This window comes from Dasypus novemcinctus, chromosome 11 (assembly GCF_030445035.2).
Source record: "Dasypus novemcinctus isolate mDasNov1 chromosome 11, mDasNov1.1.hap2, whole genome shotgun sequence".
In the NCBI taxonomy this organism is placed as follows: Eukaryota; Metazoa; Chordata; class Mammalia; order Cingulata; family Dasypodidae; genus Dasypus; species Dasypus novemcinctus.
In genome coordinates this window covers 76329740-76401828 of record NC_080683.1, presented here as the reverse complement: position 1 = coordinate 76401828, position 72089 = coordinate 76329740, and the positions used below count along the sequence as shown (strand labels likewise).

Here is a 72089-nt window from a genome sequence, read left to right as displayed (position 1 = left end):
TTAATGGCTTGGAAGGCATGACTGTTTTACTTTAAGACACTCTCTGGGTAGCTATTATATCCACCACCCAGTAACATCCTTAAGCTGGATATCCTGAGCTGAATATATAAATGGAGACAATGATACCTCAAAGAATTTTTTAAGGATTAAATGTTATAATGCTCTGGGTAAAATTGGCTGCAAATTTACCATGTATAGGGAAGCAGATTTGGCTCAACTGACAGAGCATCTGCCTACCACATAGGAGGTCCAGGGTTCAAACCCAGGGCCTCCTGACCCATGTGGTGAGCTGATGTGTGCAAGGAATGCCCTGCCATGCAGGGGTGTCCCCTCTGTAGGGGAGCCCCATGCGCAAGGAGTGGACACACAGAGCAGACAACTGGTGGGGCGGGGGAAAGGGAGAGCAATAAATAAAAAATAATTCTTAAAAATTTACCATGTGTAGTAAATGTTTTATTTTTACTTAAAGAGTAAAAATATAAAACTCCAACAGGAAATGTTAAATGAAAACTAAGATCACAATAAATCATGGACTTGTAAGTGACCTTGAATTTTATGCTCTCTACTTTCTTTTCACTTTACAAGTAGAGTCTGAGAAAAAATTACTCAAAAAATTACCCGGACCATAGTCAGTTGTGTGGAGTTTCCCACACCTAGGGTTTCACTGGTGCCTAGGCGGAGGTCACTTCCATCTGGCCACAAACTCCAGGGTAAGTGTAAATCTAAGGACTTTGAGAACTATGGCCTTTAATCTCCCTGACAGAGGGAGAAGCTATTCATGCTATTTTCTATCCCCATGTAACTCTAAATCAGAAACTCAAGGAAGTATTTTTTAAGAGTTGAGAGAGCTGATTCTTATGACTTTTAAAACACATTTTGTTCATGGTAAAAACCAACGTAAAATAAATGGCAGATATTTAAAATGTATGATTTGATAAGTTTTGACACATGTATAGATCCACAAAACCATCATCACAATCAAGAGAATAGATATATCCTTTAGGCACAAAAATTTCCTTGTACCCTTGTATAATCCTTCCCTCCCACCCATCCCAATCCCTTTCTCCACTAATTTGCACCCATACAACCACCAATCTGCTTTGTGTAACTATCAATTTATTTGTATTTTCTAGACTTTCATGTAAATAAAATTGTCCAGTTTGTACTCTTTTTAAAAAAATGTGTTTTTTTCTCAAACAGCATAATTTTTTGAAATTTATCCATGTGGTTGTGTATTTCAATAGTTTGTTTCTTTTTATTGCTGAATAGTATCCAGTTGTGTGAATGTATCCGAATTGTTAATCTATTGACCTGATGATAGACATTTGGGTGGCGTCCAGTTTGGAGTTATTGCAGATGACGATGGTATGAGTTTTATACGGACATAGTCAAGAAACAAAGCTCTATGAATATTTTCACTTTTCTGCATGGTCAGGGTTTTCTTAGCAAAAGACTGTGGCACATGAGTTAAAGGAAGATGGAATAGCAATCCTAAAGATAGTGACCTCCAAAAAGATATAAAGTCTTATCTCTCTGCTAAGCCATTTATTTCCATCTCAAGGGTAATGGACCTAGAGACCTTTCCTCCTCTACCCAGAGAGAATTTGTTTACATTCCAGAGCAAAGTTTTCTCTTCCTCACTCCAGAGGAGAGGCAGGTTAGATTTGCCTGCTGCTCTCATAGTTTTGGAGTTCTCCTGTGGTGCAAACTCTCTTCATGCACAGGGACATCGGGTCCTCTTATCATCCTATGGAAAACTGAGGCATGGAGAACTGCCACTATGATATCCTGTGAGGACATAACTGGTCTGTCCTCTGATCCAAAAACTTTGTGTTTTCTGCCAGGATAAATAAATAACTATAAATATATAAAAATGTAGGCATATGTTTTCATTTCTTTTGAATAAGTATCTAGAAGTGGAATGGCTACATCATATGGCATATTCATGTTTAACTATTTTAGAACCTGCCAAATCGTTTTCCAAAGAGGTTGTATTATTTTATGTTTCCACCAGCAGAATATGAGGGTTCCCATTTCTCCTCATTCTCCCCAGCATTCAGTATTGACAACCTTTTTAAATTTCAGCTATTCTCGCTGTGGTTTTAATTTGTATTGCCCTAATCATCAAAGATGTTAAATGTCTTTTCATGTGCTTATCAGCCATCTGTAGATCTCCTCTGGTGATGGGTCCATTCGAGTCTTTTGCAGTGCTCAAAATTTTTTAATTGGGAAGTTTGTCTTCTTATTGAGTTTTAAGATTTGTTTGAGCTCTAGATACAAGTCCTTTTGTCAGAAATATGTTTTTAAAACATTTCCTTATGAAAACTCTTTCATGTTTGTAACAGTGTTATTGAAGAGCAAAAAACTTTAAATTTGAGAAAGTCCAATTTATTGATCTTTTCTTTCATAGTTCATGCTTTTTGTGTCCTGTTTTAAAATATTTGCCAAACTCAAGTCACCAGGATTTTATCCTATATTTTCTCCCAGATGTTCTATGGTTTATATTTGCATTTAAGTTCAATATTTCTTCTTTTTAAAAAAAAATATTTTTATTACAGAAATTGTGAACTTATGAAACAATCATGCACATGTGTAGAATTCCCATACAACATCCCTTCACCAATATTCTACACTATTATGGAACATTTGTTACAGATTATGAGTAATATCATCAGACTGTTACCACTAACTATGGTTCATAGCATACATTTGGCATATTTTTTCCATACCCCCCTAATATTAACATTGTACGTCTTTGGCATTGATGCAAGAATATAATATTGCTGTTAACTATAGTTCATAAGTTACATTAGTTGTATTTTTCCTATGTTGCTCCACATTCCCTGCAACAGTGGCATATATGCATTCCAGTTCACAGGACAGTCTCGCCTTTGTATTATCAGCCACAGTTATCATCCACCTCTGGGTTCGTTGTGCTATTCAGTCCCAAGATTATTCTCTAGATTTCTTTCAATTGACATTTACATCCGTAGACTACCCTATTCAGTTACAATACCATTTATAAACCAGCTGCTACTCACTATAATGTGTTACCATCAACTCTATCCATTGCCACACATTTACAGTCAAGTTAATTAAAACTTGTGCATACATTAAGCATTCATACTCCTTCACAGACCTCCTGTCTCCTAATAACCTATATTTTAGGTTTTAACTCCATGCATTTATTCTTCATATTTAGTTCATATTGGCAAGATCATGTACTATTTGTCCTTTTGTGTCTGGCTTACTTTACTTAGCATAATGTCTTCAAGATTCATCCATGTTATCATATGTGTCCCAATTTCATTTCTTCTTACCTGCACCACAGTATTCCATCTTATGCATATACCACATTTTGTTTATCCATTCATTGGTTGATGGACAATTGGGTTGTTTCCATATTTTGGCAATTATAAATTAAAGTTTGAACTAATTTTTTATATGTTGCAAGGAATGGATCCAATTTCATTTTTTTGCAAATGGGTTTCCAGTTTTCACAACACAATATGTTGAAAAGACTGTCCTTTCTCCACTCTACTTTTGATAAATGCATTTGTCCATACATGATTGCATGTACTATCACTTTTGTTCCACTGATTTAGTTGCCTATCTTTATAGTGATGCCACACTAACTTGTAAACACTAGCTTGGTAATGAGTCTTGATATCAGCTTTGTTTCTCTTTATTACTATTATTTTTAAAAAAGATAATTAGATTACATAAATGTTACATTAAAAATGTAGGGGATTCCCATATGCCCCACTCCCTACCCCTCCCATACTTTCCCACATTAACAACATCTTTCATTAGTGTGGTACTTTTGTTACAAATGATGAACACATATTGGAGCATTGTCACTAAGTGAAGATTATAGTTTACATTATAGTTTAAACTCTCTCCTACATATTTTTGTAAGTTATGACAAAATATATAATTGCTTGTATTCATCACTGCAACATCATTCAGGACAATTCCAAATTCCTGAAAATGCTACCATTGTATGTTTCTCTTAATGAAAGGCCTTTTGGCTATTCTAGATCCTTTGCACTTCCATATGAATTTTAAAATCACCTTGTGAATTTTTTTAAGAAGACTGCTGGGATTTTGATTTGGACACCACTGAATCTATATGCCAATTTGTGGACAATGAAATCTTAACAATATTCAGTGTTCTGACTTATCAACACAATGTATTTCTCCATTTATTTAGGTCTTTTTTTATTTCTTTCAGCAGAGCTTTATAGTTTTTGGTGTACAGGCCTTGTACATCTTCTTGAGGGCTGGATATTTTTGTATTCCTATAAATATTCTTGAGCTTTTTTCTGAGATATAGTTAAGTTACTTGGCAACAGTTTGATCTTCTCAGGTTTAGCATTTAAAGATTTGTAAGGCAGGGCCAGAACAATATTTAAATTTAATAATTTCCCTCTATTGAGTCAAGACTCTCCTGGGTACTCACTACACTGCTGTTTGAATTATGAGGTTTTCCAGTCTGGACTGTAGGAATAGGCACTATTCCCGATTCTATTGTCATTTTGTCATTGTTATTTCTGGTGAGAGGATAAATCTGGTTTCTGTTACTCTGTCTTGTTACAAACTGAAAGTTCTTTCTGTTCTGTTTTCTTCTGAGTAGGCTACATTGTTATAAGACCTCTTTCCTTATAACTTTAAGAGAATTTCTTGAAGTTCCAGACTTACATCTCTATAGCTCCAGATCCAGGAGAAAAGTACTCAACTCCTTTCCTCGTTACTGAAGTAAAGGACCCCAAGTTAGTCCTGATTGTTCTTGAGTGGATGGCATGGTCAGATGTATGCCCTGAAACCATCACTGGGGCTTGGGGGATGCTATGCTCGGCTTGGGACAGCCTGTGTCCTGGTCAGCAACAGAACCGAGAACATTCACCACCATCACAACAGATAGGCTGAGATGCAGATAGAAATGCCTCCCCAGAAGATAATCAGGGTGTTGTTACAAGAAGAGGGGGATCTGGATACCTGATGCCAACAAAACACAACCGAAAATTGTCTATTACATGCTTATTATAAGAATTATGAGAAGTTAAGTACAAGAAACTTACTTAAGTCATATAATAAAAAGGTTTATGTCTTTTGTTTTGTTTTGTTCTTTGTTTGCTTATAGGTTTATTTTGCTTTCTTTTTTTGCCACATTTTCAACAATTACAGCTTCATAGTAATTTAGCTTAGTTAAATTAATTATCAGTTCACCATTATAAATGTTCTCTATTCCACATCAGAAATGGAACACTTTTTAAATAAACTATTTTCAGTCTAGAGAAAATAATATTGCAAACAATAAAGAAGACTAGGCTTTATCTTTTGTCTAAATCAAATGTTTGCACCATTATTTTCAATTTTTAAAGTTTAAAAAAATTTCAGTGTTTGATTCTGTAAAATAAAGTCTTTAAAAGCTTATTTGCTGTTAAAGACAAGGATTACGTGAACACAGAGCCATTGTTAACAATGTTGAAAACTTTTCTTGTACTAAATTAGTTTAAATAAAGTTATATATTCCTAGCTAAGCACTGGTTTTCATACTGCCTCTTATGAATAGAATATATAGAGTGAAGGTGTAATTTTTTCCACTCTAGCATTCTTTAATAACTTGTGAGTAGGTTGATATATCCTAAGGAAGATATCAACATTATCATCAATCACATATTGTTTTTTCAATGACCTTTTGCACATTTTCCAGGGTTTCCTTAAAAAATAGGTTTACCATTAAAATATAACTAAAAAGTGTTTTTCAATACAACTCTTTTTTTTACCATGAATGAGTTATAACTAATAAAATAACTTATACTAGAATTTTTTCCATCTTCCAAATCCAGCTGTTTGAAATGGCATAAAATTCATTTAAAAACATTCAGAGGTATTAGATTAAGAGTTTTTTAAATCAAAATTTAGTGAAATAAATAAAGACATATATGCCTGGCCTTCAGAACAGTGGAAAGCCCACCACGAAAGCTGGCTGGAAGACATCACATTGGATGCATTTAATTTACACCTGGCCTACTTCTCCTTACAAACCATCCCTAATTGCAGATAGGTGTAATTATCTGAAGTTTGAATGACTTTTTTGCATGCATTAGTGTATTCACTTCAGATATACTTACACTTCCCATTTGTCCTTTATTATTTTCCTAAAATGTTAGTTCTTCGAAGAAAATGATACAGCAGCTCATCAAGTTAAATTGAATAATCCTTTTCATCATAAGGACTACATCAAGGCAATCTATATGATTTTATTATTTATTTCTCATCTTGATTGGATAGTGTTGATTTGCCTCTATCTACTTACATTTTAAAGCTACCTAAAACTCTTTTCAATGTTCTAGAAGAGTTCTTAATTACAGGACTCTTTTTGCCTAAATTTGCAAAAACAATGAGTCAGAATGACAGTTGATGAAATAAGTAGTAATTTTTTTTTGTTTCTCTTAGATGCCTATGTAATGTGATTTAATTTTTCAAGATATTTTTACAAACTTTCCTGATTTGCTTTATCTAGCCACAGTGATAATTTAACTGAGTAGCTGCTACGCAGGATCAGTGCATAATCTTAAGAAGAGTATTGATTCATCACACAAACTCAACCCATCACCTAGCGTGTTTTAAAATGATAGTTCATTAAGATATTAATAGGTGATTATTTAATAAATCTACTTAAAATTAAATATTAAGAATTCAGATTTAATATTGAAGACTTCAAGTCTCCTTCAATGGGTTAAACTAATACTCCTGTTAAAAAGCAGTCAAAGAGGCACTGAGCAAGATGGTGGCTGAGTGAACTTGCCTTGCGGTCTCTCCGGGGAAGAGGTGGCTGGGCGCCGCTGGAGGTTCTCCAAGGACGGGCTTTTTCGGGATTTTTGCAGGGCAGGAAGAGTCTGGACATCGATTTGGTGGAAAGGTAATGGAGAGGATTGGTCTATAAGATATAATTTGGGATCTGTTTCCCGGAGGTGAGACCTGCACACGGGTTGCTCCCTCTTTGGGGGTGGGTGGAGCCACGGTACCAGCCGGCGGCTCCGCTTTTTGATGGCTCTGCGGTGCTGGGGAGTTCGCGAGTCCTGGGCAGGCTGTTGGGGGGTTGATGGGACGGGAAGCCTTTGCGGATCGATTTGGGGAGACAGACAGTGTTTTGTTGTGAAGCGGGGGAATTTTTGATTGCGGACACAAATAATAGTGCTTCCGCCTGCAGCCCCGCCCCCACAAGCCCGGCTGCTGATCTGCAACAGAATTAGATTGTTGGCAATAAAGGGATGTAATTGGGAGGTTGTCACAGGGTGCGGTGAGGGAGGGGGACATGTCTGGAAGCCAAGTGGGGAATATTTTGCAAAGCCTGGGAATTCCGGTTTTAGAATCCGTTTTCGGCGTTTCCAACTGAAGCCCAACCCATGGGCCAGGCTTCGGATCTGCGTCATTAAATTGGCTGCGGTGTAGAGGCGCCCTCACGTGGCCGTTTTGTGGGAACACAGGGGGGGAGCTGTCCAAAAGCTGAATTGACGATATACCCACATAAATAAACCCTAGTGAGTAAGCGAATTGCAGGGTTCAGACATAATATAGAGTTTGTGAATCTGACTTCCCCCATAGGGCTGGCAGCTAGCTGTGGGGATCCCTGAGGGCTGTGTTACACTGTGGGGCTCCTAGGCTTCCTGTTGACCAGATTTGAGGTTGCCGGGTCTGAATCCCCTAAACTCTGGTGGCCCACACCACAGAGTCTCACACCTCTTGAGCCTTCGATATCTCAGACTTTCCACCTCTGAATCCATCACGCCCTGAGGTCCATCTGAGGTACTTGAATGCCCTAGCCTACAAGTTTGCGTTTTTTCTTTATCGTTTCATTTTGTTTTGCTTTTATTTTCATTTTATCTTATTTTTTTTACTTTTTTAAATGTCCTGATTGCTAATATTGCATTATCCCCTAGTCTTTTCCCCCAGTGTATCCCCCAAAGTCTTTTTTTATTCAGTTATTTAGGGTTTTTTTCTTGTTGTTGCTGTAGTTGGTATTGCAATTGTGGTTCATGTATATCTGTTTTTTTTTTTCCCCTACCTGTTCCCCACCCTTTGCCCACCCCCTTTTTCTTTCTTCATTTCTTCTCTTCTTTCTTTCTTTCTTTTTTTTTTCTTTTCTTTTTCTGTTTTGTCTCTCCCTCTTGTCCCTCATTTTCTACTTATTTTATTTTAACCCAATTATACAATAGGTGCGGCAGGGAACACCTCACATTTGCTGGGTTTTCTCATCCTTCACTGCCTCATTTCTCTGTGAACTGATTTAGGCTACCTACACTATCCCCTTTCCCCTACATCTTGATATCCACAATCATCTACTGTCTCTCCTATATTCCACCTCCCACCTCCCTTTCTTTGATCCACAAAGTGTCTAACTCTTAATTTCTAATACCTTTGTTTTGTTTTCTGTCTGTTATCCACTCTTGAAACTATTACCTTTCTTTTCTCTTTCCCTCTCTCACGAAAACAATAGCTTTTTAGCTCATACCATATTCCTCCCATATTCAGTCATCTACCTCATAATAGGTACTCTACCTACTGCTATAACTCTACACAATTTACATGAATCTAACCTCCATCCTCCCAGATCTCATATTCTTGCTTTGTTAACATATATCACCAATACTACTTTATACTTTTTCCTTGCTTACACAATTGCCTTTCCCCGGTACTAATACTTTTCTTTAAAGCGAACTTAACCAGCAACAAGAAATTAGAATAAGAAGAACAAAGTGACAAAGAGAAGATATAACACTTACGCAAAAACAACAGCTAATTAATCTCCAAGAGTAGACAAAGAAGCTAAGGAACTGATTAAACCCGTCAAGATAATATGATGACCAGACAGCAACAAAAATCTACAAACCAAACCAGTAATCAGGAAAACATGGCTGAATCCAATCAACAAACCAAAAATCAGGAAGGGGAGCAGAACTTCGCACAAGCAATGAAAGATCTCAGAACATTTATCACTGACAAATTTGATGAAGTAATGAAAGAGGTTAACAACATGAAGACAACACTTGGGGGGGAAATTGCAGACATACGCAAAAAGATAACAGATATGATGGGAATGAACACCACAGTTCAAGAAATCAAAAATACACTTGCAGCAAATATCAGCAGACTAGAAGAGGCAGAGCAGAGAATTAGTGATGTGGAAGAGAGTACACCAGAAATCAAACAGATAGTAGAAGTGGTCAATAAAAAGATAGAAAAAATCCAGCTAGGACTTAGGGACCTGAATGACAATGCAAAACACTCAAACATATATATTATAGGCATTCCAGAAGGAGAAGAGAAGGGAAAGGGGTCAGAAGGAGTGTTGCAGGAAATAATGGCTGAAAACTTCCCAAATCTACTGAAAGAGACAGAAGTACATATCCAAGAAGCACAGCGCACTCCACTAGTCATAAACCCCAACAGGCCCACCCCAAGACATATACTTGTCAAATTATCCAATGCTCAAGACAAAGAGAAAATCCTAAAAGCAGCAAGAGAAAAGAAAACCATCATATACAAGGGAAGCTCCATAAGATTAAGTGCTGATTTCTCATCTGAAACCATGGAGGCAAGAAGGCAGTGGTATGATATAGTCAAGGTACTAAAGGAAAAAAATTTCCAACCAAGCATACTCTATCCAGCTAAACTAGCATTCAAACATGACGGAGAGTTCAAAATATTCACAGATAAACAGAAACTGAAAGAGTATACCAACAAGAAACCTCTCCTTCAAGAAATTCTAAAGGGAGTTCTGCAGGAAGAAAGGAAAAAACAGGACAGGCAGAGTTGGAGGAGAGTATAAAAGCAACAAAAAAAGACAAAAATAGATGGAAAAAAATACAAACAAAATATGACAAACACAAATCCAATCAAAATATGGCTAACAAAAATAATTCCTTGAAAGTAATAACACTGAATGTCAATGGATTAAACTCACCTATCAAAAGATTCAGACTGGGGCATTGGATAAGGAAATATGACCCATCCGTATGCTGTCTACAAGAGACACATCTTAGACCCAGAGACGCATGGAGATTGAAAGTGAATGGCTGGAAAACAATCATACAAGCAAACAATAACCAAAAAAAGGCAGGCATAGCTATATAAATATCAGACAAAATAGACTTTAAATGTGAAACAATTGTGAGAGACAAAGAAGGATACTACATTTTAGTGAAAGGGAAAATCTGTCAAGAAGATCGAACAATCATAAATATTTATGCTCCTAACAAGGGTGCATCTAAATACGTGAGGCAAACGCTGGAAAAACTAAGTGAAACAATAGATGCATCTACAATTATAGTGGGGGATTTTAATACACCACTATCTACCTTGGACAGAACATCTCAAAAGAGAATCACTAAAGAAACAAAACATTTGAACAGTATATTAGAGGAGCTGGATCTAATAGACATATATAGATCATTACACCCAAACACAGCAGGATATACATTTTTCTCAAGTGCACATGGATCATTCTCCAAGATAGACCATATGCTAGGCCACAAAGAAAGGCTGAATGAATTCAGAAAGATTGAAATCATACAAAACAATATCTCTGACCACAGTGAGTCAAGCTGGAAATTTGCAAGGGACAGAGGCCCAGGTTTCACACCATGATTTGGAAATTAAACAGAACACTCTTAGAAAAACAGTGGGTCAAAGAGGAAATCTCAAAAGAAATCAATGACTACCTTGAAACAAATGATAATGATAACACAACATACCAAAATTTATGGGATGCAGCAAAAGCAGTACTGAGAGGGAAATTTATAGCCATAAATTCATATATCAAAAAAGAAGAAAGAGCAAAAATTGAAGAACTAACTGCACGTTTGAAGGAATTAGAAAAACAACAACAAAGTAACCCAACAGGAAGAAGAAGGAAGGAAATAACAAAGATAAGAGCAGAACTAAAAGAAATGGAAAATAAGAAAGCACTTGAAAAGATAAACAAGACCAAGAGCTGGTTTTTTGAGAAGATCAACAAAATTGACAAACCTTTAGCGAGACTAACAAAGAAAAAAAGAGAGAAGATGCAAATACACAAAATAAGAAATGAGAAAGGCGATATCACCACTGACCCCACAGAAATAAAGACTATCATAAGAGGATACTTTGAAAACTATATTCCAACAAAAATGACAATCTAGAGGAAATGGACAAATTCCTAGAAACACATAAGCAACCCATATTGACAAAAGAAGAAATTGATGATCTTAACAAACCAATCACAAGCAGAGAGATAGAATCAGTCATTAAAAATTTCCCAACTGAGAAGAGCCCAGGGCCAGACGGCTTCACAGGTGAATTCTACAAAACATTCTGGAAAGAAGTAACACCAATCTTGCTGAAACTATTCCAAAAAATTGAAACAGAAGGAACATTGCTGAACTCCTTCTATGATGCCAACATTACCCTAGTACCAAAGCCAAACAAAGACACCACAAGAAAGGAAAATTACAGACCAATTTCTCTAATGAACCTAGACGCAAAAATACTTAACAAAATATTTGCTAATAGTATTCAACAACACATTAAATGAATTATACACCACGACCAAGTGGGATTTATTCCAGGTATGCAAGGATGGTTCAACATAAGAAAATCAACGTAATACACCATATAAACAGATTGCAGGAAAAAAATCACATGATTATATCTATAGATGCAGAAAAAGCATTTGACAAAATACAGCACACTTTCTTGATAAAAACACTCCAAAAGATTGGAATACAAGGAAATTTTTTGAACATGATAAAGAGTATATATGAAAAACCTAAAGCCAACATTGTTTACAATGGAGAAATCCTAAAATCCTTCCCTCTAAACTCAGGAACAAGACAAGGATGCCCATTGTCTCCACTCCTATTTAACATTGTCTTAGAAGTACTTGCTTGAGTACTGAGGCAAGAACCTGATATAAAAGGCATTCAAATTGGAAAGGAAGAAGTCAAAATTTCATTATTTGCAGATGACATGATCCTATACATAGAAAACCCTGAGAGATCTACAACAGAGCTTCTAGAACTCATAAGTGAGTTTAGTAAAGTCGCAGGTTATAAGATCAATGCACAAAAATCAGTAGCATTTCTGTACACCAATAATGAGTAAGATCAGGAGGAAATCAAGAAACAAATACCATTCACAATAGTAAATAAAAAAATCAAATACTTAGGAATAAATTTAACTAAAGAGGTAAAAAACTTATACACTGAGAACTATACAAGACTGTTCAAGGAAATCAAAGAAGATCTAAATAAATGGAAGAATATTCCTTGTTCATGGATAGGAAGACTGAATATTATTAAGATGTCTATCCTACCAAAACTGATCTACACATTCAATGCAATCCCAATAAAAATCAACACAGCCTTCTTTAAGGAGCTAGAAAAACTAACTATGAAATTTATTTGGAAAGGAAAGAGACCCCAAATAGTCAAAGACATATTGAAGAAGAAAAATGAAATTGGAGGAATCACACTACCTGACTTCAAAACATACTACAAAGCTACAGTATTGAAAACAGCATGGTATTGGCATAAGGAAAGACACACAGACCAATGGAATCGAATTGAAAGCTCTGATATAGAACCTCACATATATAGCCATATAATATTCGATAAAGCCACCAAACCCTCTCAACTGGGAGAGAGTGGCCTATTCAACAAATGGTGCCTGGAGAACTGGATAGCCATATGTAGAAGAATGAAAGAGGATTACCATCTCATACGTTATACAAAGATCAACTCAAGATGGATCAAAGACCTAAATATAAGAGCCAAGACCATAAAAACCTTGGAAAGCAGTGTAGGGAAACATCTACAGGACCTTGTAATAGGAAATGGATTCATGAATATCACACCAAAAGCACGAGCAGCAAAAGAAGTAATAGATAAATGGGACTTCCTCAAAATTAAAGCCTTCTGCACCTCAAAGGAGTTTGTCAAGAAAGTAAAAAGGGAGCCCACACAGTGGGAGAAAATATTTGGCAACCATATATCTGATAAGAAACTTATAACTTGCATATATAAAGAACTCATATATCTTGAAAATAAAAAGATAAACAACCCATTTTAAAAAATGAGAAAAAGATTTAAACAGACACTTCTCCAAAGAAGAAATACAAATGGCTAAAAAGCACATGAAAAAATGCTCCAAATCTCTAGCTATCAGGAAAATGCAAATCAAAACTACAATGAGATACCATCTTACTCCCATAAGATTGGCAGCTATGAAAAAAACAGAAGAATACAAATGCTGGAGAGGATGTGAAGAAAGGGGAACACTCATCCACTGCTGGTGGGAATGCAGAAGGATCCAACCATTCTGGAGGACAGTTTGGCGGTTTCTCAAAAAACTAACCATAAATTTGCCATATGACCCAGCAATACCACTGCTGGGTATATACCCAGCAGAACTGAAAACAAGGACACAAACTGATATATGTACACCAATGTTCATAGCAGCATTGTTCACTATCGCCAAAAGTTGGAATCAACCCAAATGCCCATCAACAGATGAGTGGATCAATAAAATGTGGTATATACACACAATGGAATACTACTCGACTGTAAGAACAAATACACTACAAACACACGTGATAACATGGATGAATCTTGAGAACCTTATGTTGAGTGAAGCAACCCAGGCATTGAAAGACAAATACTATATGACCCCAATGATATGAAATAAGCAAGCTGCCTCAGAGAGCTAGAGACTGAACGATAGGCTTACAGGAAATCGGATGGTGGAGGAAGGATGTGAGCCGACGTCAGCAGGGGTGGAATTTATGATGAGGTGGCGGTAAGTATGAACACAAAGAAGAAATAAAATGGGGGCAAGGGGTTGCCTTTGGGTGGGGCTTTGTGGGTTTGAGGGGGGCTGGGGACGGGCGGATGGGTAATATTGCCCAAAAAGTGGGGGGAGGGAGGGAGAGCATACAAACATAGGAGAGCATCAAGTGTTGGTTGAGAGTAAAATGCTGAGAAAATCGTACCAAAATATAATTAAGAGGGTTACCTGTTTAGGATGCTCGGAGGGGATGGTCTGATGCGGGACGGGCTCCTGGGGAATGTCTGAATGCTCATTTTGCCATAGTGGGTGGTACCATTGGGTAGAGACCCAAGTAGTGAGAGTGGGGGTGGACCCACATCCTGGGGAGGACTAATGCCATCAAATAGAGGGAACTGTATCTCTCGAGAGAAAGGGTGGCTCCCAGGGCATTGGGGCAGTTGAGCAAGTTAGGCCCTGAACACTGTTGCAAATATCTCTGGACATGGCTCCTCGGGAAGCGGAGGTTGGCTGTCACTGTGGGCACCAAGGGGATGGGAAAATGGATGTTAAATGTGTGGAACCAAGGTAAATGTGGGGTAAGAGAGGATTTTCGTGAGAGTACACAAGGATGGATATAAAACATGTAATATTACACCATAAACATATAGGGGATGACAGACTGATAATGTTAAACCATAATGTAAAACATAGGTTAACTAACAATTTAGAAAACTGTATATCCTAAAGTACGCACCACAATGTAAGGACAGATGTCACCTTGTTTGAAAGCTATTGTCTCAGACTCTGTACATCACTTTAAGTAAATATGATGTGAATAGGTTGTAAGAGTATCGCTGTGGAAGGGAAAAGGTTTTGTGGTGGATGTGTGGGAGTGCTGTATATTGTATATATGAATTGCTGTGGTCTAGAGCTCTTGTGAAGAGAAGTTCAATAATTAGGGAAAAAAAAAAAGAAAAAGATGTAGAATTTTTCCAAGTCAACACGTATTCTATATCTAACCTTTAAACCCATCGCTATATGCCATTTTGCTTGTAAGGGATCCTGACATTATATTGAGCTTCAATTTTCAGGAAGTTCTGGATCACAGAGTGGTTCAACAATGGCAGCAGAGGAATACTGGTATAGGATACTATTGACAGGTGATATATGGCTGACAGGGAGCTATACAGGGCATATGTCCAGGGTGCATGGTAATGTTTGGATATACTCATAGTGGCAACAATTAAAAACTACAGCTGGGGGGGTACTGGGTTCCTGGCCGGGGGTGCTCAGTCGTGGTTCCTAGGGGAGCAGAGGCAGTCCCCCAGGTGCAGCAACAAGGACCGGGAAGGAATGAGGGTCCAACAGTGAGCCCCTGATACTAATGACTATGCTTGTGAGCCTATATGCCTGAAATAAGAACAAGGACTAGAGAAGCACTGTGCCTGGGAATTTCCTCCTGACAGCCTTCATGTTACTCAAATGTGGCCAGTCTCGAAGCCTAACTCAGCATCTAAATGCAATGCCTTCCCCCCAGCGTGGGACATGACACCCAGGGATGAGCCTCCCTGGCACCGAGGGATCACTATCAACTACCAACTGATGATGCAACTGGAAAATGACCTTGAATTGAAGGTTCGATGCGGATCAGCAGAATATCCCTGTCTACATATAATAACATGACTTTAAAATGCTGTTTGACCTAATGTAAGGGGGATAAAGGAAAGGAGAAATGAGTTTATATGGTTACGAGTCTCTAAAAAAGAGTCTGGAGGCTGTCAGAAGGATTTCCCTTATGCACAACTGAGCAGAGTCTAAGAGACAGATAAAGTAGATACAATCCCCAGGTATTGGTTCCTTGGAGGGCTAAAGAGACCCGCAGTTTCTATGGTCATGGCAGATGGGGTTCACTGCCATGTCAGATGGCCCTTCTTTGGAGCTTGTTTCTGCGTGATGAAACTGGACTCAGATGGGATCTCTTTTCATAAGACTTTCATACTACTTTACTGGAATTGTAGTTGTTGTTGCGGTTTAAGATATATTTAGGGGATTTGAATCTCTGGACTGACAATATGTTAGCCAGGCCCTAAGCCTCAACAGACTCCAGCTCCTACAATCGGATTTATTGGACTCACCTCACTCAGCTAAGATGGAGTTGAAGAAGGACAACCACCACACCATGGAACCTAGAGTGCCTACAACTGAAAGCAGGAGGATTGCATCCAGTACCCATGTGGAATCTGAGCCTCCTCTTGACATAGAGGTGCAACGGACACAACCAATCCAAGGTCCACAGAGAAAAGGTGGCATTGGAGTGGGAAAAGTGGACATGGTGGCTGATGGGTATGGGGAATGGCAGGAAGAGATGAGATGTGGAGGCACCTTTGGGACTTGGAGTTGCCCTAGATGGTGCTTCAGGGGCAATCACCGGACATTGTAAATCCTCCCAGGGCCCACTGGATGGAATGGGGGAGAGTATGGGCCATGATGTGGACCATTGACCATGAGGTGCAGAGATGCCCAGAGATGTACTTACCAAATGCAATGGATGTGTCATGATGATGGGAGTGAATGTTGCTGGGGGGGGGAGTGGTGGGGTGGGGGTGGTGGGGTTGAATGGGACCTCATATATTTTTTTTAATGTAATAATTTTACAAAATCAATTAAAAAAAAAAAAAAAGATCTGACCAGGAATTCCAATTCTGGCTAAGTTGAAAACATCATCACCCAACCTACCCTGCCACTTGAACCAACTAAAAAATAGGACACCAGAAAAGAAAGGGACAGTGATTACTGAGAGACAGGAAATAAATTAAGTAAGCCCTATAATTGCAAAGACCACTGCCTTGAGAAAGTTTCCAGGCCATGGTCTAGGAAGGGGGAACACAGGCAGAGCTTTGCAAAGTCCATCAGTGAGGAGATGAAGCTGAGAGTCCATGGAGACTGAGGCAGATCAGTTTCACAGGGTAGAGAAATAGAGATAGGAGAGATGCAAAGATAAAGAACCCCAGAGTTATAGAGAAAGTTCCCCTCAAGTATTCAACGGGTATTGATCAGTGCATACACATGAGCAAACTAGTTGAAATACCTGAAAAGAATAAAGGGAATAATACCTCAGACAGGGCCAGAAAGAGTGACTGTCCTCCTTAGTCAAGTTAGAAAACCTTGTAATTCAAAGAGCATTGGGTAGGGATTTAGAAGGTTCTTGCCTCATTACAGTGAAATAATTGGACTTAGGCTAAAGAGTGTTGTATAATCACATAATGAATCTTCAAAGCAAAACTACAAAATCAAACTCTTTCCTAGTAATTTAACTCCATTCTTGAACAAAACTCAAGAATATTCATAGGAATACAAAATATACAGCATTAAACAATGTAAAAATAACAATGTCTGTCATGAAATAAAAGATTACCAGGTGTGATGGCTATTGTGTCAATTCAGCCAGGTAATTGTGCCCATTTGTTTGGTCAGGCAAGCATTGGGCTAACTATAATACAAGGGTATTAATGGACTTTAGTCACCATTGACTTTACTGCAGTGGTAAATCATAGATAGCTGGTTATAATTACATCAGTCAGGGAGATTGTCATCAGCAATGAGTGATGCTTAACCCAATCAGTTGAACACCTTAAAAGGGGAAGTGATTCCAGCATTGAGAGAGAATTTCCCAGCTCACCTTTGGACAACCAATATCTCCCAGAACTCATCAAAAACCTTCATTGAACTTTCATTGCAGCCCCTGGTTGCAGCCTGCCTGCGGACCATAGATTTGTGCATCCCCATGGCTGCATGAGAAACTCATAGAATTTGCATACTATTGATAGATACCTCTTGTTGATTCTGTTTCCCTAGAGAATCCTAACAAATACATCAGGCATGCAAAGAAGCATGAAAATAAAATACATAAAGGGAAGAAAATCTATGAAAAAATGAACTGCATGTGCTTAAGAGCAGATTAGATGTAATAAAGAAAAAATTCAGTTTTAAGAAAGAGCAAAACAAACTAAAAAACTACCAAAAAAGAAATAAGAAAAGAAAAAGACTAAAAAAAAAAAAAATTGAAGAATTAGTGAGATATGGCATACTTTATAATACATATATGTCTTAAGTGTCTTCATATATGTGTTATTAGAGCATCCAAAGGAGATGAGAGAAGGACTGTACAGAAAATTGTTGGAAGTAATATTTGCTGAAGTTTTCCTAGCTTAATGAAAACTATAAACACACAGACCCAGAATCTCAACAAATCCCATGTACGTAAAACACCAAAAAAAACAAATCAAAGTATATCATAATCAAACTTCTCTAAACGTATTGATAAAGAGAAAATTGTAAGAATAGACTAGGAGTAAAATACATGTTCTATATATATATAAAATATATATAAACTAGAGTATCTTTCACCTCAGAAACAATGAAGAGAGAGGAGCAACACCTTTAGTAATATAAAGAAAAAATAACTATTAAACTAGAATTCTACACCCCAAAAATCTTTCAAAACTTAAGGTGAGGTAAAAGCCAGTAATAATAGCAATAATAATACATAATATATGTGTAGGTTATAGCTTGTAGAAATAAAAGTTATGACAAAACTACTGTAAAGACAGGGAGAATATTAATGGAAGTGTATTGTTATGAGGTACTTGCAGTGAAAGTGAAAAGGTACATCTCTTTAAAATAGACCATGCTGATTTAATTTTATAAAGGAAACACCAAAAAATTTAAAAGTTGCAGATAATAATTCAACAAAGAAGTTAAAATTGACTCATAAAATACTGAGTTTGTGCAAAAAAAGTTAGAGAAATAGGAAAAGGCAACAGAGATGAGAAAAATAGAAAACAAATAGCAAAGTGAAAGTCTTAAACCTAACCATATCAATGACCACATTATATATAAATGGTTTTAAAAGCTCAATCAAAAGACAGAGATTATCAGATTTATTTTGTCAAATGAGATCCAACAATATTTTGCCTACCAAAAAAAAACAGCCTCTTTAAGTTTAAAAACAAAAATAAGCTAAAAGGAAAAGGATGGAAAAAGATATACCATGCTAACACTAATTATCTTAAAAGCTGGGGTGGCTATATTATTATCAGGCAAAGTAGATTTCAGAGCAAATAATATTATCAGGAAAAACAAGCTCATTTAATAAGGATAAAGGGGTCATTATATCAAGAGAAAACAACAATCCTAGGCATTTTTTCTCCTAATAACCTAGTTTTTAAACATATTAAGCAAAAACTAATAAAACTGCAAGGAGGAAGAGATGAATCCACAATTAGAGTCAGAGATTTTAATACCAGGCTCTTAGTACTTGACAGAACAAGTAGACAGAAATCAGTAAGTATATAGAAGATGAAAACAGTTCTAGGTGCAGTGAATGTGCCGCAATGATAGAAGAGGTTGTTAATGTGGGAGGGGTGGGGTGTGGGGGCTGGGGGTTATATGGGGACCTCATAGTTTTTAATGTAACATTTGAAAGAAAATAAGAAAAAAAACAGTTCTAATATCTAATGTTACCTATTTAACATTTACCAAACACTTCACCCAACAATAGTAAACTACACATTTCTTAAAGGGCATAAAAGCATTTAAGAAGAGATACCATGTTCTGGGACAAAAAAAAGGTCTTAATAAATTTAAAAGCATTTGAATCATTAAAAAGTTTGTTCTCTGACTACTATTGAAATAAATATTGATAACCAAAATAGCTCTGGAAAATCCACAAAGCAAAGTAAATAACATATATCTAGATAATCCATGGTCAAAGTAAGAATCAAAAAGGAAATTATATATCTTTCAGAGTAGAAGGAAACAACATATAAAAACTAGTAGGACAGCACTTCTGGTAAAGATGGCAGAATAGGGAGTTCCAGGACACATTCCTTCCACCAAAATAACTATTAAACAGGCAGGAACTGTCTGAAGCAACTATTTTGAAACTCCAGAGGCCAAAAGAATACTGTAAACCATCCAGGGAAGAGCAGAAGGAGGAGGCTGATAAATCAAAGTAAAGAACTATAGCTTACTTTCCATGCAGTGGCTACTGGTGCCTTTCCCCGTGCCCATGGCAGGTAGCAATGTGATCCAGTCACTGGCTAGTAGCTGGTGACAAAAAGGAATATAAAAATCTTCTTCCCCAAGAACAGGGGTGTGCACATCCAATCACAGATCATGACATTTGGTTAACAAATTCAGATTGATGGGTACTGGCTCTGAGGACAGCTATTGTTCCAACCCAACACCAACAAAGGTGGTAGCAGACACTGTTTCAACCCTCCACATACAGGGAGAGAGACAGTGGAGATTTAAAGATGCAGGGCTTCCTCCAGCCTAAGGGGGAAAGTTAACTGAAAGCCTGCATTTGCTAGGTAGGCCAGGAAATCTTAGCTTTGGGGAGCACAGAAGCTTTTGTTGTTCTATCTGAACACCTCTAACAGGGTATTTGGGAGCTGGTCTGTGCCCAATCATGGGTCCCTGGCCTTGTCTTGGTTAGGAAAGACTGACTTTAGAAATTCCTCTCGGTTGTGACCCATTTCTCAGAATTTACCCTCCAGTTCAAAAGCAGTGTGAGACAATGAAAAGAGTATTAAAAAACTATAGAGGCAGGCAGTCTGGGGTAAAGGGTTGCCAGATTCAAATAACTAGGAGAGGGAGATTTGTTCCCTGGGAAATAGAAGGGACAACCAAACTCCTATAAAGAGTGGAATTCCAAAACAACTAACAAGCAAAAGCCCAGACCAAGACAGAGGCCTAATAAGACAGGAAAAACCCTGTACAGTGCATTTGTCTTGGGCAGACCTTACTGATAGAAGGGGAGAAGCTCAAGAAAATATCTTATCACTATATTTTCTGGTTACAAAACCAAGAAACAGACATCCCAGGGAGTAAGTCACAGAGTTAAAATTTTAAAATATTAAATGTACAGTATGCAACAAAAGAGCACAAGACAAATGAACAGGAATTGACAGATTATTCAAAGGAATATGATAAAAAGACAGAAAACACTCATGAAGAAGATGAGAATGTGGACGTACTGAACAAAGCCTATAGAGAAATGATCTCTCAAATGCTTAAGGAGATGAAAGAAAGTACAGAAAAGAACAATAGGATATAAGGGAAATGATGAGTGAACAATAAGAGAGTCTAAGTAAAAAGATAGAAATTTTAAGGAACTAAACCCAACTTCTGGAGTTGAAGACAATAACTGAAATTTAAAAATGTCTAGGAGGGTTTCAAAAGCAGATTAGAGCTGGCAGATTAATCAGTGAACTTGAAGACAAGCCACTTGAAATGAGTCAGGGTTAGGAGCAGAAAGAAAAAAAATTAAAAGCAGAAATAGCCTACGACAGTTATGGAACACCATGAAACACACCAATATACACACTGTTGGAGTCCCAGAAGGAGAAGAGAGACAGAAACAGAAGGAAAAGTGAAAGAAATAATGACAGAGGACTTCCAAACTTTGCAAAAGATGTGAATATGCACATTCAAGAGGTTCAAAGAATGCCAAACAGGATAAACATGACGAAAACACACCCTGTTATGTATTGATTATACTATCAAATGCAAAGGACAAGGAGAGTGTAGTGCAAGATGCAAGAAAAAAGCAACTTGTTGCCTAGAAGGGCATCCAATAAGATTGAGTGCTGATTTCTCAAAACAAAAAAACATGGAGGCAAGAAGACGGTGAACCAAAATACTTAAAGTGTTGTAGGAAAACTACTGCCATTCAATAATTTTTTATCTGCAAAACTTTATTTAAAAAATGAGGGAGATATTAAAACATTCTCAGATGAACAAAAGTTGAAGGAGTACGTCACCACTAGACCTGCCCTATAAGCAATGCTAAAGGGAATTCTTTAGACTGAAAGAAAGGACACTAGACAGTGGTTCAAAGCATCAAAAAGCAATAAAGACCTGCAGTAAAGGTAACCATTTGGGTAATTTTAAATGCCAATAATATTGTATTGTATCACTTGATATGTAACTCCACCCACTTCTTACACTACAGGTGCTAAAATACAAATCTATAAAAAATAATGATAAATCTAGTTTTTTGGACATATAGTGTACAAAGATGTAAGTGTAACCAGTACAAAAAAAAAATGGTGGGGGGACTGTGGTATAGGAAAATTATATGTGCATGCTATTGAAGGTAAGTTGGTATCAAGCCAAATATAATTATTACATATTTAGGATGTTAAATTCCACAAGGAAAACAGATTAAAGTGTATCCATAGAAATGAGAAGGCACTCAACATCGTACAACACAAGAAAGCAAATAAAAATAAAGGGAGATTTTAATGGAAGTGAGGGACAAAAAAGGTAGAAGCATTACAAAGTCTAAATAGGAAAATGGCAAAAGAAAGTCTTGTATTATCAGCAGTGACTTTAAATGTAAATGGGTTAAACTCTCCAGGCAAAGGAGAGAGGTTGGCAGAATGGATTAAAAAAGCATGACCCAACTATATGCTGTCTGCAAGAGACTCACCTTAAGTCAAGAAACAGCTAGGTTGATGGCAAAAGGATGGGAAAAAGATACAATGCAAGTAGTAGTCAAAAGAGACCTGGGCTGGCCATACTAATATTGGAAAAAATAGACTTGAAATAAAAAACATTTATGAGGGACAAAGATGGTCATCATATACTGATAAAGGGGACAATTCAATAGGAAGATGTAAATATGTATGCACCTAACAGCAGAGCCCTAAAATATGTGCAGCAATTCTGACAGATTTGAAGGGAGAAATTGATGGTTCTACATTAAGAGTAGGAGATTTTAACACATCACTCTCAATAATGGATAGAACATCTAGTCAGAAAGCCAGTAAGGATGTACAAGAGTTGATGATGCACAAACCAACTTGACCTAACAGATATATATATAGAACACTACACCCAATGAAAACAGAACACACATTCTTCTCAAGTGCACATGGGTCATTTTCCAGGATAGAATATATGCAGGGTCAGAAAACAAGTCTTAATAAATTAAAAAATATTGAAATTATACAATGTATATTCTCTGACCACAAGATAATGATGCTACAAATCAATAATGAGGAAAAAATGAAAAGGTCACAAATACGTGGAACTTGAACAACATATTGTAAAAACCAATGAGTTAATGATGAAATTAGAAGCAAAATTAGGAAATATCTTGAGGTGAATGCAAATGTAAATACAACATACCAAAACTTCTGGGATGTAGCAAATGCAGTGCTGAGAGGAAAATGTATAGCTCTAAATGACCTGACTAAAAAAGAAGAAAGACTTCCAAACAAAGACCTAACCTCAACACAGGAAGAACTAGGAAAAGGAGAGCAAACTATACTCAAAGCAAGCAGAAGGAAGGAAATAACAAAGGTCAGAGTGGAGATAAATGAAATGGAGAAAAAAATAACAATAGTGAGAATAAATGAAAACAAAGTTGCTTTCTTGAAAAGATCAATGATATTGACAAATCTTTAGCTGGATTGACAAAGAAAAGTGGGAGAAGATGCAAATAAATAAAATCAGAAATGGAAGGGGGAACATTCCTACTGACTCCACAGGAATAAAAAAGTTCATAAGAGGATACTTTGAGCAAGAGGATACTAAAATCAGACAGCATAGACAAAATGGACAAATTCCTATACACACACAACCTACACATACCTTAGAAGAAATAGAAAACCTCAACAAACCAATCAAAAGTAATGAGTTTGAAACATCATCCAAAACCTCCCAAAAATGAAAAGCCCAGGACTGGATGGCTTCAAAAGTGAATTCTACCAATCATTCAAACACTTAACACCAATCTTGCTCAAACTCTTCTGAAAAATCAAACAAGTGAGAATGCTACCAAATTCCTTCTATGAAGCCGATATCACCCTAGTACCAAAGCCAGCTATGGAAACTAGGAAAAGAGAAAACTGCAGAGCAATTTCCCTTATGAATCTACATGCAAAACTCCTCAACAAAATATTGCTAGCAGAATCTGACACCACATTATCAAAATTATACATCGTGATCAAGTGGGTTTTACCCTATGTATGCAAGAGTGGTTCAACAAAAAAATTAATCAGTGTAATACACATTACTAAAGTGAAGAAGAAAAATCACGTATCATTTTGATTGATACAGAAAGGCATTTGACAAAATATAGTATCCTTTCTTGATAAAAGCATTCCAAAAATAGTAATAGAAGGAAACTTTCTCAACATCTTAAGGCCATCTATGAAAAGCCCACAACTAAACTCAATGGTGCAAGACTGAAAACATTCTTGCTGAGATCAGGAATAAGACAAAGACGCAGTTGTCACAACTGTTGTTCAATAGTGTGCTAGAAGTTCTACCTAGAGCATTTAGGCAAGAAAAAGAAATAAAAATTACCAAATTAGAAGGGAAGAGTAGAACTTTTGCTATTTGCAGATGATATGATCCTATATCTAGAAAGTTCAGAAAAACTACAACATAACTACTAGAGTCAAAAAAACGAGTTCAGCAAAGTGGCAGAATAAAAGATTAGTATGCAAAAATCAGTAGTGTTTCTAAGCAATAGCAATGAGCAACCTGAGGAGACAGTCAGGAAAAAGCCATTTACAATAGTGACAGAAAGAATCAAATATTTAGGAATAAACTTAATGAAAGATGCAATGGGCCTCTATATACAGGAAACTATAAAACATTGCTAAAAAAAATGAAAGAAGACCTAAATAAATGGTAAGAAATTCTGTGTTCCTGGTCCGGAAGACTAAGTATAACTAAGAGGTCAATTCTACTCAAAATGATTTAGAAATTCAACACAATTCCAATAAAAATCCCAACATCCTTTTTTGCAGAAATGGAAAAGCCAATTATCAGTTATTTGGAACAGTAAGTGGCCCTGTATAAGGAGACATATCTTAAAAAGGAAGGACAAAGTTGGAAAACTCACTTCTGGACTTGAAATCATATTACTCAGCTACACTGATAAAAACAGCATGGTACTAGGCATAAAGACAGATATACTGACCAAGGGAACTAAATTCAGAGCTAAGAAATAGACTCTCACATCTATGGTTAAGTGATTTTTAACAAGCCTGTCAAACCCACACAGGTGGGGCAGAATAGTCTATTCAACAAATGGTGCTGGGAGAACTGGATATTCATAGCCAAAAGACAGAAAGAGTACTCCTATCTCACACCTTGCACAAAAATTAACTCAAAATGGATCAAAGATCTAAATATAAAAGCTACTATTATAGATCTCCTAGAAGAAAATGTAAGGAAACATCTTCAATACCTGGTGGTAGGTGGTGGTTTCTTAAGCCTAACACCAAAAGCACAATTAATGAGAGAAAAAATGGAAAAATGGAGCCTTCTAAACACTTGTGCTTCAAAGGATTTTGCAAAGGTGAAAAGGCAACCCACTCAATGGGAGAAAACATTTGGAAACTACATATCCAATAAAGATTTTATTTCCTCGTTATATAAAATGATGATACAACTCCACAATAAAAGGGCAAGCAATCCAATTATAAAATGAGAAAGAGTAATGAAAATGTTCTAAAATGGACTGAGGGAATAACAGCACAACTCAGATGAAACTCTGATTGTATAAGGCATGGAATGAATAATTATAACACAGTGAACCCAGTAGTGGATGATGGACTCTGGTCAACAGCACAAATGTACAATAATAATACATAGTGTTAAAAATAGGGTGGTTTATAGAAAAAAAATACACCTAATACAAGCTATGGACTATAGTTAGTAGTAATATTTGGATGTTCTTTTATCATTTGTAACAAACGTTCCACAACAATGCAAGGTGTTGGCAGTGGGTTGGTGTATGGGAATCCTATATATTATTTATGAATGTTTTGTAAATTCACAACTTCTCTAATAAAACAAAACAAGCAAACATAAAAACCATATTGAGATACCATTCATACCCACTAAAATGGCTTTAAACATGGTTTAAAGTTGTTGGAGAGAATGTGGAGAAATAGGAACCCTCACCTATTGTTGTTAGGAATGTAAAAAGTTGCAGCCTCTGTATTAAACCATATAGTGGTTCCTTAGAAAGCAGTTATAGAAATACCATATGACCCAACAATCCTATTTCTAGGTATACCCAAAAGAACTGAAAGCAGGGAGTTGAACAGATGTTTGCACCTGATGTTATAGCAGCATTATTCACAATCGCCAAAAGGTGAAAGCAACCCAAATGTCTGTTGACAGATGAATGGATAAAGTGTAGTATAAACATACAATGCAATATTATTCAGTCAAAAAAGGAATGAAATTCTAATGCATGCAACAACATGGAAGAACTTTGAAGACATCATGTTGAATAAAATAAGCCAGACACAAAAGGACAAATATTATATGTTCTCATTTATATAAATTATTAGAATATGCAAATTAATTGATTCAGAAACTACAATACAGGTCACCATGGGCCATGGTGGGGGTAGGTAATGGGGAGTTAATGTTTAACTGCTATGCAGTATCTGTTCAAGGTGATAGAAAACTTTTGGTAATGGATGGTGTTGATAGTAGCACAACATTGTGAATGTAATTAGCACCACTGAATTGTATATTTGATAGTGAATAAGATGTGAAATTTTAGGTTTTATATATGTTTCCAGAATTAAAAACCAAAAAGATATAGTACCTTATATGTCAGGATTCTCTAGGAAAACAGAACCAACAGGAGATTTATTACATAAATATTATGAGAATTTTTTAATGGGAATTAGCTCACAGGTCTGTGGGAATGGGCAAGTCCAAATTCCATAGGGCAGGGAGCAAGCTGGAAACTCTGATGAAAGGTTTCAATGAATTCCCTGGGAGAAGCATGCTATATGAAATAGAGATGGAAATTCTCCCTCTGACTGCTGAAATCCTTGTTCTTTCAAGGCTTTTCACTGATTGGATGTGACTTCTTTCATTGTTCAAGGAAATCTCCTCAGTTGAACATAGATGTAATCAACTATAGATGCAATCAACTTACTGATGATTTAAATCCATGAAATAGCTTCGCAGTAATAAACAGGCTAGTGCTGGCTTGACCAAACAACTGGCACCATAGCCTAGCCAAGTTGACATATGAACTTCACCATCGCAGATATCAAAGCATGAAAATACATGGAGTAGCCTTAAATTCCTATTGCTAAGTAAAAGAAACCAGTATGAAAATGATACATACTATATGATTCCAACTATATGACATTCTGGAAAATACAAACCTATAGAGGCAGTAAAATATCAGTTGTTGCCAGAGTTTCAAGGGAAGGGACATTGAGATAACTAGGTAGAGCCCAGGACATTTTTATATATCATATTCTGTATGATACTGTAATAGTAGATACATGATATTGGATATTTATCAGAACCCATTGAACAGTGCAACACAAAGAGTGAGCTCTAATGTAAACTATGGACTGCAGTTCTAAAAATGTATCAGTATTGGCTCATTAATTGTAGCAAATGTAAAACACTAATGAAAGATGTTGTAATAATAGGGGAAGTTATGGGGGGGGAATAAATATGGGAACTCTTCACTTTCTGTGAAATTTTTCTGTAAACCTAAAATTGCTATAAAACTGAAGCTTATATTAACAAAATAGAGCCCAAAATTGATAACAGTGCAAATATCCATCAAGAGCAGAATGGTTAACAAATTGTGGTATAGTCATATAATTGAATATTTCATAGGATTTTAAAAGAATTAAATACTGCTACTACAACAACCTATGAGTCTCACAGACATTTTACTGGGTGAAAGAAACCAAACACAAAAGAGTACATAGTGTGTGATTTAATATATGAATTCTAAGAACAAGCAAATCTAATCTAAGGTCTTATAAGTCAGAATGTTGATTACCTCAGAGGGCAGAGGTGTGTATTATTTAATAAATGACACAAAGGAAATTTTTGGGGTGCTATGTCTTTATCAAGGTGTTATTTCTTAGGTGTATGAACATGTAAATGTTCATAAAGTTGTAAAAGTGCTCTTTACAGGATACATGTTATATCTCAATAAAAATGTTAAAAAACGGTCATGCTTGCTAATCCCACACATCTAGCCACTAATACTGGAGGAAGAAGAATATTTCCTGCTTTCTTTCCACTTTCCAAAGTGCATGCAAGCCCCTCTCATTGGTGGAAACTGGAACCCTACCAGCAATAGATTCTGGGAAATTCTAGCCCCCACGATACAGAAGACAACATAGCTGGGAATAGCAGTGAATACTGATAACAAAAGCACAGTATTATTCACAATGCTTTTATCTTATATAGAGTTAATGAAAAGAAAAGAATAAAATGTGTTTTAGAATATGGAAGTACAATTCAGATTTTTAAAATACTTTAAAATATATTCCTCTTGGAATATCTTAGTATCTGTCATTGAAATCCAAGCGGTTGTTTGTATATGTGTGTGTGCATGTGTGCATGTGTATATGTGTGTTTTCATGAGTTTTCACCAGGATAGTAATTTCAGGGAAAGTCATAAATCATGATTAGAAGGAATTAGAAATTATGAGCCCCTATACAATTGCATGATTAAATTTTATACATTCTTAGGTCTAACAATGTTAATTAGACTATAACAAAACAAAACACAAACTTTGATATCTTAACAAAAGAAATTTATTGAAATGGCAGAAAATGCACTAAAATAAAAATAACCCATTTCAATGACTTTCTTATCATAACCAAAAATATAAAAGATACATTCCTTAGTATATTAATGTTTTTATTTTCCTTAGTTTGTTTAGAAACTAAATCTTTGAATGCCCCATATCTGACTTCCAGTTTATCAGTACAGTTTTATTATATTTTTAATGAGCATATTTTACAACATAAGGAAATATTTTGAAGCTTTAAAGGCCATGCGATTTATGGTGTTCTACCTAGATATTTAGAATTTTAAAAATCTGATTTTACATACCGCAAACCCATAGTTCAAAGGTTCATCATGCCACTTTACAAATACAAAATGTATTCCATTATAGAGAATTGTAGCTGTTGGAAGGCCCACGAAGTATAATGAAAATATCTTTTTAAAGATCTGTCACTAATTTTCACCTTTAATACTATCCCTTTTGTGTACAATTTATGTGCTCTCTCCTATCCTGCTCTTACTCAGGTAAACAAAGCTCATCCAACTCTTTCATTTGGAGGCCTCCAGTTGCAGTTTTAACTTGGTATAAATTTGACACATTTCCTGATGGTAAGGCGCATAGGACCACTCACGTAATAAAGATACTTGGCTTCATTCCACCTGTCATTTTATCTTTTCCCACCCCCACTGAGAATAAGAATCCTACATTTATTTGTAAGTATTGTTCCCATATATTTCTCAGCATGAACAGAAAAGCATGGTCTCTCTAAACTAAGTTATTCTCCCTACATTCCTCCTTCAGTATATTTTGTGATTTTTTCACTAGTCATTTCCTTCTGATTTATGATATACCACAATGCTTCCTGTGTCATTCAGTAACTATTCTTGAGAACATTTGCAGCAGGATTGCTGATGGAAAAAGAAAAAAGAAAACTTGAGAACTGCATTTAGCAATGTCAAGGTCCTCTATCTTCCAATACTTTTTTAAAAAGTATTATTAGCTCCTTATTTCAAATATTGTTGTTATTTGCCATTTTCCAAAATGTTGCTGAAGACTTTTCCTAGAGGTTGATCAGAATATTTCCAAAAGTCTTAAAGAATTCAGAACTATGGCTTCCAGGCCTAAAAATTATCTATAACTTTCTAAATTTTTGTTTCTTCATGGACTTTTAGGTACTATTTGGTATTCTTTCCCTAATCTGATTATTTAGTGATCTCTGAACTCATTTTGAAAAATACTCTTCAATTCCTCCTTTCTTCTTGCTCTCACTCTTAAATCTGACCATAGTTTTTCTTAAAACATTCTATTCTTGATTATGTTTTAACATATATAAGTTGTACCTAATTTCTTCTTTGTGTTTTTCTTCACTCCCTATCTTAACTACATTTTTTCTTTTCTTACACTCTTTTAAATTTATTCTTAAATTTCCACTCTCACTTTTTTCTTTCTACCTATGCTTAACAGAAACCCCATGATAGAGTTGGAAAGCTTTGAAGAGGCAAGAAATCTGGGGTGAATCCTTCTCATTAACCCACTCTCTGAGCTTAGGCAAAATACTTCCTCTCTACAGGGGAATGAGAAGTTAAATGAAAAGGTTGGTTGGGATGCCTTCCGAGGTTGCTGCTAATGCTAGAAATTCTGTATATATATATATATGTTCCTGGATTTTATAATATATATATTTTATAATATACATATATGTTATATATATGTTACTGGATTTTATTTTATATTTATATATATATATATATATATATATATATATGTTACTGGATTTTATTATATATATATAATTTTCCTGGTTGCATTCAGTCATTTCTTGGACTAAAATTTCAGCAAACTTTCCAGTTCTAAATTCTGCAATATTATGATACTTCTTTTGCTTATTCTTACTTTAAGCAGTACTTTTTAATCACTTTCCTGATATCTATCAGGAAGGAAACATCACATTTAAAAACTGGTAAATAGCCTGCTCTGTAGTAAATCTCAAAGCTGACAACACGTTGTAAACTATCCAGTTCATAACCACACACACCCATACAAACACACTTGGCTGCCTCTGGAATCACAGTGGTCTAAGATCAAGTAATAGCTATATACTTGTGGGTATGTCACTTTCCCCCTCTAAGCTTTGGTTTCTTCAAGTGTCAAAAGAAGGTAATACCCCTCCTCAGAACTTTGTTATGACAATTAATTGATATAAATACATACCGTGCTCAATAGACTGCCTACACACAGTAGTATTAGGCTGGTCTCCTCCTTCTCCTTTTTATTATTATTAATAACATTATTCCAAGTAAAACATGTGGCCTTCATAGATCAAGCTCCTTGAAGCAAGTTTGCTTCCTTGATCGCCCGTATTGGGTAACAGAATTGGGACTCCATTGGTAAGGTAGGGTCCTTCAAATCCCTGGATCTATTCTTTTCTGGTCTGCTTGTTGGTTTTGCTCAATGTCTGCTTGTGTCTGCTTGTTGTTTGTTTGTCTTCTTAAGGAGGCATCAGGAACCAAACCCGGGACCTCCCGTGTATGAGGCAGGCACTCAACTTCTTGAGCCACATCCATTCCCCTTCTATTTTTAATAGCACTAAGAGAAGCTTTATTATTTGAAGATTTTATGGCAATGATCACTGGATTGTTTTGTAATGACTGAATCTATTTTCTTTAAAGAAAACTATGTAACATTTATTATAAGGTGTTTCTGTCATTTCCTGTTCAGCTCTCTTCACTGAGGAACCAATACATCACTTTGGGTAATCAAGGGGATTATATTTGTTTTGGCCAGGCATGGAAACTCTTCTGGATTTTGTCACATGCAGATTCCTCCTTCCTTGTCCATACAATAACTCTCTTATCTCCCCAACCCAAACTGATCAGTCTTGCTATTTCTTTACCCTTATTTTCTATTATAATGGAAGACATGCACTCCGATCCTCCACTTGTGCCCCAGATCTTGTTTCCACTCGTCTTCCCTGGGGCTTCTATTCTGCAGTTATCCCTTATTCACTCTTATCATTGATTCCTTCTTCTCTACCATATCATTCCCATTGGCCATTTACATGTTCTAGGGCCTACCTCTCAAAAATAAGTAAATAAATAAATAAAAATAAAACAAGCAATGAAACTTCTCCTTCAACCCTAAATTTCTTCCTAAAGTTAACATATATTCTCTGATTTCATTTTCAGCAAAACTCCTAAAAAATCAACTCTGTGATCTTTACTTCCTCATTTCTCATCCATTATTCTCTAACTCTGGTTTTTGTTGTTTTTAAATTAAAACCATTCTTTCTATGGCAATGAATTAACCATCATCTTGTCAAATCCATGCCACTTCACTGGTCTCTGCCTTGGGCTCTCAGCAACATACCACAAAGTGTACACTTTTTCTTCTATACCCTTTACTTCCATGATATCACAGAATCCTGATTTTCCTTTTCCTCTCTGTGTACTCTGCCTCCATCTCCTTTGCTGTATCATCCCTTTCTATGACTAGTAAATATTAGAAAAGTTGAGGTCTCAAATCTGAGGTATTTACTTTTATTTTTATCTTTCTGTATTTAATAGCTCCAGTGTGATCTTTTTCAGTCAAATGAATAGAATTACTATTTTTAAATTGACTTTCAAAATCATATCTTCAATACCAAGATCCACTCTAACATATCTGCTTCTACTTGATATTTCCACCTAGACATCTAGTAGGCATCTCAAACTTCCTATGTCCCAATCCAGTCTCTTAATCTACACGCATTAAACCATAATTCCGGTATGTTTCCTTGGCAAGCAATTCTCTATTTTTTAGCCATACCATTTCAAGAAGGAATTTTCATGGATGGAAGAAGTGTAAGATATATCAGAAGGACTCGTTAGATGAAGGACTGAACTGGGGAAGAGATGAGATTATGAATATCAGAAGCACAAGGCCCATTGAATATTATACCCCTTATTTGGAAAGTCCTTGGGGATTGACTAGAAAGAAAACATAATGGTAACATTAAAAATTAAGTTACAATTTCTGCACCTACCAATCTCATAGCTTTGACCTCTTGATGTTTCCTCTATCCCAACTCCTTCTAATGGAGAATCTTAGTCTTCTATCTCAGTTTCTGAGCCTTATGACTTAAATCATATTAAGGGTGCTTGATCTAGGAAGACAGTAATGGAGTATTGAAATAAAATATGGGGACAGAAACATAAGGAGCAGGATTTGGGTGTGAGAGCTATTTAGAACAAGATAAAAGATTGTTTAAGAACTGCTGCTGTGGCCTCTAAATTCTGTACTCTTTGAGTGATTCCAGGGAAGAGTTTGGTTGTTTGCTTCACTGTATTTCCTTGAATGGAACACTGCAGAGAGACTGGACAATGTGGCAACTTGGCTTATGTATGGATTATAGTGGTATTTATTTATTCACTCAAAGCAGAGTTTTTAAGTATGTGTTAATCCAAAATTGACTCCAAAAGGTATCAGCTCTCATTCTAGTCTGAATTTGTCAAATAGGGAACTTTTTTTGAAGGATTAGAATCTTTGTTTTTCAATACACTGGCCAGAAATGAGATTTAAAATGCCCTTTGATAGAAAATACCTCTTATGTTTGAAATTAGATCTTAAAATAAATCTCTCATTTATTCCTCCTGTATTCCTCTCCTCTTACATTCACCCATCTCCAAACCTCACATAGCCCAAGAAACAGTCATTTGGGAAATTGTCATGTAATCCTTTTTTTTTTTTTTTAAGATTTATTTATTTATTTAATCAATCCCCCCCCACCCAGGTGTCTGTTCTCTGTGTCTATTTGCTGCGTCTTGTTTCTTTGTCTGCTTCTGTTGTCATCAGCCGCACGGAAGTGTGGGCGGCGCCATTCCTGGGCAGGCTGCACTTTCTTTCGTGCTGGGCGGCTCTCCTTACGGGGCGCACTCCTTGCGCGTGGGGCTCCCCTAAGCGATGGACACCCCTGCATGGCAGGGCACTCCTTGCACACATCAGCACCACGCATGGGCCAGCTCCGCACAGGTCAAGGAGGCCTGGGTTTGAACCGCGGACCTCCCATATGGTAGACGGACGCCCTAACCACTGGGCCAAGTCCGTTTCCCTGTCATGTAATCCTTTCATGCTCTAGGATAACAAATTCACTGACTTAAAACAATGTAATGTAATAGTGACAGTAGTGCTGTTGTTGTTTTCTACTTTTTATTTTTAAATACTTTCAAACTTAGAGGATAGTTACAAAAACAATGCAAACCCTATACAGAGAACTCCAACATACTCCTATGCCACCGTCCCCCAGATATCTATCAACAGTGTGATTATCTTTTTATGAATCCACTTTCTGAACACATGAGTATAGATTATATAACCATACTCCTTGAACACTAAATACTGCTGTGTAAATTTCCTAAGAACAAGGACATTCACTTATGCAACCACCTTAAGTGCAGTTATCAAGATCAAGAAATTTTCTAATTTCTCTATGTGCTTGTATATTCTCTGGTGTTTTCTCTGTAGTTACCTTGGGGTTTAACTTCAGTAGTATACAGAAACTATATTCCTACATCCCTCCATGCTCCACCTTTATGTACATCTTATCACAAATTACAAGTTTATAATTATGAATACAAAATCATTGCTCTGTCATTACATTTTTATGCACTTGCCTTTTAAATTCTGGGAAGTAAAAAGTGGAGTTGCAAACCAAATATGCAATAGTACTGGCATTTATATTTACCCAGGTCATTACCCTGATCACAGATAATCATTTCTTTGTGTGTCTTCAATCTACTGTCTATTGTCCTTTCTTTTTGTATTCATCAGCCAAAGGGTGCTGAAGCAAAATTCCAGAAATCTGTTGATATTTATAAAGTGTATTTATTTGGGGTAGAAGCGTACAGTTACCAGGTCATAAAGCATATTACTTTCCTCACCTAAGTCTATTGCTACATGTTGGAGAAAGATGGCTGCCAATGTCTGTGAAGGTTCAGTTCTTCCTGGGTTCCTCTCTTCCCAGGGCTTGGTTCTCTCTGGGCTCAGCTCCTCTGCTATCTCCACATGGCTAGCAGTAGACTATTAGGTGAACAGCTTTTTTCTCTTCTAGGGGCCTCTTCTTTTTTCTCATGACCAAGTTCCTCTGTGTGCTTACTTTCCAGGGATTCAGCTCAAAACTACAAACTGCCTTCTCTGTGGTGCAGTTTCTCTGTGAGTCTCCACCCACCAAGGGGGCAGGGATGCAATGTCCTACTGACATGGCCCAATCAAAGCCTTAATCATTATTTAATCAAGTAAAAGCAAAACCTCTGAATCCAGTACACTCAAATACACCCAGAAGAAAAGACCAGTTTACAGGCGGCGGACTTGGCCCAGTGGTTAGGGTGTCCATCTACCACATGGGAGGTCTGCAGTTCAAACCCCGGGCCTCCTTGACCCATGTGGAGCTGGCCCATAGGTGGTGCTGATGTGCGCAAGGAGTGCCGTGCCATGCAGGGGTGTCTCCTGCATAGGGGAGCCCCACACGCAAGGAGTGCACCCCGTTAGGAGAGCCATCCAGTGCAAAGGAAGGTGCAGCCTGCTCAGGAGTGGTGCCGCACACATGGAGAGCTGAAACAACAAGATGACGCAACAAAAAGAAACACAGATTACCATTCCGCTGACAACAACAGAAGCAGACAAAGAGGACACAGCAGGTGGACACAGAGAACAGACAACTCTGGTGGGGGAGGGGGGGAAGGGGAGAGAAATAAATAAATAAAAATAAATCTTAAAAAAAAAAGACCAGTTTACAAAACTAATCCAATATTTCCATTTGGAATTCATCAATAATATCAAACTGCTGCACTTTTCAACCTGCAGACCTCTCTTCAGCATCTCTTGTAGAGCGAAACTAATGGTTATAAACTCCCTCAGTTTTTGTTTATCTGAGAATACCTTAAGCATTCCATCATTTTTGAAAGACAGTTTTGCTAAATAAAGAATTCTTGGTTGAAATTTTTTGTTTTCAATTCTTGGACTGTCATCCCACTGCTTCTTGCCACCATGGGTTCTGATGAAAAATCACACTTAACCTTATAGAGGTTCCCTTGCTTGTGGCATGCTGCTTTCTTGCAGCTTTTAGAAATCTATCTTTGGCATTTGACAGCTTGATTACAACATGCTACGGTGTGGGTTTGCATGGGTTTACCCATGTTTGGAATTTGTTGAGGGTATTTGATGTGTCATTAAATTTGGGGACTTTTCAATCATTATTTCTTTGAATTTACTCTCTGCCCCATTCTTTTTTTCATCTACTTCAGGGACTCCCACAATGCATATAATGGTATGCTTGATGGTATCCCACAGCTTCCTCAGGCTCTATTTACTTTTATTCATTTTCTCTTCTTTCTGCTCCTCAAACTGAATGATATATATTGTCTTATCATCAAGTTCTCTGATTCTTTCTTCTGCCAATCTGCTGTTGAACTTCTCCAGGAAATTTTTACTCTCCATTACTGTGGTCTTCAGCTGTGTTTGATTCCTTCTCATAATTTCCATCTCTCTATTGCTATTCTCTTTGTAATTATATATCATTTTCCTGAATTTCTTTAGTTCTTTGCCCATGTTTTCCTTTAGCTCTTTGAGCACATTTAAGGTCATTTTTTAAAAAGCCGTGGTATGCCCTAGGTGTGGCTCTCCTTATTGATGATTTAATCTAATACTTTAATCTTTGCCTTGGCCATTGCTTCCTGTTTCACTGTATGTTTTGTAACCTTTTATTGAAACTTGCACATTTTGATATTTTAATGTGTTATCACTGGAATTTAGACTCTCTCTCTGAGGCATCTGTTCCTTAAGTCTCTATCCAACTAGTGTTATGACAGAGTTTTTATTCAGCTCAAATAAATGCCAGGAGCTAACTTTAAAAAGAAAAGAAGGATAAAAAGAAAACACTTTTCTCAGTCTTTGCTGACTAATCCATGCAACTACTATCCTTCAGCGTTTATCCAAACAATGAGTTTGGAGATTAGCTGCAGACCAAAGCATAGGGGCTTCAAAGATCTTTTTTTGTGTGTGAGTAATTTCTTGGGCATGCATGTGTGGCCCTTTGGATTCCCAGTGTTCTGTAGGAGAGCTCTGTTCTCTGTCCTCTACAGGCAGAACAAGTTCTGGAATGGCAAGTCCCTCAGGCCACAACCAGACAGATAGGGCCAGATACACACACTCCCAATAGGTGCATAAGGGTTATCTTCTCCCTCTAGAACTAGGACTAGGGATCTGCACTGGGAACATGGACCAGCTACACACTATACCAGTGAAGATCAAGATGAGTTAGTCAGTATTCCATGAAATCCTACCACTTTTAAGTAGTCTTTTCCTTGATTTGGTGCTTACCCTGTTACTGCAGTCTTTTAAATGTTTTCTGAAGCTTTGAGAAAGAGGTTTCTGCCAGTTCTTCCTGGTTGTGCAAAGCTTCTGTGGGAAGATAGAAACTCCAAGTGACTCCCTCTGCCATTTTGATTGGGGGAACCCCACCCTCTGGGAATCCTCTGCTCATCTATATAGATTGTGGACTTCAGTGGTTGACTTTCACTGCTCTCTAGAGAGGGAGCACCTTTGCTGTGGGTCTTCTCCACTGTGTTAAGAGGATGAAAATCTTACTTTGGTTTCTGCCATTGTCATATTTATCTTTCTAGCTTCTACCAACCAATAAATTTATCCTGTTCTCCATCTTTCAAGATGACTTTGTTTTCCTAGATAATCTTTTAAATATCACTCTTCCAATCAAGATTCTAATGCCACCCTATATTATAGTATGTTTTCACTACAGTTTTTATATATACATTTGTATGACTTGTATTACTCTCTCAAGACTTCTTTGAATTCTCTCTTATACTGCTGTCATTCTGTCTTATTGTATTTTTCAATTATGTTTCTCTCCTTTTCTATATTTTTATGTAACTTCTATATTATTACTTCTGTCAATGTCACAGTATCTCTTAGTCTTACCTTTTCAGCCCACTACTTTTTTCTTATCTTTTTTCATCTTGGATTATTCAAAGGAATCATTAAAATCACTTCAGAAGTCTTAGTCCCTTATGTTTCCTTCTATGTTGACTCCATTTTTCCATCCAATCTGAAGCTTACCACAAATTCATTATTAACAGGGGTTTTAATTATCTCATATATGCCTCTTGAATTCAATCCTAATCACTCATCAGTGTTCCCTGGTTGAATAACTCTTCTCAGCGCCACCCTCTACATACCCCCCGTAGAAAATCCTCACTGTGATTTTTTTCTAGAAGGCATCAACAGCAGCTCTCCTATCTGCTCGGAGACTGAATAAGTTATTTAACACATGCTCTTGAGCTCCACTCTAAATACAGTCATTTTAAAAAGCAAAATATCTGAATCAGTTGGATCAGTGTGCTTTCATTTGCCTTCATTCTCTTTCCCTGTCTTGTTTCTCTTGTCCATACTATCTGAGCTTCTCACTATCCTCCCATCTTTCAGAGTCCACTTTTGCAGATGGCTTGGACACTGACAGTGGCCTTGGTCCAACCTCAGGAACTCAACTGAGAGTTCATCCCAGATAGTCTCTGCATGGAGGGATCCTGTAGTGGATCTCGCAGAAATAGTCTTTCCTTCTCCACAAGGATCACAGTAGCCTGAGCACATACTGCTCTGTTGACTACTCTTGCCTCCTTCAAACCTGAACTACCTGAAGCTTTAGGCTTGGGTTGAAAAATGGATGCCCTTAAAGTTGTTTTATGAGTTCTGGACCGTTTACTCCTCATATCTTCTAAATCAAATCTGCTTTGGTATTTTCTTCACTCTGCCTCATCCCACGGGCAGTCAGACTGCCTCCTTGAGAATACAAGCCTATCACAAAGGTAAATGAAGGTCCACAGACTACATTTAGTGAGAACTCTATTTGAATTCTATTTTTTCTGGTATTTTTAATCACTTTTAATCTCAAAATTATGGGGTACTGCTATGATCTAGTCTTGAATGATATCACAATCAAGGAAACACAATCAAACAAACAAATGTAAATAAAAATTACTTCAAAACTTACACAATTATTGAGGAAGCTAAAAGGCACAGTAAGATATATTTAAAATACTTTCTAGCCATCACTTCCACTCTCAATATTATCCACACAGCTGGAGCTCCTCACAGAAACTTAACTGGGGCATGCCTCTAAGACATATGAATATGTTCAAATGTTCATGGGACATCGTCTCAGTGGGTAGAGACTCATGCAATAATTTTCCATATTTTTTTCATGTTAAAGGCTAAAAATAATCACTCCTTTAGTTCATCAATACAGTTGCCCTTGCCTACACACTGCTTTCCAACTTTTCTTCCTTGGTGCTCATACCAGCACTCCATCCACACCATCCCTTTCCCAGAAGCCCAAACTTTCCACTCTTGAAACACCCCATTGTATGAAGGAAAGAGACGCAGTATGATTTGCTTTTCTCACGAAAATCAGCATACCATCCAAACTCTGGACAGCAAAGGAAAGCCCATAGACTAACAACAGCAATGAAGAATCCTGCCCCACTCCACCCTTAGATGGGTGCAAAGGTATGAAGAAACATATATGAATACGGTGAACATGCTATTATATTTTCATTATTACAAAATTCAAATTCACATTCTTAACTACCACTTGCATAAAAAGCGCTGGGAGAAATAGTTTCCAACTCACTCCCCACATGCATGTGTTTAGTGTTACCTTTCTACATAAAGGTCTAGGGTCAATTAATATCTATGTCAAGTCTAATCTATACAGAACTTATAAATAATCTGTATAGACTAGAACACAACTAGAATGCAAAAGTGAAGAAACAAAACAAAACACAGGTCTAATAATTAGAAGATCTGGAATTAAATGACCACACACTCACTGTCTGTATAACATTTACAAGTCCCTTACTTGTTCTGGTTCTCCACAAACAGATTCTAAGACAAATATTTAAGTATGTGTAGTTTATCTGGAAAGTAACATCTGTAGTTAAGTGGGAGAAGTGAAGCAGTAAAAGCAATGGGGCCAACAAAATATATATTATGAAGCAAGTTACCATGTGGATAATTAGAACTTAATCCTGCTGAAGAATTCTGGAAGGTGGTGTGAACATATATCTATGAGTTATCCCACCCAGGATGAGAGAGTGGGGTATTTATACAGCATTTTCCACCAGACATTGGTTTGGCAATGTTTGAGGGGGATGTTAGTCCTAGTCTGCCATTAGAACAGACAAGAGAAGATCTGTTGATCAGAATAAACTCTTGGTCAAAGTCACAAGTCCTATCAATTGGAAATCATGGCAGGATGCATGTAAATATCAAGTAGTAAATATCAAGGGGCTATGGGCCTGGCACACTTACAATATCTTGCTACGTTCTTCCCCTAACACTACTCAGATCCTCTGATATCCTATATGAAGGTCACTCCACCTAGCCAGCGATTCACAATTCCTTTTGTAAAATTATATCAGGAGTGTTAGTAGAACAAGCTACAGTCCCAGAGGTCCTTTATCGTGCATGCTAGCTTTTTCTTTTCCTTCATCTAGTGCTTCAGCTTCTCTAGGCTGCTTGCCTCAAAGATTCTAAGCTCTTGCATACTGTAGCCCTGTCAGGTATGACTGCCACATGTCCATTTACAGTTATCACCAAGCACAGATGCACCAAGGGGCTTCCCCTAAGCAAGTTCTTCCTTGTTCCCATTATGTAGTAGCAATGTTAATCCTATAGATAATCAGGGTCAGTTATCCAATATGGTAACTTCTTTCTTTGCCTGCTTAGGTACTATTATGCGAAGCACAAAATTACCAGGTGGCAGCCATAGCTTAGGTTTAATGAAATCCTTACTGTGTTCCCTGAAAGAAGTCTTACTACCAGTTTCCAAGAACAAAGACCTCTAATTTAGCAAAGTTCAAAGTCATGGGAACATGAATTTTACAAATTCTTCAATCCGATTGATGGTGAAATGGATCACTCCTGCTTCCACATCATGCTCCCTTTTCGACCTACTAGGGGAAGCAGCACCATGTAATGGCCATATATTTGAAGTATATAAGGTCTCTTAAAGCAAAGTACCATCCTTCCTCATCATCCTCAAGCTGGTATCTTAGCCATGCCTTTAAGAATTAAATTATGCAGCATTTCATCTAACCAGCAACTTCTGGGTGATGCATGTATTGTAGAACTAATAGGTCCTGAGGTCATATGTTCATTGTTGAAACTCCATCCCTATAAGTAGATCTCTGGACCCAAGCAATGTTATTGAAATTCCATGATGGTAAGTCAGGGACATTGTGAGCCTTTTGATTGTGGGGTGCTGTAAAGACAAAAGATCACAGCAGTTTAAAAGTGAGTTGCCATGCATGGAAATGATAAATGCCAAAAGGATATAGGTGAAGAAGGTATTATACTTCTGCAATCTTAGTTTCCTTATTAAAAAATCGGACTCAATAATAAAGTATATCAAAGGATATGTATGCCTTTTGAAGGAGAATGTATGGAACCTAACTTTTTAAGTATTATACAAATGTGAGCCATATTCAGTTATGTGATAGAAGCTACAAAAGAAATAAAAACCACCATTCCATCCTCCAGAAAATAGGAACTTATCATGAGTGTTCTTTTACATACTATTTCACACGTAGTCACCTAAACTTAGCCTGTGACTTACATATAAGGTAGAAAAACTAGGCAACTAAAAATAAAAGCTATTCTTAACTTTTAAATGAATAGTAGAAAACAGAGATTTTCATTTCCAAAGAGATTGTTGCTAATAATAACATATACAAAAGAAAGTATGAATAATTAACTTTTTAATAAAATTTATAATTGCAAAATTTGGCAGTTGATGGTGGGGGAGAAGGAGAAGATCATTTCCCTCCCCATGTTGGATTAACATTTTTATTCAATCCATTAAATCAAAAGAATTCCTCCATTTATTTAAAAATATATAACCTCTGAATCTTATCTTTTCTAAATGTAATAAACTTAATCCTTAGAGGTAGACCTCAAAATATTATTTCAAAACTTTCTGAATTTCTTTAAATGTCTCAACAGCATTTTCCTTATGAATACCAGTTCAAATTATTTTATCTTCTGTAAGCACATATTGTTAAAATCCAGTGTCTGTTTAATTTCATTAATGGTTATGGGAAGAACATGAAGGCATAACCTTGGAAACATGAGACAACATTGTGAAAAGCAAGAGCCAGTCTAGGAGTACTTAGGAAAAGAAAGGCACTGGTTGTGATGATGAAGAAGAGAAATGGAAGCTTAAGGGCATGGAGCAAGCACTTTTGTTTCAAGAAGTTAATTTTTCTAAGAAAAATAATAGAGCCAATATAGTTGATCCAAACAGTAATGTTCATGAGTGACATAATCTTGGGGAGACAGAAAGTTTTTTTAGAAGAGTGAAAGTGTCAACCAACTGTCAAGATTTTATTAAATTCATCACTGAAAATAAGGTATTTTAAAAGACAGTTCTTGTTTTCATGAATTTTCCCTATTTTTCTTTCATTTCTTGTTTATTACAGTTAATTATAATTGTTTTAACTAAAATACATATCTTACAATAAGTATTAATAATTCTGCACCACCCTACATTCTGTTTGCACATTTCTGAAGCTGTCCAATTTATTCACCCATAACTAAGAAATATCCCTATCTTTTCTCACCCAGTACCAGTAACATGGGTGAGGACAGAATCTTACCTGTATCTGAAAAATCTGCTAAGAACTGACTTAAACCACAAAAAAAATAAGAAAAAAGGCAAAGCCATACTTGCTAAAAGGCATGGTAAAAAACCATCCTTGACATCTTAACAAAAAGAAAACAAGAAAGGAATTTATATATATATACACACGTACAATTTTTTTTTCATTAGTAGCAACAAATACTGTCACAAGGCTTAGGGCTTCACAATCCAGGAATTATGACTATACCAACATTCAAGATTAATATTCTCTTTGTTCACACGAAGAACCCTATACATTACTAAGTTCTCATCTCCCAGCTGCCTCTGTGTGCTCTTCCCACAAAGAAATGCTTTTCTTTCTCAACATCCCTGGAGACAGCTATGCAATATTCTTATCCCCACAATTTTGGAAAAAAAATTTAATAACATCATAAAGAAAATCAACTTTATATATTTTATCACCTATAACATTAAAGTTTGTCAAATGCATACATAATTATTTTGCATTCTTTTCCATTACAATGCACAAATACAGAGAAATTTATTTTATTTACAGTTTTACATCTAGACGGTATTTAAATATGTTACTTGAGAGAAATATTCATCTCAAGGTATTCAGGGTTAGAAGCAATTCCAGAAAACAAGATATGTGTGTGTGTATGTGTGTGTGTGTGTGTGTATAAACAGTTTAGGAGGCAAAAAAATGCATGATGCCAGACTAGGAATTATATTCATTTATGAGGCAATGACTAGAAAGAATCCGAGTTCTAAACTCCTGTTATTCCAGTTTTGAGCAACATTTCCTGTGAAAGTTAAATAAGTAGAAACCAGATTAAATTCTGCCTAAAGTGGAAAACAAGAACAAACATTTTGTCAAAAACGGATGTTTAAATCAATTTTAAAATTTTAAACTACCACTTTATACAAATCAAAATACTTTAGTTCTATAAAAAGAAGAATGCAAAAGAATTGAAAAACAAAGTTTCTGCTTTCATGGTATTTGGAGGATTTTATGTATTTAATCATTATGCTTTTTTGAATAACAATTCTTTTAGAGAACACACTTGATTTACATAATTAGCAAGGTAGTCAACTAATCTGATCACCACACTATAGCTCTAAATATAAGCAGATACAAAAGAAAGTTTATTTTCTCTCTTTGCTTCAAAAATCTCATTTCAATAACAGCCAACTTTTAAGGCAAAGAAAATCCTTTGAAGTAAAGATGTCACCTTTATGTAATACTGCTATTAAAAATCTACTACAGTCATTTTATAAATTACAACAATCTGACTTAAAACATTTTAATTAATGTGTATTAATGTTAAACAAGAAATTGTGAATCTAACCTAAATTCAAATATATAAAACTATAAATTAATAATTAAATGCATTTGAGCTTGACAGTATGAATGTGCTTTGAATGTTTTAAATTCACCTTAAATGACTACATTAAAAATGTGAAAAAGAATGGGGAAAAGGATGAGAAAGGAACTAATATTTATTGAATACTTACTCTACAATATCTGTTTTCAGTGCATTACATATATCATCTCAAATAATAATTGTCCTTTCTTACACCTTAAATTAGAGGTTTGCAAACATTCTCTAAAAAGGGCTAAACAGTAAATATTTTAGGCTTTGCCGTTATCTGTTGCCATTACTGAAACTCTGTTGCTATAGCACAAAAACAGCCGTGGAAGACATTTTAAAAAATGAGATGGATGTGTTCCACTAAAACTTTATTTATGAGCACTGAAATTTTAATTTCATGTGTCACAAGTACTATTTTTTATTTTTTCCAACTACTTAAAAATATAAAAATAATTTTTAGCTTGAAGATTGTACAAAAACAGGTGTTAGTCTAGATTTGACCCACAGACTAGAGTTTGTCATCTGATAATCTAAACTTATCTCAGTAAGATCTACATTTTAACAAATTAAATTATTGGTATTTTATCAAATTAAATCAATGGTTTTAATTAAAAATATCTTTTCTTTACTTTATTCTTCACTTATGCTTCTATGAAGTACATTTGCTTATGAGTTGGTTTTGTGCCCCCAAAACAATAACATAAACGGGCAGAAAATGATAAATTTATGAATTAATGAAGCTGTTTTTGCAATATTTAAATTTTATGTCTATTGTTTATCATGAAAGCTAAAGTGCTTTTTTTCTTAATTACCAGGGGTCAAGGGTTGAACCTGGGAACTTGTATGTAGGAAGCCGGTGCTCAACCACTGAGCACCCAGAATAGTTTTGTTGTTTGTTTCTATTTTTTCTAGGAGGCACCAGGAACCAAACCTGGGACCTCCCATGTGGGAAAGAGGCACTCGACTGCTTGAGCTACATTCACTCCCCTAAAATATTTTTTAAAGCCTAAAATTAGAAAAGATGGTCCATACGGCAGTCATAAAACTATACATAAATATTTTAAAAATATGTTTTTATTAGAGAAGTTGTTAGCTTACAAAACAATCATGCACAAGTGTGGAATTCCCATACAGGACTCCTCCACCAACACACTACATTTTTGTGGAACATTTGGTACACATTATGAGATATTATCAGACTCTTATCACTAAATATAGTCGATAGTATACATTTGGTATATTTTTTCCATACTCCCTTATTATTAACACAGTACATCTTTGGCACTGAAACAAGAATATTACACTATTGCCATTAACTGTGGTTCATAGGTTACATTAATTATATTTTCCCATGCTTCGCCACATTCTTACCGCCTTGCAATAGTAATGTACATTTTTTCTAGTTCATAGAAGGATATTCTTGTATCTGTACTAATAACCACAATTGTAATCCACTGCTGGGTTCACTGTGTTTTTCAGGCTCTAGATTATTCTCTAGTTTTCTTTCAATTGGCATTTACATCCCTAGACTACCCTTTACAGCCACAATCATATTTATAAACCAGCCATGTTAGTTCTACTCACTATAATGTGTTACCATCAACTCTATCCATTTCTACACATTTATAGTAAAGATAATTAAAACTTCTGCATACATTAAGCATCAGTACCCCTTCTCAGCCGTCCTCTTATCTCCTAATAATCTATATTCTATATTTTAACTCCATGTGTTTATTCTTCATATTTAGTTCATATTAGTGAGATCATGCCATATTTATCCTTTTGTGTCTAGCGTATTTCACTTAGCATAATTTCTTCAAGATTCATCCATGTTATACATATCCCAATTTCATTTCTAGTATTAAATCGTATGTATATACCACATTTTACTTATCCATCCATTGGTTGAAAGACACTTGAGTTGTTCCATCTTTTGGCAATTTTGAATAATTCTATGAACATCTGTGTACAAATGTTTGTTCACATCAGTTTTCAGTTATTCTGTATATATCCCTAGTAGAGGAAGTGCTGGATCATATGGCAATTCTATATTTAGCTCCCAGATGAACCACCAAACTGTCTGCACCATTTTACCTTCCCACCAACAGTGAAGGAGTATTCCTATTTATCCACATCTTCCCCAGCACTTAATGTTCTTGTGTTTTTAATAATGGCCATTCTATGCAGTGTGAGATATCACATTGTCATTTTGATTTGCATTTCCTTATTGAAGATATTTTTCATTTTGAACATTTTTTTCATGTGCTTTTTGGCCATTTGTATTTCCTCTTTGGGCAAATGTCTATGAGAAAAGTCTTTTGCTCATTTTTAAGTTGGATTGCTTGCTCTTTTGTTATTGAGTTTCATGATCTCTTTATATAGAATGGAAATCAAACCCTTACTGGATATGTGGTTTTCAAGTGTTTTCTCCCATTGAATGGGCTTCCTTTTCACCTTCTTGATGAATTCCTTGGAATCACAAAAGTGTTTAAGTTTGAGGATGTTCCATTTATCTATGTTTTCTTTCATTATTCATACTTTCGTTTTAAGACTTAAGAATCCACCACCTACCACCACATCTTGAAGATGTTTCCCTACATTTACTTCTAGAAGCCTTATGGCTCTAGCTTTTATATTTAGGTCTTTATCCATTTTGAGTTAATTTTTTATAAGGTATGTGATAGAGGTTCTCTTTCTTTTGGATATGGATATCCAGTTCTCCCAGCACCATTTATTGAATAGACTGTTCTGCCCCAACAGGGTGGCAGGCTTGTCAAAAATCACTTGACCATAAATGTAAGGGTCTGTTTCTGAACTATCAATTCTGTTCCATTGGTCTATGTGTCTATCTTTATGACAGTACCATGTTGTTTTTACTACTGAAGTTAGGCAATATGATTTATTTTTTTCTTTTCTTTTTTCTTTTGTTTTATTTATCTCCCCCTCCCACAGATGGTTCTCTTATCTGTCTGCTGATTGTTTGCTCACCTTCTCCAGGAGGAACTGGGAACTGAATCTGGGACCTCCCACATGGGAGGTGAGTGCCCAACAGCCTGAGCAACATTGGCAGCATCTGCTGGTTTGTGTCATCTGCTCATTTAGACATCTACTCGTTGCAATGTCTAGCTCCTTGTGGTGGTGTGGTGTCTAGCTCACCATTTGTTGCTGCAAATGCAGCATCTAGCTTGTTGAGGAAGGTGCTGCAACTACTCATCTTCTTTATGAGGCACTGGGAACTGAACCCAGGACCTCCCATGTGGTAGGTGGGTACCCAGCTGATGGAGTCACATCAGCTTCCTGGTAATATGATTTAAAGTCTGGAAGTGAAAGTCCTCCAACACTGTTATTTTTTAAGAAGTTTCTGCCTATTCAGGCCCCTTACCCTACCAAATAAATTTGATAATTGTGTTTTCCAATACTCAGTCTCCCCAATCCATAAGCATGGAATGTTCTTCCATTTATTTAGGTCTTTTTTATTTCTTTTAGCAATGCATTGTAGTTTTCTGAATACAAGTGCTTTATGTCCTTTTTAAACTTATTCCTAAATATATGATTCGTTTAGTTGCTATTGTAAGCAGAATTTTTTTCCTGACTTCCTCTGCAGATTGTACATTACTATTGTATAGAAACACTATTGATTTTTGCATATTAATCTTGTATAATGCCTCTATGCTGATATCATTTATTAACCCTAGCAGCTTTGTTGTACATTTTTCAAGGCTTTCTGAGTATAGGATCATATCATCTATGAATAGCAAACGTTTTACTTCTTCCCTTCCTATTTGGATGCCCTTATTACTTTTTCTTGCCTGATTTCTTTACTAGGTCCTCTAGCATTATATTGAACAACAGCGGTAATGGTGGGCAGACTTGTCTTGTTCCCAAACTCAATGGGAGAGCTTTCAGTCCTTTACCATTGAGTACAATGTTAGCTGTGGGTTTTTCATATATGGCCTTTATCATGTTGAGAAAGTTTCCTTCAATTCCTACCTTTTGTAGTATTTTTATCAGAAAAGGATGCTGTATTTTGTCAAATGCCTTTTCTGCATTAATCAAGAGGATCATGTGATTTTTCTCCTTTGATTTATTAATGTGATGTATTATGCTCATTAATTTTCTTGTGTTGAACCACCCTTGCATGCCTGATATAAAAACCACTTGATCATGATGAATAATTCTTCTAAGCTGTTCTTTGATTTGATTAGCAAGTATTTTGTTGATGATTTTTGCATTTGTATTCATTAGGGAAATGGGTCTGTATTTTCTTTTTGTGTAGTATCTTTATCTGGTTTGGGTAATAGGGTGATATTGGCTTATAGAATTAATTTGGTAGCATTCCTTCATGTTCAATTTTTTTGGAAGAGTTTAAGTAAGATTGATATTAAATCTTCTTTGAATGCTTGGTAGAACTCACCTGTGAAACTATCTGGTCCTGGACTTTTCATTTTGGGGAATTGTTTGATGACTGTTTCATTCTCTTGTGATTGGTTTGATGATGTCTTCTATTTCTTCTAGGGTCAGTGTAGGTTGTGCATACGTTACTAAGAATTTTCCATTTCATCTACATTGCCTAGTTTGTTAGCAGGCAGTTGTTCATAGTATCCTCTTATGATCTCTTTTATTACTGTGGGGGTCAGTAGAAATGTCCCCATTTTCATTTTTCACTTTATCTTCTCTCTTTTTTCTTTGTCAGTCTAGCTAAGGGTTTGTCAATTTTGTTAATCTTCTCAAAGAACCAACTTTTGGTTTTGTTGATTCTCTCTATTGTTTACTTATTCTCAATTTCATTTAATTCTACTCTAATCTTTGTTATTTTATTCCTTCTGTTAGCTTTGGGAATAGATTGCTATTCTTTTTCTAGTCCCTCCAGGTGTGCAATTCAATCTCCAAGTTTAGGTCTTTCTTCTTTTTAATGTAAAAATTGAGGGCTATAAATTTCCCTCTCAGCACTGCCTTTGCTATGTCCCACAGGTTCTGAAAGGTTGTGCTCTCATTTTCATTTAACTCGAGATATTTATTGATTTCTCTTTCATTTTCTTCTATGACCCATTGATTATTTAAGAGTGTGTTCTTTATATTTTTTTGTTTTTTTGTTTCTTTTGTTTTTTTTGGGTACCAAATAACTTTATTTGAAGGAATGGTACCAATGAAAGAACTTGGTAGACATTGATACAACTTATGGGAAAGGTAAACTCAACACACATGCACTACTATCCTGTGGCTCTGGGGAAGCCAACATAAGGTTTAGCTCTCATCACTGCTTTCCAGAGTGTGCTTGTCAAAGAGATACTCTCCCAAGCCAGAATCCGGGGCCGCCATCTTGCGCAGGTTGGTTACGTAGTCGCCCAGTTCTTTGATGGACTTCGCCCGCTCATTCAGGTAATGGGTCCCAATGAAGTCACACAAATGGGGGTTATTTTTGTCAGTGGCCAGTTTGTGCAGTTCCATTAGTGACTGATTCACCCTTTTTTCCAAGTGTAATGCACACTCCATTGCATTCAATCTGCTCTCCCAGTCATCTCATTCTGGTTTCTTGATATCCTGAAGGAAGATTCGGCCGCCTGGTTGGTTCTGTAGCTTCATTAATTTCTCAGCATGTTCCCTCTCCTCAAGAGATTGGTGAAGAAAATATTTGGCAAAGTTCTTCCAAGCCACATCATCACGGTCAAAGTAGTAAGACATCAACAGGTAGATGTAAGAGGCTTATAACTCCAGGTTGATCTGGCAGTTGATGGCGGCCTCCAAGTCCTGGTTGTAGTTCTGGTGCACCTGCGACGGGGATGTGGTCATCATGATGGGCGGTTGAGAAGCGGCGGCTGCGGAACACTGGACAGACGGTGGCAAGCAGTGGGGTGGGGGGGGCTGGCAGACAGGGGCGAGCGCTGGGTTCCGTTCAAGAACTGTTGAAGCAGGAAAACAAGAGTGTGTTCTTTAATTGCCTTATTTTGGGGATTTTACCTTTTCCACCTGTGGTTGATTTCCAGCTTCATTTGATTATAATCAGAGAAAGTGCTTTGTATAATTCTTATCTTTTTAAATTTATTTATAGCTGCTTTGTACCCAACATATAGTCTATCCTGAAGAAAGATCCATGAGCACTTGAGAAGAAAATATATCGTATTTTGGGGTGCAATGCTCTGCATATGTCTATTAGGTTTAGTTCATTTATCATATTATTCAAACTCTCTGTTTCTTTATTGATCCTCTACCCAGATGTTCTAGCCAATGCTGAGAGTGATGTATTGAAATCTCCAACTATTATTGTAGAAACATCTATTTCTCCCTTCAATTTTACCATTGTTTGCCTCAGGTAATTTGGGACATCCTTGTTAGTTGCATATATATTTATGATTGTTATTTCTTCCTGGAGAATTGCCTCTTTTATTAGTATATAATTCCATGCCTCTAACAACACTTTTGTTTTTAAAGTCTCTTTCATCCAATATAAACATAGCTATCCCAGGTTTTTGTGTTTTGTTTTTGCATTTTGTTAATCCATGCATAGAATATCTTTTTCTAGCCTTTAACTTTCAATATAATGATATCCTTGTGTCTAAGGTAAGTGTCTTGTAGACAGCAAACAGATGGCCCATATTTTATTATCCATTCCACCAGTCTGTCTTTTGATTGAGGAGTTCAGTCCATTAATATTCAATGTTATTGTTGTAAAGACAGTTCTTATTTCACCTATTTTGACCTTTGGGGTTTATCTGTAATATTTTAGTTTCACCATTCTTTTGACATTTTAGTTACTTGTACTAATATAATTTTCATTTCTAGATTCTCTTCCAAACCATGTTCTCCTGCCTTTTCTCTTCAGGATTTAGTCTTCCCTTTAGGATTGCCTACAAAGCCAGTCTCTTGTTTACAAACTCTCAGTTTCTGTTTACCTGTGAGTATACAAAACTTGCCCTCATTTTTATAGACAATCTTGCTGGATATAAGATTCTTGGCTGGCAGTTTCTGTCTTGCAGTATCTTAAATATATCATACCACTGCCTATTCACCTCCTTAGTTTCTGATGAGAATCATCATTTAATTGTATTGAGTATCCTTTGTATGTGATGCATTACTTTTCTCTTGCTGCTCTCAGGATTCTTTCTTTGCCCTTGGCATTTAGCATTCTTATTACTATGTGTCTATTTGGATTTATTCACATGGGAGTACTTTGTGCTTCTTGGACATATATATCTATATCTTTCACTAGGGTTGTGAAATTTTCTACCATTATTTCTTCAAATACTTCTTCTGCCTCTTTTCCCTTCTCTTCTCCTCCTTGGACACCCATGACAAGTATGTTTGCATGTCTCTTGCTGTCATTTAGCTCACTGAGACCTAGTTCAATTGTTTCCATTCTTTTCTTTATCTGTTATTTTGTATGCCACTTTTGGAAGCTGTGCAAATTTGATATTCTTTATGAATTCCAATAAGAGATATTGATTATGTCTTTAAGCTGGTCTTTTTCTCTGGACCTGATAACCTTTGATTATATTAGATTCAGCTGAGATTCTGATTAACTTATGTTAAGATTAGGGCTTTGATTCAACCACTTCATTAGAGTACAACTCAGTGTTGAGTCCCTACCCCCTTGGTGGGCTGTTAAAACAGACTCTCACACTGAAGTAGACACACAAAGAAGAAGTACACAGAGGAACACAGACAGCTCAATAGACATGGCAGAGGCCCCAGGAAGAAGGATGAGACTCATCTTGTTAAAAGAACAGACCAGCTGGCCCAGAAAGAAACAAGCTCCAGGGAAAGAGATGAACCTTATCCCAGCCTACATCTAAGATCAGAATAAGCTAGGACCATGGAAACTTAAAAGGGAGAAGGAAGGCTGAACCCTCAGAGACATTACCTGTCATCTTGTATCAACATGTTTGATAAGGACATAACCTTGAGTTGGACTTTTTAGGGCCTTTTGACTCTAAGCTTATATCCTTAAAAAAATGCCTTTTATAAAAGTCAACAGATTTCTGGTAATTTGCATCAGCACCCCATTGGCTGACTAATGCATTGACCATGTCTTCAAGCTCACTTATCCTTTCTTCTGCCTTTGCAAATCTGCTGTTATGATTGCCAAAAGTTGTTAGCAAGCCAGTTATTCATCACCTGATGAATACATAGACAAATTGTGGTGTATACACCCAATGAAATATTATGCAGTGGTAAGAGGAAGTGAAGTCATGAAGCATATGACAACATGGATGAAACTGGAAGACATTATATTAAGTGAAGCAAGTCAGACACAAAAGGGCAAATACTGTATGACTGCACTATTATTAACTAACTATATTATGTAAACTCATGGAGTTAATAATTAGAATATAAGTTAAAAAAATAAAAGGAAGGTAGAGAATGGAAAGCTGAGGGTTAATCTGTGAAGAATTGTTAAAAAGATTGCAAATCTTTGGAAATGAATAGTAATGGTTAAAGCATATCATTGTGTTTGTAACTATCAGTGTCATATAGGTATGATAGTGGCTGAAAGAGACAGTCCAAGGTCTTGCGTATTACTACAAGTAAAGCTAAAACCTGTAACATGGGCTTGTATAAGATAGTAAAACTTCATGTAAAACACAAATATGGGTGATATTGCATATATAAGAATGTTTTAACAAATTTCATTTTTTCTTCTAGAGAGAAGAAAAAAGAATTGCAGCTATGTGTGGCAGGGAAAACAGAGAGATTGAGAGGTGATGAGGTTCATTTGTTTGTCTCTTTGTTTTTTGTTTATTATTATTATTATTATTGGAATAATGAAAGAACTCTGGGAATGATGTGGGTGATGAATGCACAAATATGTGATTACACCAAATACCACTGATTGTACTTTTTGGATGGATTTATGCTTTAATATGTATCAATAAAAATGATTTGTTAAAGAAAAACCTGCTATTATATGTCTCCAGCATACTTTTAATATCATTTATTGTGACTCTCATTTCCATAAGGTCTGCTATTTTTCTATGTATACATTCAAATTCTTCTTTATGCTCACCCAGTGTCTTCTTAATACCCTTAATGACTTTAGTCATCTCTGAATTTATTAAGGAGATTTTTTTTTTTAGCATATATGCTTAGTTGTCTCTTCTTTATGTCATCTGGAACCTTATCTTGTTCCTTTGACTTGGCAATATCTTCCTATTTGTTGGTATGGATGTAATTTTTTGTGTGTGTTTTGGCACTGGACTTACTAGATGTATTAATTTGTGGGAGCAGTTTCTCTCTTTAGTTTAGGACATTCTTGCCATTTCTCCCTTGCTGGTCATGTAGTAGGAGCTGAGGATGTAGTTGGTACTATAAGCAGTGGAGACAGAAGTTGTCCATGTTGACCCAGCGACCAATGAAACTTCTCCCACCTTTCTCCTTACCCAGGGTTAGACACAGAGCACAGCTGTGTGAGTTATCAAAGCCTCACAGGCCAAGTCTGTCTACAGCCTACCTCATTCCCTTCCAGGGGTGGAGATGGACCTTCTGGAGTGCCCAGCAATCTAATCCATGTGGACCAAAAGCACCTGCAGTTGCCCTGAGAGGCTGAGGGAGTAATGTCCCTTCTGCCCTTTATGGGGTGGGGATGGAACCACAGGTGCAAAACAAACCAGTCCATGTGGGTCCAAAGTGCCTATAGTTGCCTAGAGAGGTTCCTTCTCTCCTATCCTATTGGGGGGTGGAGGTGGGGTCACAGGCACCTAACAGTCTAGTCCATGCAGGCCAAAAGTGCTTCAGTTGCCAAGAGAAACTGGGGAAACACAGCTTCCCTCCTATCCTATTGGGAGATGGGCATGGAGACATAGGTGCCTGACTATCCAGTCTGTGGGAACCAAAAGTGCCTGCAGTTACCCAGAGAGGCTGAGGAAACACCACCCCCCTCCTATCCTATTGGGGGCTGGGGGTGGAGCCACAGACATCCAACAGTCCAATCCCTGCAGGCCACAAGTACCTGCTGTTACCTGGAGAGACTGAGAATACACCAGCTCCCTCCCATCTCTTGAAGGTTGGGGTAGAGCCACAGGCATCCAGTAGCCCAGTCTGTGCAGGCCAAAGGCACCTGCAGTTGCCCAGAGGGGGGTGAGGATGGAGCTACAGGTGTCCAAGTATCCAGTCTGTGTGCACTGAAAGCAACTGAAGTTGCCCAGAGAGGCTAAAGAAACACCAGCCCCTCCTATCCTATTGGGGGTTGGGGTGGACACTTCGGTGTCTGACTGCCCAGCCTGTGCAGTTGTCTGGAGAGGCTGGTGTAGGTCCCCCCAGCTTCATCCTTGCAAAAGATGGGACTGGAGCCTAGGCTAGGGCTGCAGTCCAACCTGGGTGAAAGCAAAGTGGTCCCTACACTCACTATGATTTTCAATCAGCCCTGCTTCCCCTCATGCCAGGGGTGGAGTTAAAATGGCAGCTACTGGCCTCTTTCTGACTTGCATGGGTTCAAACTCCATTTGCTCTTAGGATTATACTTTATCTGGCTGTATTTCCTCATCAGTAGCTGAAGTTTGTTGCTGACCATCTTTCCTCCCCTGATTTTGGGAAATGGAGCTTCCAACTCCAGCCATAGAATAGCTCCCAAAGTGGCTTTTGCTACCAGTGGAGGATGGGCACCAGCCTCAGAGGCATGGAGTGCTCTGCTCATGAATGCTCCTTGCAGATGAGCAGTCACCTCCTTCCAGTCTTTCAAGGATGTTGCAGAATGCTCTTCTGGTATCCTGGGCCCCCAAACAGGTGCTTTATATAGCTCTGTGTGATTACTAACTGCCCTGTAGGATGAGCAAACTCTTGGAGTTCCTTACTCTCCTGCAATCTCGCCCATCCTCCTAACATTATATATTTTATAGTCCATAGAAATTATGTCTATTTAAACAAAATGTTATGGAAAAGTGATTATGAATTAATATAAACTTAATTTATCATAATTTTAGGAGATAATTTTGAAAAAATTCTCATAGCTCCTGTGACTGACATCATCATCTCATTTTTTTTTCTTCTACATTTCTGATCACTTTTTCAGTCTTCACATCTATATAATCCTTCTCTGACCACTACATGTAGGTGGACCCTGGTATTTAATCCTAGTACTATTTTTATTCTAATTTGTTGATGATATTAATATTTGTATCATCAAATCAGACTTCATTTTTGAGCTACACACTTCTACAGTCAACTCTACTTGATATATCAAGTGGAATCTTCAATAGATGATTGAAGAAATGGTAGCCATTGGCCAAAAAATGTGGACTTCCTCCATGGTGCAAAATTGTTCCTGGAAAGTGGCTACTCATGCCAAGATTGGACGACATTTTCTAGGACATCTTGCATCTTGCTGAGATCATGTGACTTGTCCTCCCCAGACAAAATGTGAAGAGAAGGGATATGTCATTCTGTGCCAAGGCCTCTAAGAACAAAAGTGCATTCTTCATACTCTTTTTCCTATTCCAATAGGTGGATTTAGAAAACTTTAGGGCCTTAGATTATGGAGTGATTCAATATGGAAAAAGCTGGAATCAACGTATAGAAAAAAAGCTGCCCAATGACCAGAAAACCAATCTTTTATTTTGCTAAGCCATTGAAATGTGGGGGGTTAGTTGTTATACCAATCTACTTTAATCTAACAAATACAACATCTCAAATGTAATATTTCCAAAATAGAGCTCCATACTCTCCCCATTGTCCTCCCTAATCTCCCCCATCTTAATAAGCATAGCACCTGTCATCACCCCAAAATTTATTTCTAAAATGTAAATCAGTTTATGAAAATCCCTTGACTAAAACACTTTGCCAGTGAACCGAGACTAAAGTTCAAATTTTTTACCACAGTCCCTTCTTTTACCGTCAACTTCATTTTTTTTTCTTTCTGCAGACTGGCTCAGTCTTTATACTCCAGCTGTGCTGGCTTTTCTTTCATTCCTCAATTCTCCAAGTTCTTTCTTAACACAGGTCTCTGAGCATGTTGTACCCTCAACCTGGAATACTCTTCCCATCTCACTTGACTTAATTAACTCAGGCCTCAGCTCAAATGTTACTTTCTCAGAATTATACTTCCTGACCCTGTTCTATAACTTAAGTCTCCCTTTTGTCCTCTTTCTCCTGTAACACTATATTTTTCTTCATAGAATTGATTATTTTAATAACTATTATATTTTTTCTCTATTGATTTGATGTCTATTTAACTCATGAAGCCAAGAGTTTCCCACATGTAAGCTCTAGGGAATTCACCTGAAAATCCATTATTAAAACTTTCATTTATGTTTCTTTTTATCTGAGGCTGTCAAAATTTATTTTTTAATTCATTTTTATGTGTACTTGACATATTAGTAAAATCGGGCAAGCATGTATATTTATAAATATATATGCATATGTTAATGATGCATTCTCAAATATTTTTATTAATAGAGCTGTACAATCAAACAAGTTTTAAGAACACTGCACTAGACCAAAAGCTTCACAAGAAGAGGGATATATCTGTCTCTGTACCCTTCACGGGACCTTGCACATGATTAGCCCTCAATAAATACTTGTTAAATAGGTAAACAAATAATAAGTATCTGCAATTTACTGTCTTTAATAATTAGTTAAAATCAGTACATGTATGCTAGAGTAACTAAAACTGTATTTGTAAAAGCAAATTATTCTAGGCTTGCTTTAATGAGTAGATAAAAATCAATTCACAAATAATGGCAACCATTTGCATATAAACAATGTATTAAAAGTCTTCTAAAATTATGTTGTCTCTTTCATAAAGGTTAAACACCCCCCCACCATCTTCTTTAAGCTATTCATCTATTCAGTTAAACTTTTTCAAGATAATGCAAAGGGAAATGTCAACCTTCACAAATGATCACAAATTCCAAATTAAATAGAATCTGAATTAATGAGGTTTTATATCTTCCAACCAACAAAAATCACTTATCTTGTTCAAAGTCATTACTTCCTGTTTTTAAATGAGAAATCTAACTTTTAAGTAAATGTAAGTTCAATAGCGAGTCTCTAAGCCCCATGATGCATTCATATCTTGGGAATCATGTCTTGGGAAGCATTGAAAGAATTACTGTCATTAAAATTCATGTCTTCAGTGTAATTGATACCATATCCTTATAACTTTTCGAAGTATTTAGTTACTTTATCATGATTTTACTATAGTCTTTCTAGACAAACTAAAAATATTAAGAAGTTAAACCTGAAAATTCATATAGGAATATATTGTTGCTAATTGTGATAAATGCTAAAAATCAAAAGAACAGGTATTCCAATCACATTCTACTCAAATGTTGATGATTTAATAAGTATGACCAACCAAAACACAGAAAGGAATTTTAAAAATCCATTGGATATTGGCAAATAGATGAGAATCAGCTGTGGCTTTCCTGGTCACAATTGAAACAACACTGTGCTGATTCACTCTGATTATAGCGACTATGTCACATCTCGCTTCCCCACCTCCACTCCACCCCCAGGCTTTCTCTCCTTGACTCTTTAACAGCTACTCTGTAAAAAATACTATGAAGGACAAGGTTGGGTGTGGGAGGTGAGAGAATTAGAGCAAGGCAGAACTTAATTTTTTTTACTGCATGAGTAAAATAAAATGCTTATCAAAGCAAAACATTTAGGAACATTGGTATAAAGACAGAGAAAAACAGAAGACAATGAAAACACTGTTAATTCAATAAGGGCTAGTTTAGGCACCAACCAGAAAAAGAAAAATCCGTATGTTCTTTAGCCAAAAGCAATCAGGACATTTCAAACTGAAATGAACATCTTTTCCCAAAAGGGGCCCAGTGGTGATGGCCAACAAATCCAACACATTCTTAATGTACACACATTCCAGGCCAAAATAGCATTTTCAGTTGTATGTACCAGTGTATTTAACATCATCTAAGAAACAGTTTCTCTTTAGTTTCTGCTGTGAAATATACTAATTATCTTTTTTCTCAGCTTCCTGAGCAATTATCAATTTAAAGTTAGAAGACAAATGAAACAAAGTTTAATTATTACCATTAGTTTAGGAAATGGCTTGTAGTAATTCACTGAGGAGGGGAAGCCCAGCAGGAGGACATTCTGTCTAGGACAACATCCCTATGTACAGTACATTCTTCTCACTTTTTGCTTTTTGTCTTCTTTGTAGTGGATATTTTTCTTGTTGTTGTTATTATTATTATTATTCAGGATTTCTTTTGCCCTTCACACAGGAAAGTAAAATATATCCTTAAGCAAAAATACAGGTATATAAATTATTTCTACAGGCTACCTTTGCCTAGGTGAGATGGTTGTATCATATTTAAGTACATTTTTATTGTAATGATTACTTGCTGATCTAATTAATGTTATAAGAGTATGCACTTTTCCCATTATTCTAGTCAGATTTTAATCTCTAATTCAATTTTGTGATGGGGTGAACATAACATTTTTACATGTATCAAAATGTCTGAGTTTTACTAATGTAGGACCCTTGAATTCCTTCTACATGCATTGTCTAGTCTTATCTCTATCTTCATTTTCTTTCTTGTTATGTGTCCTTTACTTAGGATGTGGTAGGATCACTTAAGTATTAAGGATTTTAATCTTTGTCACATATTTCATTCTCTATATTATAGATTTTTAAATACATTTCAGGATTGAAATATGTTTAAGATTTATGGCATCTTGGATTTAATATTGTTAGGAAAATATTCTAGAACTCTGCAAAGTAAGGACATTCTTTTCCATTCCTTTCTGTAAAATCAATTATTTTTCCCTTTGAATTTTAGGAAAGCTCCATCAGTGAACTCCAGAACACACTAGTATTAAATCAAGAGTTCCTGAATCCACAGCAATATTAAAAGAACCAAAATCAACTGGGGCCAATCTTCACTCTGCTGACAGGTCTGAGAGTACTGCAGGCTATGTTCTCAGTAGATGGGAGCAGTACACTCCTCCACTCATTCTAATAAGAGCCAACACCTGAAGTTGGCCCTTACTCTGAGATAGACTTCAATCTATGAGGTTACCTGAGACAGCCCTCCCTTGGCCACATTTTCCTGGTTCTACAGCCTTAAGGGTAATGTTCCACAACTGACAATGGAAAGTATGCTTTCTCTCTGAAACCAGTTCAATTCATTTCAAGAAAAATAGCATTTCTTCCATTCTGTACAGAATGAATGAATCTTGATTGAAAAAGGTGAGGCAGAGGAAAGAATAGGAAAGCTAGTACTTTAAGTTTTCATGTGAACAGTTGAAAAAATTCTGTCTAAAATTGGAAGCACAAGATGAAAAGTAAAAATTGATTTTTAAGCAACAAATGCCAGAAATAGATCAACTGAAAATAGCAATAGAACAATATTAGGTGGAGGGGAGACATAAGATGGTAAGGTAGTATAAATGAGTTAAGTCCTTGGCTATTGACCTCCTTCTATGATAGATTATGTCTAAAGTGAATAAATCACTGAAGAAGAATATAAGCATGTTATTTGGAGGGCCATAAATAACAACCAGAAAAACTAAAAATGGAAATAGTTACATTTTGGACTGAATATAGTACCAAGAAAAACAGAAATTAGGGAGGATAGAGTCATATAAGACCTCTGTGCAATTTCCTATTTTAACTATATGTATGCAGTAATTTTATAAAAATTAAATAAATACCTAAAATGGCAAAGCAAACCCAATGGTTGGTCATAGCATCATCAACACTTAGGCATTATCTCCTCACAATAAAATGCAATAAGAATGTATGCCAGGGAAGTGGATGTGGCTCAAGTGAATGAGCTCCCACCTACCACATGGGAGGTTCTGGGTTTGGCTCCCAGTGCCTCCTGGAGAAGACAAGCAAGACAGGAGACTTGTGCAATAGGCAGGTGCACCAAGCTGACACAAAAAGATGATGCAACAAGCAGACACAGTAAGAGCCAAAACAAAGCTGGAGCAAAGGTGGTTTAAGCAATTGAGTGCCTCCTGGAGAAGACAAGCAAGACAGGAGACTTGTGCAATAGGCTGGTGCACCAAGCTGACACAAAAAGATGATGCAACAAGCAGACACAGTAAGAGCCAAAACAAAGCTGGAGCAAAGGTGGTTTAAGCAATTGAGTGCCTCTCTACCACATGGGAGGCCCCAGGTTTTGTTCCTGGTGCCTCCTAACAGCAGACGAGCAGACTCAGAGAGCACACAGCAAATGGACACAGGGAGTAGACAAGGAGTGCAAATAATAAGGGGCAATAAATAAATATAATAAATCTTAAAAAAAAAAAAGAATATATGTCAATGCCTATGAACTATTCTTGCCTAAAACAAAACAAAACAACTAGATGTAATCAGTCATTTATATTCTAACTACCAGGCTATTGGAAATACATGGAATAAAAATTTTAAAAAAAGCTTACCAAGCAGGAAGGAAGAAATCAATGAAATTCTAAAATGTGGGACATTATAAAGGACAAATGATTCTGTTTTCCAAAACATCAATAGTAAATAAAAACGAGGAAGGAGTCTATTAAACTATGAAAGGAACTTAAGAGACATAGCAACCAAAAACAATATGTGAAGTTTGTTGCATTCCTAAAAAACTGTAAAAATATATCTTTGAGAAATAGGGAAATTTGAAAATAAAATGGCTATTGGATGACAAAGAATTATTGCTAATTTGATTAGGTGAAATGCCAAAATAGTTATATTAAAAATGTCTTTGCAGGAGGCATTGAATATGAAAGTATATATTGGTTAAATGGCCTGATATCTTATACTTGCTTTAAAAATATTCTAGCTCAATATAATGTTGGAAGGAGACATTATAAGTGAAAAAGGATGAAAATAAATGATCATTGACTCTGGATGATGGAGACATAAGAATTCAACCTACAGCACTATAATTTCTTCTCTTTTTTACTGGAGAAGTTGTAGGTTTACAGAGAAATCATACATAAAATCCAGACTTCCCATATACCACCCTATTATTACCACTTTGTGGGAGCATGGTATATTTCTTGCAAATGATGAAAGGACATTTTTATAATTGTACTATTAACTATAACCCATGTTTCCATTAGGGTTCATTATTTGTTTTGTAAAGTCCTATGGTCTGTTTACTTGTTTTTAAAGTTTATTCTAGTAACATATATACAACCCTAAATTTCCCACCTTTTAACACTTCAAATATATAGTTCAGAGCTGTTACTTACATTCACAATGTTGTACTACCATCACCACCATCCATTACCAAAACTTTTCTATTAATCCAAACTGATTATGTAAAATTTAAGCTTTAATTCCCCACTCCCTACCTGTACCTTGGCCACAGTTTAACTATATTTTAGTATCTGACTCTGAGTTTGCTTATTCTAATTATTTCATATCAGTGAGATCATACAATATTTATCTTTTTGTGTCTGCCTTATTTCATGCAATATGATATCTTCAGGGCTCATCCATTTTGTTGCAAGTATCAGAATTACATTCCTTTTTATGGTTAGATAATATTCCATTGTATGCATATACCACATTTTTTTTCTCCATTCCTCCCTTGGTAGACACTTGGTTGTTTCTATCTTTTGGCAAATGTGTGAAAAAAATGCTGGGTGGGCAAATATTTGTGTGATTTCTTGCCTATATTTCTTTTGAGTATATACCTAGAAGTGGTAGTTCTATACTTAAGTTTCCAAGGAACCACCAAACTGTCTTTCACAATGGCTGAACCATTTTAAATTTTCACCACCAATGAATGAGTGTTTCTGTTTCTCCACATCTTCTCCAACAATTGTAATTTTCTGTTTTTATAGTAGTAACCAGCTATTCTAGTGGATGTGAAATGGTATCTCATTGTTGTTTTGATTAGCCCTAATGGCTAATGATGTTGGGCATCTTTTCATGTGTTATTGGCCATTTGTATATCTCCCTTGGAGAAATGTCTATTCAAGTCTGTTTGCCCATTTTCAAATTGATATGTTGCCTTTTTGTTGTTGAGTTGTCGTTATTGAGTTGTAAGTTTATACTTTCTGGATATTAAACCCTTATCAAATATATAGTTTCCAAATATTTTCTCCCACTGTGTAGGTTGTTGTTTCTTATCATGATTTCTGTAGGAATGCCCCCCTCTCCATATCTTATTTTAATCATTTGTATCCTCTCTTTTTTGTCAGTCTAGCTAAAAGTTTATAAATTTTATTGATCTTTTCAAGGAACCAACTTTTGATTTTGTTGATTTTTTTCAGTTGCTTTTATATACTCTATTTAATTTATCTCTGCTCTAATCTTTGTTATCTCCTTCCTTCTCTTGCTTTGAGTTTAGTTTGATCTTCTCTTTCTAGTTCTTCCAGTTTTAAGGTTATGTCTCTGATTTTAAAGCTTTCTTATTTTTTTAATGTAAGCATTTAGAGCTATAAATTTCCCTCTCAGCACTGCCTTTGCTGCATCCCAGAAGTTTTAGTATGATATATTTTCATTTTCATTTGCCTCAAGATATTTCTTAATTTCCCTTGTGATTTCTTCTTTGACCCATTGGTAGTTTAAGAGTATGTTGTTTAATTTCCACATATTTGTGAATTTTCCACTGATATTGATTTATAGCTTCATTCCATTGTGATCAGAGAAGATACATTGTATGAATTTCAATTTTTCTGAATTTATCGAGACTTGTTTTGTGACTCAACATATGGTCTATTCTGGACAATAATACATGTGTATTAGAGAAGAATGTGTATTCTGCTGCTGTTGAGTAAAATGTTCTATAGATATGTTAGTACTAGTTGGTTTAGAGTGTCATTAAAGGCTTGTATTTCTTTATTTATTTTCTATCTACATATTCTATCCATTATTGAAAGTACAGCATTGAAGTCTTCTACTATTAAACTTTTCATTTTTCCCTTCAAAACTGTCAATATTTGCTTCATATATTTTGGGGTCCTGCTATTAGGTGCAAATATATTTATAATTGCTATTTCTTCTTATTGCATTGACACCTTTATAACTACCCCAGCTCTCTTTTGGTTATGATGTGCACAGTATATTTTTTTATATTCTTTCACTTTCAACATACTTATGTCTTTTAATTTAAGGTCTATTGTAAACAGCAGATAGCATTCTTCTAAACTCCACCTTTAGATTGGAGAGTTCAATCCATTTACATTTAAAGTAACTACTGATATTGAAGGACATTTTCTACCATTATGCTATTTTGTCTTTGTAAGTCTTATACTTTTTTTTTTGATGCTCAATTCTTTTGTTAATATCGACTATCATACTACTTAATTTTTGTATTGCAGTATTTTGAGGCTCTTATCATTTCTTACTATATTTTTTACATATTTTCCTTATAGTTACAAAGGGGATAAAAAGTTAGCATCCTAAATAGCTAATAATCATATTTGATTTGATAGCAACTTAACTCCAATAGCCTACACCTACAATACCCCTATATCCTTCTATTCTCCCACCTTTTTTTATAACTATTTGTGGCCGTTTGAGATTATTTATTAATTCCAAAAAGGGATATTGGACTATGTTTCTAAACTGGTTGGTTCCTCTGGGCATATTAGATTGTATTAAATAAAGAGGTTTCACTTTTACTTCATTAAATTATGATTAGAGTTTTGATTCAGCCACATTAGCAGGATGTTGAGTCCCTGCCCCCACCAAGACAGAGAAAATGACATGACAGAGGAGAGAGTTTGAGTTTTGGTGCTGGATCCCCATGAAGTAAGTGCACAGAGAAGAAGAATGCAGAAGAAGAGACAGTTCATTAGACAGGATCCTGCAGCCCTGAGAAGAGAAATGAGCCTAACATTCTATAGCTGGCCTTGTGAAGAGACAACAGCAGCTGAGCCTGGAAAGAAATGAGCCCGAGGAAGACAGACCAGCCTCATGCCAGCCTGCAGCTGAGATGAGAAGAAGCTGGGACCACAGAGCCTTAAGAGGAAAGAAGGAAGGCTGAACCCTCACGGACATCACCTGCCATCTTGCATCAACACATGGCAGCAGACTCTGGGTGAGAAAGTATTTCTTATGTACCTTGAGATGGACTCTTTAGGACCTTGTGACTCTTAAGCTTCTACCCCAAATAAATACCCTTTACACAAGCCAACAGATTTCTGGTATTTTATATCAACACCCCCTTGACTGACTAATAGACTATTAAAAATTATATCTTTGTACCTTTTACAATCCAATACCATAGATTTATTATTCCTCGTTATGGATTTGCATTTTTAGCACCTGCAAGAAGAAGTGGAGTTACATATCAAAAAACATAATACAAAAGTACTGGAATTTATAATTACCCATATGATTAACTGTACTGTAGGTCATTATTTCTTTTTATGCCATTTTGAACCACTGTCTAGTGTCCTTTCCATTCAAACACTGCTTGTATGGAAGGTCTAGTAGTGATAAATTCCCTCAGCTCTTGCTTACCTGGAATGTCTTCATCTCTCCCTCATTTTTGAAACAAAGTTTTGCATATAATAGTCAATATTTTTTCAGCACTTTCAATATTCCATACCATTGCCCTCTTGCCTCAATGGTTCTGATGAGAAATCAGCACTTAATCTTACTAGATCTCATTATATATAACTTGTTGCTTTTTTCTTGCAGATTGCAGAACTCTATTCTTGTCCTTGGAATTCAAAAGTTTAGTTACTATGGTTCTTTAAAATATTCTCTATGAGGTTCACCGGACTTCCTGAATGTGCATACTTATGTCTTTTGTTAAATTTGGGAAGTTTTCCACCATTATTTCTTTGAATAATCCTTCTGCTCCTTTCTCGCTTTCTTCTCTTTGGTACTCCCACAATGCATATGTTGCTATACTTGCTAGTGCCCCACAGGTCTCTTAGGCTCTGTTCAATCTTTTTTATTCTTTTTTCTTTCTGCTCTGCAACCTAATCATTTCAATTGTCATGTCTTCAAGATTACTGATTCTTCTGCCACCTCCAGTCTGCTGTTAAAACCATCTAGGAAAATTTTCATTTTAGTTATTGTGTTCTTCACCTCCAGTATTTCTGTTTGGTTCCTACTGAAAATCCCAAAGAGATTCCCATATTGTTAATTCATGTTTTTCCTCATATCCATTAGTTCTTTCTCTGTGTTTTCCTTTATTCCTTTAAGTATACTGAAGATCATTTGTTTAAAGTCTTTATCCAACTCAAAATCTTGCCCTTTCCATTGATAGATTCTGCGTTTTTAATTTGTTCCTATGGATGGCCATCATTTCTTATTTCTTTGTTTGTCTTGTAATCTTCTTTTGCATGTTGTACATTTTAATATTTAAAATGTTAACTCTGGGATTTAGTCGCTGACCTGTCTCTTATGTTTGCATCCAGTTAGTGATATGACAGAGATTTTCTTGTATGCCAGGAGCAAATCAAAATAAACAAAGCAAAGCAAAAAGCACCTTTGCAAATTGACTCTTCTTTGGCTGGTAGTCTCCTTTATAGCTTAATCTGCTATCAAGATCAGCCTAAGACAAAAGTGAAGTACAGGGCTCTAAACTGTCTTATCTGAGTATGCAGGGAGTCATAATGCCTTTTTCTTTTCCTGGGCTTCTGCTTGCTTGTGCCTTAAGAATTTCCCATTTACAGTTCATAGGAGTTCAAAAACCCCCTCGACTCCTTTTGAAACACTTTCACACCTTCCTGAGTGCTCCCTTGTGTGATTCAATGAACTAGTTCTTTACCCAAGTTCATTTTGATTTAATTGCTTCTCACACTTGTCCTAGCTGTCTGCAAGCTGCTTCTCAACCCTCAAGATGAATGTTGGAAGTGCAAGTCTGAGACAAGCTCCCCAGCTCAGTCTCTTAGACTTCCACCCAATAGTCTGGCACTGACATACATGCACATGCACTCCAGTATGCACCCAGGGGTCACTATGCTCCCTTGGAACAAGGTCACGGACCCACAATGGAAACACAAGGTGGCTCCACTCTGCATTGTGGGAAGGCTAGTGGAGGGGCCAAAAAGGATGACAGTAGCTTGTTTTATGGTGTTGAAGTTGTGTTTTCTTGATTCAGCACTTTCCCAGTTAATGCAGGCCTTTAACTGTTTTCCATAATTTTGAGGACAGTTACACCTTTCAGATCCCTCTGACAACTTTGCCGAAGATGGTATGGAATGATGGCTGCCCTCAAAATTGGTCCCCAGTTATCTGAGGTGGTTAATCAAAAGCAGTTAGTGGTCAGACCACACACACACACCTGGAGTTCGGAGAACTAGGTTTTTATGTTCTACCCTGATGCCAGCTAAGCTGCACCAGAAGCCAGAGCTGCAGTCCTAGTGCTGCCCACCATGAGGCAGGGGGATGGAGGATTGTAGCCACTGCAGAGAAGGTGGATCTCACTAGTATTTACCACAACTTACCAGCCTTTTTCTACCTCCTCCTTGTATGCTACATGCATGGTGTTTTACTAGACTCCAGAGTTTCAAAATAGTTTATTCAGACAGTTCTTGTCAGTTCAATAGTTGTCTTGGTGGAGGGACTGATCCCTGGAGCATCCTTCTCTGCCATCTTCCCACAAACCTCTCTACTTTCTATCTTTGTGTATGTTTGAAAATTTCTATAACAAAAAGTTTTTTTAAAATAAATGTTAAGGAGAAGTGAATGGACTCAGCTATAGTAGGATTCACCTTTGTGTAGAAATTTAAAAATAAATATAAACAATATTAAGATTACAAATCACACAAGAATATCACTTTGATGTATATAACTCCAAATCTTTCTCTACATAGGTATGTGTAACAAAGTGGTAGTTTCCACTGAAAGTAATATTTATCCTGAGTGATGGGCACTGGAATCAGGACTAAGAAAGTTCAGTATTTTAGGGTCAATTTGTGACAATTTGGAAAAACCTCTGGACCCAGGTACCATGGACTTGGGAGTATAGCCAATCTTGGTGTGGAGTATTTTCACTGAGGGAAACACTAAGTAAGGGACTTTCCACCCTCACAACCTGAGGTGCCACTTGGGCTGGGCAAGAATGTGTACTGGCAGTGGGGGCAGTGAACAGAGCAGGAGACTAAGCTCTAACCACATATTTTCATGCTGACAGATTATAAGAGCAACACATGCATTATGTTATGTTGGAAACCTTGGAACACAGTGACATACCATGGAACAGTCAGCATTCAGTGGTAATTGTACAGTCCTACAACCTGAAGGGAGAGCTTTTAAGTTCTGGCTCTTGAAACAAGACAGAAAACCAGGAGTGGTCCTAAGGATATGAGAAAACAGTCTTGGTATTTTTGGAAATATCATGGAAGAAGGGCCTAAAGAGAGAAAAACAGTCTACTAGTCTTTGTAGGAAGGTACTCTAGTATTATGTTTGAGGTACCACTGAAAAACCACTGTTTGTACCCTAAACAATTAGGCAAAACATTTCAGTAAAATGCATATTTATATCAATATGATGGTTACATATACTTTATTTCCACTTTAAAAATTGTGAAATTTTCAATAAATAAACTATAATATTACCTTGATACACAAGTATTCAACTATATTACTGCACTTAATTTTTGTTCAATTTATCCTCTATATCTAGCTAAACTGTTTCCAATTTTTAATATTACCAAAAAATTACTCAATAAACAATTTTAATTATATCTTTGTGTTTATCTTTAATTATTTTCTTAGAATGAATTACAAGCAATAGAATACCTGAGTTAATATGGTATTGCAGATGAGCCAAACAAAATAAACTGCTCCAAAACACAGTATTATATATGCATAGAATTTAATATATGATAAAGTAGACATCATGGATTAGTGCAGAAGGGGATGAATTTTCAACAAATGCTCCCAGGACAATCACTTAGATTATGCATCAGATTTATTTTTTGTATACCTCTCTTGGTTGTAGAAATATTCTTAGATAGTTTACTAAGATATGTCATACAGCAAGATGGGGTAAACTTAAGATAAGAGAAATGAAGCAAGAGGAAAATGAAGATACATGTGGGGGTTAATTTGTTTAAAAATGAATGCCTTAAAAGCTATAACCTTTTGTGCATTAAAGGACTTTATCATGGAAGTAAAAAGACAACATGCAGAATAGGAAAAATTACTTGGTAACCATATATCTGATAAGGATATAATATCCAGAATACATAAAGAAATGCTACAATTCAACAACAAGAGGGGAAAGAGCTTAATTTTAAAATGGCAAAAGACTTGAATAGACATTTCTCCAAAAAAGAAAAACAAATGGTCAATAAGCACATGAAAAGATGTTCAACATCATTAGCCATTAGGAAAATGCAAATCAAAACCACAATGAGATACCATTTCACACTCACTAAAATGGTTGGTAACTCTCATAAAAACAGAAAATTATAATTGTTGGAGAGGATGTGGAGAAACAGCAACATTCATTCATTGTTGGTGGAAATTTAAAAGTGGGTAGCTACTTGTAGAAAGCAGTTTTGCAGTTCCTCAGAAAGTTAAGTATAGATTTACCACTTCTAGGTATATACTCAAAAGAATTGAAGGCAACCCAACTTTTAGGTATATAACTAAAAGAATTGAAGCAGAGACTCAAAGTAATACATGCACACAGATGTTCATAGCAGCATTGTTCACAGTTGCCAAAAGATGAAAGCAATCCAAGTATCCATCAACTGATAAATGGATCAACAAATGTGCTACTTAAATAGAATGGAATATTATTAGGCTATAAAAAGGAATAAAAATCTGTGCATGCCACAACATGGATGAACCTTGAAGACATCATGTTGAGCAACACAGTGCATTTCATCAGGCTGTTTCCTGTAGCATCCTTTAACAAAAGTTGACAGCATCATGTCAAAGAACAAGTCAGTACAAATTACATAGCAGAAGGGGAGCCATAGGCCACTTCCTATTGTACTAGTTCCATCCAAAGATAAAGTGTCTGAAGGAAGATGAAAAGTATATTGTTTAAGGCAATCCCTCTTGAATACAGTTTTTCTCAATAAGAGATTTCATAGATGTAGAGCAGCAGTGAGTTAATATAACACCATGGGTGCAGTTAGTTAAAAGGGGTGTACAGAACAGAGGCCCCTTACAAGCAAATTAATGTAATTCTATTGCATCTCTTTGAAAAAAAAAACAGGGTAAATAATATTTAACAGTTTGGATGGAATAACCAGTGAGTTACTGGGTCCATACTCTATAGAATTTATCATGGCTGTGATTAAATACTTGCATAATGAAATATTTCATGTGTATTTAACCTGGTAAACTATAAGCTCTGAAGCGGTAACCATCACAGTCTAATTCATCACAGTACCTAAAATATTGTAGACACTTACAACCCACCACCACCACCATTCTGGTATGGAAACTTAGCCTATAACCTCACTTAGGTTTGTAATTTATTAAACAAAAGAGCGTCACACATTTTAGACAGAATTCTGATAAATTAATAGTCTATAATTTGGGGGTATTAGTGTTTTATGAAAAGGAACACACTATACTTGGGTTCCCACATAATTAAATTCTACCCGTTGAGTAGAAAAAGCTGAATATGTAAGCAAGAGCTAAAAGCCAAAATTCAGAAAGATCCTCGACAGTGCTAAGTCTAGTAAATCCTCCCCAGTTGCTTCATCTAAACTTAAAATTTTTATCATATTCTATCTGGATTCTGCAAAGTTTGTAAATCTTCCAGGTGATAATTACTCAAGAGTATTGTACTTGTTAAACAAACGAGTCTGTAATTGATGGAAATGTATGCAGCTGTGAGCTCATATTCTGGGGTGGTGAGATTTCTTTCATAAGATACATTCTGCCTGTTGATAGATAAAAAAGAAAAACGAAGAAGAAAGATGTGAGCTCCTTTGCTTTCCACAGCACCCTTGTTTTCTTCATATATAATATTTTTCTAGCATGTGGGCCACTTTGCACTATGAGACACATGGATCCTACCTTGTACCTATTCAACTGTCAAAGATTCTTTAATGAGATAACTAATAGCATGTTTTCCTGACTAAGTCAGCAAAAAGAACTCTCTTCTGAAATTCTGGTAGCTCCTCTTCATGAGTTATGAAGAGTCCAGGAAAAGTTATGGTCATATCATGATTAATTCTATGTTTAGAATACCAACGTTATGTTTTAGTTTTTGAAGAAAAGATAGAAATTCTTCTTTCTGAATGCTGAAATCAATTCTCTCTTTAAGACCTTCAACTGATTGGATGAGACTGTTTCAGTGCTGAAGGCAATCTTCTTTGATGACTGTAGATGTAATCATCAATAGATGCTATTAACTGACTAATGATTTAAATCCATGAAATATCCTCACAGTAATAAGAATACTAGTGCTCGCTTGAACAAATGACTGGGCCCCTTAGCCTAACCAAGTTTACACATGAACTTAACCATCACAATCCCCCCTTTATCACCTCCTTAAACCATACTTAATCTTTAAATAAAAATAATAACTGGGAGTGGATGTGGCCCAAGAAGTCAGGTGTCTGCCTCCCACATGGAAGGTCCTGGGTTCAGTTCCTGGTACCTCCTAAAGAAGACAAGCAAACAGTAAGCAGACATCAAGCAAAAAATAAAATGCAGACAACAAGCAAGACAAGCAAAAAGCAATGAACAGAAAATGAGCGAAAATAAAAAATGAGCGGAAGCAGATATGGCTCAAGTAATTGAGAGCCTGCCTCCCACACATGAGGTCACAGGTTTGGTTCCCGAGTCTACCAAAGAAGAAACAAACAGACAAAGAGCAAAAATAAATAAAAAAAATAACAGTCACACTTTTGCCTAAAATATTAGTATTCAACTGCCCCCCATATATCCAGAAATGCACTCTTTCCCCAGTAGAAGATATATGTCCCTGGGTAAAAATCACTCTTAAACTTGATATCCTGTAACTTAAATACTATGATATCAATTTAATTCAATTATATTATATGATAAGTTGACAAGATAGGGAAAAACACAAGATATTTGTTTCATGTATATATACAAATATATTCAAAATAAAAAAGGAAGAAATACTCAATTTTTATAGTCCTCATTACTGCAACGGACCAAGAGGATACAGCCCCCAGTTTTAACTACCTTCTACTATATTACCCATATTATCCATATTACCTCAAGCTGCTCCTTAGTTCTTTGCCTGCTATGGTGATTCAAACCTTCATTCTTGAAGCATCTGGGACATTAATCCTTCCTGGATTGGTTGTTGCAGTTTTCCATGGACTTTAATTACAGGACTTTGTAGTACTTAAGAGTCTCCTTAAGGTGTCTCATTCTTTCCAGGCAAAACCTTCTTTACCTCCATTGTGTAGTAGCGTCCTATTTCCCTTGATAATTGTATTAGTCAGCCAAAGGGGTGCTGATGCAAAATACCAGAAATCTGTTGGCTTTTATAAAAGGTATTTATTTGGGGTAGACGCTTACAGTTACTAGGCCATAAACCATAAGTTACTTCCCTCACCAAAGTCTATTTCCACCTGTTGGGGCGAAATGGCTGCCAATATCTGCCAAGAGTTCAGGCTTCTTGGGTTCCCCTCTTCCCAGGGCTCTGTTTCTCTCTGGACTCAGCTGCTGTGCTCTCCACAAGGCCAGTTGTAGACTATCAGGCAAGTGACTCTGTCTCTCTCCTCAGGGCTTCTGCTTCTGCTGTGTCTAAGGAGCCATCTCTATTCCTCTGTTCTTCTCTTGCGTGTTTACTTCCCACATGCCAGCTCAAAGCTCCCAATTCTGTCCTTTGCCATGTTTTTTATCTTTGAGTCCCTACCCACCAAGGGGTGGGGAATCAATGCCCTACTGTCATGGCCCAATCAAAGCCCTAATCATAATATAATTAATTGAAAGTGATACCTCTGACAAACCAGTTTACAAACATAATCCAATAAATTTTTTTGGAATTCATAAACAATGTCAAATTACTACAATAATTAAGATGAATTACCCCAACAGTAATTCCTTTCTTGTCTCGTTGATTTAGAGACAAACTGGCTAGATGGCAATCTTAACTTCCAGTTCAATGGGAGCATTGCTATGTCTCCTGGTAGAAACACTCCTCCTTTTGGAACTAAGGCCTAAAGACCAGAAGAACTTAAGGTCATGAGGACAAGAAGCAAACATTTTTCTAGTGGATGACTAGCGGTAATATTGAGTGGGTGCCACTCTCGTCATGATCCTTTGATCCTTGGACCATGAATCCTGGTTATGGGAGAAACAGTAGCATAGAGTGGATGCTAGACACAAAGTTCTGGGAGGATTTTGTTCTAGAAAGGGGCCGCTTCAGCTGTCCATTTTAAGGCAGTAACAATAAAATGTGCAGAACTACCTCTAAACCAGGCCCGAGTTCTCTCTTCCTCAGTCAACTGATCATAGGGAACTCCCCATGAGGCTATAGCTGAGTGGGCAAGAGGTTACATGAAAGAATTTGGTTCAATGGGCATTTGGGCCACTTTCTCGTGTAACTTACTTGTGCCTTCAGGGCCTGTGCAAACCCAATCATATATATGCGACTTCAATTTGATGATGGAGAACTGCTGTGCACCCCTGATTTTCTGGCTTGGTGGGTCAGACAACACCCAGTTCATGATAAGCAACTCAGATTTCAAGGAATTTGGTGGGCCACGGTTAAGTGTTTGGTCTCTACTAAGGAGCAGTAGCAAGTCAAAAGCTGTTCTTCAAAAAGATGTGAGGGCTTTGCTCCAAAATCCTAAGGGTCTGCA

The 72089-nt window shown here is 36.4% G+C and overlaps 1 pseudogene; it reads right to left on the bottom strand.

Moving 5' to 3' along the window:
• Positions 1–48580: 48580 nt before the first annotated feature.
• LOC101441327 (ferritin heavy chain pseudogene) lies at positions 48581–49282 on the bottom strand (annotated as a pseudogene).
• Positions 49283–72089: the final 22807 nt, after the last annotated feature.